This window comes from Calliphora vicina, chromosome 3 (genome assembly GCF_958450345.1).
Source record: "Calliphora vicina chromosome 3, idCalVici1.1, whole genome shotgun sequence".
NCBI lineage: Eukaryota > Metazoa > Arthropoda > Insecta > Diptera > Calliphoridae > Calliphora > Calliphora vicina.
Window position 1 is genome coordinate 39,309,295 of NC_088782.1, and position 55,246 is coordinate 39,364,540.

The 55,246-nt window shown below is 28.2% G+C and overlaps 1 protein-coding gene across 1 annotated transcript; it reads right to left on the reverse strand.

Annotated features, from left to right (window-relative positions):
* Nucleotides 1-22,352: 22,352 nt before the first annotated feature.
* LOC135953738 (putative uncharacterized protein DDB_G0279653) lies at nucleotides 22,353-43,772 on the reverse strand. Its single transcript, XM_065503720.1, has 5 exons — nucleotides 43,581-43,772; nucleotides 23,802-23,924; nucleotides 23,238-23,436; nucleotides 22,794-23,177; nucleotides 22,353-22,751 (listed from the first exon to the last, which is right to left on the reverse strand). The coding sequence occupies exons 1-5, from the start codon at nucleotides 43,749-43,751 to the stop codon at nucleotides 22,402-22,404; spliced, it is 1,227 nt and encodes a 408-aa protein (XP_065359792.1). The 5' UTR covers nucleotides 43,752-43,772; the 3' UTR covers nucleotides 22,353-22,401.
* Between the last annotated feature and the right edge of the window lie 11,474 nt (nucleotides 43,773-55,246).

The window sequence follows — 55,246 nt, forward strand, 5'->3', positions numbered from 1 at the left end:
ATTTGTCTCACTCCTTTCGAGGAGACTAATTCTGACAGAATTATGTCTGACTCGTTTAGAGGAGACTAATTCTGACAGAATTATGTCTCGCTCCCTCAGAGTAGACTAATTCTGGACAGAATTATGTCTCACTTCTTTAGAGTAGACTAATTCTGGACAGAATTATGTCTCACTCCTTTCGAGGAGACTAATTCTGACAGAATTTTGTTTCAATCCTTTCGAGCAGACTAATTCTGACAGAATTTTGTCTCACTCCTTTCGAGGAGACAAATTCTTACAGAATTATGTCTGACTCTTTTAGAGGAGATTAATTCTGGACATAATTATGTCTCACTCCTTTATAGTAGACTAATTCTGGATAGAATTATGTCTCACTTCTTTAGAGTAGACTAATACTGGACAGAATTATGTTTCACTCCTTTAGAGTAGACTAATTCTGGACAGAATTATGTTGCCCTCCTCCAAATAGTCTTAAGATAAATAAACAAATAACAAACATTTTGTGACCCACTTTTACTTTAAATTGGCCCACTGTATTATAATTGAATTGCTCCAATTTTTCGCATCACCATGCTTTTTCAACGTTTTTTTCTAAAGCCTATAATGATAAATGACTTTTAATAACCGATGTGTAACATTAACATGACCCAAAGGTAAATGAATCCCATGAAGAAACACAGCAGAGCTATTGTTAACCAAAATTAAAAGATAATAATCTCATTTATTTAATGTTCATTTTGTGTTTGGTGTTTCTTGATCGTTACATTTGGAAAAAGGTGATGAGTTGGTATTTTGATATGTCTATTATGACTGTAAAATGCCTTAAAGATAAAAATATATTTTGTTTCTTTAATATTTTTATCATTATTAAATTCAAAGACCATCTATTCCACATACTTCATTATGTTAACACATCTTCAGGGCAAAGTGGTGCGAAGTGGTTTTATTTGCTAAAAGAACTTGTTGTTCAACATAAATGCATACAATCACTTTGATGTATTATTTATTTACATTTTGCATTCGAATTTTAAAGCATTTTAAATCGAATCAAACCTAACTGTGCTCAACAAGAGCTGTGTCTAGATTCGAGCACTTCAAAGTTAGTTAAAGTAATTAAGAGTAAAAACATATTTTCATTATGACTGTGTGTTATTTGTGATTTTGCTTTTTTTGGTATGATATTTGTATTGTATTTGTTTGATCTATTAAAAAGTTGTAAGACTGGTTATAATGTTTTTGTTTAAAACATATTTCTTTTTTAAATTTTATATGTTGCTAACAAATCAAAGAGTTTTGAACAGAAAAACATGTTGTAGTCAGTCCTCCAACTAAGATGGAAATACAGGAGGTAAATATTGGTTTGTCACTATCTCAGTGACACCTGCTAATGCATTATATTATAATGAAAAGAACAATCTTAAAGTTACAATCTCTGAGAGACAATTCTGACAGAATTATGACTTACTTCTTTAAAGGAAGCTAATGCTGACAGCTTCTGTTGTGAAAATAATTCTGATAATATTATGTCTCACGCTTTTAGAGGAGAGTAATTCTGACAGAATCTATTAGACATAATTCTGTCCGGAATTAGTCTACTCTAAAGGAGTGAGACATAATTCTGGAATTAGTCTTCTCTAAAGGAGTCAGACATAATTCTGTCCAGAATTAGTCTACTCTAAAGGAGTGAGACATAATTCTCTCAGAATTAGTCTCTTCTAAATGAGTGAGACATATTCTGTCAAAAATCGTCTACTCTAAAGGAGTGAGACATAATTCTGTCCAGAATTAGTCTACTCTAAAGGGGTGAGACATAATTCTGTCCAGAATTAGTCTACTCTAAAGAGTGAGACATAATTCTGTAATGACTAGTCTATTCTAAAGGAGTGAGACATAATTCTGTCCGGAATTAGTCTACTCTAAAGGAGTGAGACATAATTCTGTCCAGAATTAATCTACTCTAAAGGAGTGAGATATAATTCTGTCAGAATTAGTCTCTTCTAAATGAGTGAGATATAATTCTGTCAGAATTAGTCGACTCCAAAGGATTGAGACATAATTCTGTCCAGATTTAGTCTACTCTAAAGGAGTGAGACATAATTCTGTACAAAGTTAGTCTGATCTAAAGGAGTGAAACATAATTCTGTCCAGAATTAGTCTACTCTAAAGAAGTGAGACATAATTCTCTCAGAATTAGTCTACTCTAAAGAAGTGAGACATAATTCTGTCAGAATTAGTCTACTCTAAAGGAGTGAGACATAATTCTGTCCAGAATTAGTCTGCTCTAAATGAACGAGACATAATTCTGTCCAGAATTAGTCTACTATAAAGGAGTGAGACATAATTCTATCCAGAATTAGCCTCTTCTAAAGGAGTGAGACATAATTCTGTCAGGATTAGTCTACTCTAAAGGAGTGAGTCATAATTCTGTCCGGAATTAATCTACTCTAAAGGAGTGAGTCATAATTCTGTCCGGAATTAATCTACTCTAAAGGAGTGAGACATAAGTCTGTCCAGAATTAGTCTACTCTAAAGCAGTGAGTACTACTGAAAAGTAGGGTGCTTTAGAATTCGTTCGATTCCTGTATTAAAACTAATACTAGTTTTTCAAAAACTGAAAATACGTTACAATCTTATTTTTTTGTTTTGTTTTTGATTTTCTGTTTTACACTACTATATATCACATGTAAACTACCGCCCGCCCTCCTTCTGCATAAGCCTTTGTCTCTCCGCTCGTCTATCTGTTCGTCCGTCCATTAGTCTGTATGTATAAAGTATTTGTAACACAATTTTAAACTTGTCTTTTAAGATTGGTTTTTTGCCGTTTTGTTTCTGGGTTTTATATTTTTGCGAAAAGAAAAAAAAATCGTAGTAGATTTAATTTATTAAAACTTTTTTGCCTCAATCCACCACACCACTCTCTTAAGACCTTGATGATTGTTGAACACATATAAACAAACCGATCAGCACAATACGTCAGTCCATGTCATGTATTATGCATGTTGTTTTTATACAACACGTACATATTTGCGAGAAAAACAAATTGAATAAAAAAATATTTTAAGAATAAAAACTTTACTTCTAGATTAAACAAACATAGATACTTACCCCCAGGTAAATACCTATGTATACATATATGTAGATATATATTATTATATGTATGGGTGTTGGTCTTAATAATTCCGCATGTTATTGTTGTGTATTAACTTGATCAATATACAATATCAAATTGTAGCTTTATTTGTCGCAAATTTAAATACATTTGTTTCTTTAAAAAACACATAATTCTTTTGCTTCTTAGAATCATGGAAGGAAACTTGAACGAAATTTAATAACGTCGGTTTAAAAGCGTGACAAATTTTTGGATTTTGTGTTTATTTTAATTTTCAAAGACGCCGTTATAAAATAATTAATTGTTTCCCCGAATGGTAATACTGATAAGATCAGTTGCAAATGAAATTTTGATTTGCCACGCAAAGTACATTTGAATGCAAATTTTGGTAATTAAACTGGTCAGATCTAATCAGTAGCTAAGAAGTTCTATATATGCGTATGTCTACTCCTCTAGAATAGACTAATTCTGACATAATTATGTCTCCCTCCTTTAGACTAGAAAAATTCTGGACAGATTTATGTCTCACTCTTTTAGAGTAGACTAATTCTGGACAGAATTTTGTCTCCCTCCTTTAGATTAGACTAATTCTGGACAGAATTATGTCTCACTCCTCTAGAGCAGACTAATTCTGACAGAATTATGTCTCCCTCCTTTAGAGTAGACTAATTCTGGACATAATTATGTCTCCCTCCTTTAGAGTAGACAGAATTATGTCTCACTCCTTTAGAGTAGACTAATTGTGGACAGAATTATGACTCACTCGTATAGAGTAGATTAATTCTGGGCAGAATTATGTCTCACTTATTTAGAGTAGACTAATTCTGGACAGAATTTTGTCTCCCTCCTTTAGATTAGACTAATTCTGGACAGAATTATGTCTCACTCCTTTAGAATATACCAATTCTGACAGAATTATGTCTCCCTCCTTTAGAGTAGCCTAATTCTGGACATAATTATGTCTCCCTCCTTTAGAGTAGACTAATTCTGGACATAATTATGTCTCCCTCCTTTAGAGTAGACTAATTCTGGACAGAATTATGTCTCCGTCCTTTAGAGTAGACTAATTCTGGACAGAATTATGTCTCCGTCCTTTAGAGTAGACTAATTCTGTACAGAATTATGTCTCCCTCCTTTAGAGTAGACTAATTCTGTACAGAATTATGTCTCCCTCCTTTAGAGTAGACTAATTCTGTACAGAATTATGTCTCCCTCCTTTAGAATAGACTAATTCTGCAGAGAATTTTGTCTCTCTCCTTTAGAGTAGACTAATTCTGCAGAGAATTTTGTCTCTCTCCTTTAGAGTAGACTAATTCTGAACAGAATTATGTCTCACTCCTTTATATTAGACTAATTCTGGACAGAATTATGTCTCACTCCTCTAGAAGAATTAGTCTACATTCTGACATAATTATGTTTCACTAGAGAAGACTAATTTTGACAGAATGGTGTCTGCGATCATGTGACGAAAAACACATGATTCTATTCTATATATAATTTAATATATGAAATTAAAATGTCTTTAAATAAAGAACAGGAAGATAATTAAAATGTTATAGACTTCTTAAAAAAACGTCAAACAAAATATAACCAAATATAAAAAAAATAAAACAAGTTAACTAATTCAATACTAGTATTTAAAAAAATATACATTTATTATAAATATTTCAGTGAACAAAATAAGAGAACAAACAAGTTTTCATTTTCATTTATTAATAAATAATTTATTAATGTAGAAAAAAATCGACCAGTAAACGATAAACTTTGACGACAGTACTGCTGTTGTTGTTCACTGAGGCTGATTTAGATGCCAGTGAAGCCTCAGCATCGCTTAAGTCAATACCAAAATGGACAACGTACCATTCAGTCACCAGATAGACGACCACAGTGATGAGACCAAGTTTAAGATAGATTTTTAAAATGTCAAAGATATTTTGAAATGTTATTTGCAAAAGTGACCACATTGTCATTCTCTATCTATCTTTCTTTCTTTGTTTAAGTCTTATTTGGATTTTAAATAAATATTTAAATTATGTTAATTTAGGCTTAACTTTTCATTAATGTTGATAAATTTGTTTTGGATTATTGTTTTAAACCATTTGATGCGAGTTAATAGAATTATGAATTTAGTAATAAAATATTTTTCCATAAATGTCCACACGTTGTTGGCTGGCGGCTATTTTTGTACATCAGATTTGACCTTGGCTTTGAAATTTATTAGTCTTTCTTTATAAGGGTTAAATAAAGACAGTTATTAATTGTGGGACGAGATGACATGAAGTTTAGCATACTAATGACTTGAAAAACAGCTGGAACATCTTTATTTGGCACTGAAAGTAATAAAATGAAAGAAACATTAGTTAGGTTTGCTTTTAATAGAAATAATAATTTTTTTAACGTAGACATTTTAAACAATTCAATATTTAAAACCTTTAACATTTAAACAATGAAAGATTTTTTTGTATAATAAGACAATGGCGAATTAAATGGATGTGATAATAAATACAGTACTTTAAGAACGTTAACCTTATTAAACATTATGGGCCTAATTTTGTAAATCACGTCACCAAAGTGATATTTATATGGAAAGCAAAAACAAAATTTCAAAAATTTTAAAAATTTGTTTTTGTTTTATATACAAAATTTTCAAATTATGAAAGGCAAATCAACGCTTGAATTTTGGTGCGTTTGTTCTGTTAACAATTTGTATATAAAACAAAAACAAATTTTTAAAATTTTTGAAATTTTGTTTTTGCTTTCCATATAAATATCACTTTGTGACGTGATTTACAAAATTAGGGCCTATATAATAAATGAGGGCCTACAAATCTAAAACGTTTGTCTATATAGATGTCAAACTGAAACATAAATCCTACAACTTCTGTCGTCAATTCTGCCAGAACTTTGTCACACTGCTTTAAAGGGGAATAATTAAGACAGAATTATGTCACAGCAGTTTAGACAGAATTACGTGTCACTCCTTGAGAGCAGACCAAATCAGACAGAATTATGTTTCACTCCTTTAGCGAATACTATCTCATTTCGACAGGACTAATTCGGACATAATTATGTTTCACTCATTTAGAGAAGACAAATTCTGACAGAACTATGTCTAATTCTGACAGAATTATGTCTAATTCAAAAATAGATTAGACTAATTCCGACAGAATTATGTCTCACTAGTTTAGAAGAGACTAATTCTGACAGAATTATGTCTCACTGGTTTAGAAGAGACTAATTCTGACAGAATTATGTCTCACTCGTTTAGAGGAGACTAATTCTGTGACAGAATTATGTCTCACTCGTTTATAGGAGACTAATTCTGTGACAGAATTATATATCACTCGTTTAGAAGACAGAATTATGTCACATTCGGTTAGAGGGGACTAATTCTGACAGAATTATGTCTCACTCGTTTAGAGTAGACTAATTCTGACAGAATTATGTCTCATTCGGTTACAGGAGACTAATTCTGACATAATTATGTATCACTCGTTTAGAGTAGACTAATTCTGACAGAATTATGTCTCACTCGTTTAGAGGAGACTAATTCTGACAGAATTATGTCTCACTCGTTTAGAGGAGACTAATTCTGACAGAATTATGTCTCACTCGTTTAGAGGAGACTAATTCTGACAGAATTATGTCTCACTCGTTTAGAGGAGACTAATTCTGACAGAATTATGTCTCACTCGTTTAGAGGAGACTAATTCTGACAGAATTATGTCTCACTCGTTTAGAGGAGACTAATTCTGACAGAATTATGTCTCACTCGTTTAGAGGAGACTAATTCTGACAGAATTATATCTCGCACGTTTAGAGGACAGAATTATGTCTCATTCGTTTTGAGGAATGTCTCACTCGTTTAGAGTAGATTAATTCTGACAGAATTATGTCTCACTCGTTTAGAGTAGATTAATTCAGACAGAATTATGTCTCACTCCTATAGAGAAGCTCTTATGACTTTATATTAAAGTTATTTATAGAGTATTTATAATCTTTGTGCCTGAAACTAGATTCAGATATTTTGATCTCATAAATATGTGATATTTTTGATGTTAGCGACTTCAAGGGAAGTTTTTTTTAATAAAATAAATATAAATTATAAATACAAACAATTTCCGCTCATATTAAATATTCATCTTTATTATATTTATTCATCTGGCTGTAAAGAAACACAATACTCGCCAAAGGTATTATTTGGTTTATGCACTAAATCTGGTTGACCTTGAAACATGTGGAATTTTGCCACACTTTCTTAAAGATTACTCAATTTTGTGTTAAATAAAATGTCATTAAAAATGCATCAGATTATATAAAAATCATTAATTTTCGATGAATTTTAACGATTATTCAAATACAGCCGTTAAATTGTAGTTGACAGCTTGTCATCATTATTATTATAGCAATATTGTCTAAAGCAATTAGAATATTTGAATTTGAATTTTTGTCCACGAAATAGCCACAAAATTGTTTTTGATACAAATTTGTTTGTTGCTGTTTGCATGAAACAAATTTATTATTAAATATAAAAAATTCAAAAAACCAGTCTGATTTAGTGCTGAAATAATATACGCAAACTTGATGATGATGATATTTTTTGCTGCTTCTTTATTGGAATCGAAGTCGCTTGCCTTCGATTTATGGCTACAAGTAGATGCCTGTCTGCTGGTCTGCCTGTTAAGCCCGTTTGACGCATTATTTCTTAAAACTTCGAAAAACATCGAAAATGAAATATTATTATGCAGATACAAGTTGTATGAAAATATTAATTTTTCTTTTTTTATAAATACATACGTTTTGTTTGTTTGAGTATTTCTGAAAATGTTAAATGATGACGACAAATACGAACAACATGATGATGATGAAGAAGAAGAAGTGTACGAGTATTTAAAAATGTTGAAGTTGAAACATTAAAATGCGTAAATTTCGAATATTAGTACATTTTAGCATTTCAACATTTAAAACAAGACTCTCCAGTCTAGTCCATAGATTTTTGTTTGAGCCCACATCTTTTGAAATAAAACAAATCATTTGAAATTAAATATATAAGTAAGAAGTAGTTATTGCGAAAATATAACTTTTTAATGAATATGTCTGTGTTTTAACTAAATAATTCTTATCATTACATTGTAAAAAGTATACATAATTATTTATATGTAAAAGAAACTATGTATGTGCTTTAAACTAAACACATAAAATTGTTGGCCGGTTAGACCAACAGAAAAATGAAAGTATACTAATTACTGTGATTTATGGTTTAATTAACATATGAACCTTATTAAGTTATATAAACACTACCGGCTTATATTATAGCAGCAGAAAATTATAATCAGCTCTACTGGGGGAAACATTCATAGCTATAGGTTTATAGAGAATCATATTTGTTGGTAATTTTCCGGTAGACTAATCCTGAACAGAATTGTGTCTCACTCCTTTAGAGTAGACTAATTGTGGACACAATTATATCTCACTCCTTTAGAAAAGTCCAATTCAAACAGAATTATGTCTCAGTCCTATAGAGTAGACTAATTCTGGACACAATTATGTCTCACTCCTTTAGAGCAAACTATTTCTGGGCAGAATTATGTCTCACTCCTTTAAGTAGACTAATTCTGGATAGATTTATGTCTCACTCCTTTAAGTAGACTAATTCTGGACACAATTATGTCTCACTCCTTTAGAGTAAACTATTTCTGGACAGAATTATGTCTCACTCCTTTAGAGTAGACTAATTCTGGACAGAATTATGTCTCACTCCTTTAAGTAGACTAATTCTGGACAGAATTATGTCTCACTCCTTTAGAGTAGGCTAATTCTGGACAGAATTATGTCTCACTCCTTTAGAGTAGACTAATTCTGGACAGAATTATGTCTCACTCCTTTAAGTAGACTAATTCTGGACAGAATTATGTCTCACTCCTTTAGAGTAGGCTAATTCTGGACATAATTATGTCTCACTCCTTTAGAGTAGACTAATTCTGGACAGAATTATGTCTCACTCCTTTAGAGTAGACTAATTCTAACATAATTATGTCTCACTCCTTTAGAATTGACTAATTGTGGACACAATTATGTCTCACACTTTAGACTAAACTAATTGTTGACAGAATTATGAGTCACTCCTTCAGAGTGGACTAGTTCTGGATAGAATTATGTCTTAATCCTTTAGAGTAGACTAATTGTGGACACAATTATGTCTCACTCCTTTAGAGTAGACTAATTTTGGACACAATTGTGTCTCACTGCTTAAGATCAGACTAATTCTAACAGAATTATGTCTCACACCTTTAGAGTAGACTAATTCTGGACAGAATTATGTCTCACACCTTTAGAGTAGTCTAATTCTGAACAGAATTATGCCTCACTTCTCTAGATTAGACTAATTCTAGACATAATTATGTCTCACTCCTTTAGAGTAGACAATTCTGGACAGAATTATGTCTCACTCCTTTAGAGTAGACTAATTCTGACAGAATTATGTCTCACTCATTTAGAGTAGGCTAATTGTGGACAGGAATATGTCTCACTCCTTTAGAGTATTCTAAGTCTAGACATAATTATGTCTCACTACTTTAGAGTAGACTAATTCTGGACATAATTATGTCTTACTCCTTTAGAGAAGTCCTATTCTGGACAGAATTATGTCTCATACCTCTAGAGTAGACTAATTCTGGACAGAATTATGTCTTACTGCTTTAGATCAGACTAATTCTAACATAATTATGTCTCACTCGTTTAGAGTAGACTAATTCTGGACAGAATTATGTCTCACTCCTTTAGAGTAAACTAATTCTGACAAAATTATGTCTCATTCCTTTAAAGTAGACTAATTCTGACAGAATTATGTCTCACTCATCTAGAGTAGACTAATTCTGGACAGAATTATGTCTCACTTCTCTAGAGTAGACTAATTCTGGACATAATTATGTCTTACTCCTTTAGTGAAGTCCAATTCTGGACAGAATTATGTCTCCCTCCTCTAGAGTAGACTAATTCTGACAGAATTATGTCTCACTCTTTTCGAATAGTTTAAGTTTCTTGCTATATATTTCTTCTCATCTGTAGGTTGTTATTTTTTATTAATGCATAATATTTTTTTTATAAATATTATTAAAAAAGTGTCAGTTTATGAGAGAGTCTGGTGTCAGTTTAGTTTAAATGTCCACTGATATGAAAAAAAAAAATTAAAAAAACTCGAAGAAAAGTAGACAAAATCATTCAAGTGCTTTTTAATTAACTGCAGGCAGTAAGTAGACAGTTTTTTGTAGCTGCTATTGTCGTTGATGTCTTCTAAAATTATATTTTTTTTTACTACAACTATAGTTTTTTTTATCACATGTAGTAGTTTTTAATATATTTTTTTATTTCATTTTGGTTAACCTAAAAAAAAGAAACATTACGTTACCATAAAAATTGCCGAAAACTTATATTACATAATTATTATTATTTGTTAAATCTATAGGTAGAGGAGTGTGTGTATTTAGTATATAAAAGTATCTGTATACTTATAGATACTCGTACCTATATTTCAGCTAAATTTGTATGTATTTCAGCTGGTTGGTTGTTTGGTTCATTGGATGTCTGCTGTGTTGAGTTCAGTTTTAGTTTAAGTTTTGCTTTGGGCTTTGGCCGTTTTTTTGGGGGGGTTTTTATGTATTTGTGCTTTTTTTCGCTCTTAGCCTCGTTTGTCATGGTGTGAATTAACAAAACGTGATTTTGTTTACCCAGGTCCAGTTACTTTATAAAACTAAATATAAATATGTAACAAATAATCCCCTTGACCAAATAGCAACAACAATTTTAATAAAAAAGTAATGTGGGTGCAATGCAAAACATGTTGTTAATTTTTTGTTTAAAAACCCAAACAATAAAAGAAACATTCGATAAATAATAACAAAAGGGTTCAAATATATCCACATATGCTGGTTATATCTACATATATTTTTAATGAATTTTGATTAATTTATTTATCTTTTGAAATTGGACTATTGGATGCATTAATGAGTTTGATTTGATTTTTAACTTTGTGATAATTGCTAACACCAGAGATTGCTTTTACACACAAACTTTTATAATGAATGAATTAATTTTAATGTTAAATATATTTACAAATCTTTAAATAGACTTAAAATTGGGAGTCTTTGTTTTGAAATATGTTACATATAAAATGTGTTTCATTAATATAGTTACAATAACGCAAAAGATCACTGTTATCAAATATCAAAAGTATGAGTATTTTGGGGGCCTCAAATCTGAATGTGTTTGAACTCAGTTGAAGGAGTGGAGACTTACTTGTCTCAAGCAAGTGTCTCCATTTAATTGTTAATTTATTAAATGTTTTTATAAACTTATTGACAAGTGTTTAAGACATTAATTTGAAAGAATTTAGCACGAAGAAATGTTCCATGTAAAAAAATCGGCAGGTAAAGTGTTAATTTTGGTAAAAATTAACCCTTTACCCCCTAGAATTCTCACTCACTTTGGACCATATATGCTTAATTTCATATTTCTATGTCCATTATTAAAGAAAATTCAAAAAGTACCATTACAATATATAAAAAGTACCGAAAGATTCCCACTCATGCGGATCCATATAAGTTTTATTTCATTATTCTAGGTTCATTGGTGAAAAAATTACAAAAACTACCATTCGTATAAAGAAAAAGTACCAAAAAGTCTCCCCCTTGAATTCTCACTGACTTAGGACCACGTATGCTTAATTTCATGTTTCTAAGTCAATTGTTATAGTAATTTCAAAAAGTACCATTAGAAGAATAAATAAGTACAGTTCTCACATTTTGGTACCTAAATATTATCCCCAATTTCTAACACTAACATCACTCAAATACATATCAGCTAACTTTAATGTCGATAAGTGAAATAATTTAAAATATTAAAAAATACCATTAGTAGAAAAGTACCAATTTCTCTTTTCCTCCTTGAACACCCCTCAAGTTTGAAATTTAATAATATTCCATTTTGCCAAAATTGTTTATGCTACAACATGTCTCAAACGATTAAAATCTGTGTTAAAGTGCCCAAGAAAAAATATGTTTTAAAAAAAGTACCAAACTGTTTACCCAGATTTGGCCCAATATACACCTTGGCACTGGAGTTCCAAATAACATCCTGTTAGTTAATTTTTGTATGATTCCAGGAACAAATGTTAAAAAAAATTATAAAAATTGGCTTAATAATTTCAAATAAAATGTATTTCCCCGATTTTATCCCCTTTTTTGGTAACTTTTTTATCCCCATTGATGTGGTAAAATCTTATTCGAATAAATTTCTGTATCGTGATGGGAGCTCACAATAAAATATTCGTATGTGTATGACAAATTATAGAAAAACATATATTTTGAAAAAGTACCAAAAATAAACACAATTTTTATCCCTTAAAATTTCCAAAAAGTACCAAACTTATATTTTTTATTTTTTGATAAGTAAAGCATACGATTTAAAATTTGTTTCTATGTTTATTGGTTTAAAAGATACATAGGGTTCCAAAAAAGTACCAAAATACAGTTTTTACCTGTTATCTCCCCTAAAAGGTTCGATTTTCGAAAAAGTACGAAACACCTGTCAGCTTATTTTTTAAATGGAGTAGCATGCAATTTTAAGTTTTTTTGTATCTTTATTAGTTTTGAAGATATAATGTTACCGAATTTACCCGTTTTTACCCCCTATCGGATCGTTTTGGGGAGGGAGGAACCCACAGTTAAAATTTCATGATTCTACCTTCAGTCGTTTGGACTGTGCGATGATGAATCAGTCAGTCAGTAACGTTACTCTTTTATTTATATAGATAAATATTTTATTACATATTATTCACTCCTATTGCGAATCAATATTTCACATGAAATATGTTCCCTTTTCCCATTTTTCGTTCATAAATTTTGTTCACGTGAAAAAATTCCCCATGTTGTGAAATATTTAGGTGGAATTTTGTAAACAATAAACAACAGCTGTTACGAACAAAATCAACTATTGTGAATGAAAAGTTTAGGGGAATGTTACGATAGCAATTTTCCCTTCGAGGGAAATGGATATTTCATGGGAACATAGGGGTGATTGCATATTTATTGAGTTTCTAAAATTTGTATCAAAATGTTAATAGGATTGCAAATATTAGGAACAATTTGATCCACATGTATTCCTCACTGATGTTTTTTTTGTTTCGATAAGTTAATTTTTGGTCTTACAAAAAAAAATTCCAAGTCAATATCTCAATTTGATTCAAAAATATGCCACTTTTTAACTTCGTCCTTCAAAAATATTGAACTTTTTCGTTGTTCAGCAGCTCATAATAGATAGGACCCTTTTCGTTCCACCAAATACAGAGAATTTCCTTAGCGTCATGGATATTTGGCTTTTGTGCCGGGCTTCACATACGATCTCTTTCGCTTCGGGTAATCGTAATGGATCCATTTTTCATCAAGTGAAAAAATATTTTCTTTTACAGCCTTCAAGCAGCAGTTCAGACATGCAAAATCTTTCATGGTCTCTTGGCTTTAGTTCATATTGTACCCAATTTCCCTGCTTTTGGATGAATCCTGCTCGCAAACGTTTTGAAATTGTTGCTAGAGTTGCTCCCAATGATTTTGCAAGATCTTGCAATGCCTCAAACTGCAATGGTCTTCAAACCTTTTGTGGCTGGCCTGAAAGATCTTTGTCTTCCGTGTAAAATTCCCCACCACACAAACCATCTGTCGCACGTTGAAACCGATGGAACACATTCACAATAAGCTTCAAATTAAAGAAGTAAAGCAAAACAAATGATTTTAGAATATTATTCTACCTTCTGTAAAAACTTTAAAAACGGACAGAAACCACCCACTGAGCTTTATATTCCAAACCACGTATTTATTACACTGATAATTATTTGGCACATTATCTTAAGTCAAATTAAATCCTCAGTTATGTGAAATAGAACTCGATACGAACTGCTTAATTTACATCAATATTTTCCATCTCTGTACTACATCCGTTGAAAACATTTGAATAAGTATTATTATAAATTTAAATTTTTAACACTAAGTCTAATTGTTTTCGCCTCACAATTATTTATGGCGAAATTATCTCAAAATTATACCGTTAAATATTAAGTAAAAACAATTTACTGATTAACCTCAATTTGTTTGTTTACATGTTGATCTACTCGTACTAAATTGTTTATTTGTTAATTGCAGTATCTTTTTTTTTTTGGTTTTTTGTTAAACGTCATTGAAACTCTTCTAAGAGCAACAAACCTTCACTTAAACAAAAAATCTAATAAATTTTGGTAATACACTCTTTGTTTAAGAGAATATTTTAGCCAAAACAAGGTGACGACATTTAATTTTAGTTTGTTTGTTTGAATGTTTTCAATGGAAGTTGCATTTATCTTCAATTATACTTATGTTGAATATTAAATAATAAAAACTTCTTTTTATTAAAACTTACCAGCTGCACATTGTAATATTAAATATAATTTTAAAATTTATATTCTTTTTTGTTAATTAATGATTTAAAATTATAAACATTAGTATATTTAGTTAACTTGTTAAGTAAAAAGTTGGTTTTCTTTACTTCTGTCATATTATTTTGACATTTGTTAACAGCTGATAATTTTGTAAATAAAGCTTTAGCTCACTGTTGTATTTTGTTGAAACTGAGTTAAGCTTAACTTGAATTTAAAAAGCCTAAAAGTAGACAACAAAGTATGTATTTATCTAAAATGCAATAAACAATAAATATTAGGTATAGAAAATATTAATTTCTTACTGTTGTCCAGCACAACTTGAGTAATGAACATTTATTTAATCAATTTACTTGTACACAAAGCATATTACTTTGTGTCACATTTGTCAATTATTGATCGAATATTTTTATACCCTTAACCTTCGTGAGAAGGTTATAAAGCCATGTCCATCTGTCTGTCTGTTGAAATCAATTTTCTGAAGACCCCAGATATCTCCGGGATCCAAATCTTCAATAATTCTGACAGACATGCTTTCGAGCAACAAATTCGGTTGCTATCACGAATCCGTTTTCTCTGTGTATAGACAATATGGATATCTAATGATAGATATTTCAAACACCTATGCAACGACGTATATAAGACCTTGTTGGACCTACAATGGGTCAAAATCGGAAAAAAAAAATTTTTTTCACCAAAAAAAAATTAAAAAACTAAATTTTTTTTTTAAAATTTAAAAAAAAAGTTAAATTTAAAAATAACTATTCGAAAATTTTTTTTTTCCAAAATATTGAAAAAAAAATTTTGTTTACCTAAAAATATTTAAAATTTGTATTTTGAAGTATAATTTTGTTTTATTTTAAATTGAAAAATTTTATTCTATTGGATAAAAAATATATTTTTCTTCGATTATACAAATTTTTATTTGAATAATAACCTACAGCTTTTGAAGCTTGTTATTTCTACAAATCTGGATTTGGCTAATGACACAGCACATATTATTTAAAACGATTCTTCGAAATAGTCATCCACTGCTGTAGTCCTATAAAAGTTTTACTGAGCAACATCATCTTATTAGAAACTGTTCTAGAAATAGTTATTTCATCAATGATTTTTGTTTGAAATTGTTACTCCTTCATATACGATCTTTTACGCTTCGGAATCGATTTGGATCAATTTTTCATCGCTATTCGTATGGTACCTAATTCCCCTGCATTTGGATGAGTTTTGCTTAGAAACGTTTTGAAATTGCTGATTGAGTACCTCAAAGTGATTTTGCAAGCTCTTGTTGAGTAATACCTCCAATTCTTGGTATTCAAACACAAGTAAGAGAACTATATTCGGCTGTGCCGAATCTTACATACCCTTCACCAAACTAAACTTAAATTTTTTTTTTCAAAATTGTTTTTGAAATTTTTTTCCAAATTGTTTTATTTTAATACTTTCCAACTTTTTTTCTAATTTTTTTTTAATTTTTGAAATTTTTTTTCCAATTTTATTTTTAATTTTTAAAATTTGTTTTTAAACTTATAGTGAAAAAAATGACAAAAAATTTTTTTTTTTGTAAAAAAAATATTTTTCCGATTTTGACCTATTCTAGGTCCAAATTTCCAAATTATATAGCCTTGCATATATACATCGTTGTAATGGACTTTGAAATATCTATCATTATATATCCATATTGTCTATATTAATGACTTAGTAATCCAGATATAGATAAAAAATAGGCCAAAAATCGAGGTTGTCCCGGTTTTTTTCGTTATATCAGCCATTTGTGGGCCGATTTTCTCGAACCGAACCAGAAGAATACCCGATTTGGGGGCTACGGAAAGTTGATTTCAACATACAGGCGGACATGGCTATATCGACTTCGCTATCTATCCAGAATATATATACTTTGTAGGGTCGCAAATGAAAAATGTAGAAATAACAAACGGAATGACAAACTTATATATACCCTTGCAACTCATGGTGAAGGATATAAAAATAGACGGAAATAAATCTGTAACTTCCACAGAAAAAACTATTTCTTAAACCGTTTCAATTCAAATATATATCACATATTGAACTGGTTTCAATTATTTTATAATTGAATCAAGTATTCATGTTCTCAAAAACAAAATTTTCTGATATTTTCTATTGAATTTTGAGTTTTGAATTTGATAATTTTGATAATTGAATTTCAAATACAAAACTTATTGAATAGATAATTTTCGTAATTGAAAACACATTTTTGTTATTTTTTGTGTTTTCAATTACGAAAATTATCTATTCAATAAGTTTTGTATTTGAAATTCAACCAATAACGAAAATTGTATAATCAATTGTCAAAATAATCAAATTCAAAACTCAAAATTCAATAGAAAATATCAAGAAATTTTGTTTTTGAGCAAATGTATACTTGATTTAATTATAAAATAATTGAAACCAGTTCAATATGGGATAAATGTTTGAATTGAAATATATTTTTTTCTGTGTCTAGATGCTTAGGACGATTTCATTGAAATTTGACGTGCGCTAAGTGGAAATGTTGTCGAGTTTTAGTTTTGAGTTTGGACCTCATGAACCCACCTGATGCGCGGCCAGGGGTTCCGAAAGTAGGAGACTTCGGGTATGTTTAATTTTTATAACGAAACAAGTTCTTCATTTGGGTTCCGATTTCAAAAAAATTACATATAAAGAAAAATTAAATTTTCAAAATTTTTACCCATCCTATTCCAGTTTTTTGACAATAGCGGGTCCAAATATTTCGATTGGACTAACAACAAATGTATACGTCAAACTAAATTTAAAAAAGGCGATTTGTCGCTAGTTTTTGGAAAAAAATTACTTGTTTCTTTTTAAGTTATCTAAAATATTTCTCAAAAGATGTATTAGGAATTTACACTTTTTGAAAAGTGTTCACTTTCCAGATATTTTGTTTTGTCACACAGTGTTATCCAAAATGTGGCCCCCCCACTTAGGGAAATTAAAAAATATATCCGATTAATCGAACAAAATCTAAGTAAAATTAAATTATTGTTTTTATCAAACATTTTTAAAATTTTAGCCGATTAATCGAATAAAAATATTTGAATAATACTTCTGTTATGCAAAAAAAATTTAAATTATTTCTCAAATAAAACAAAAAAAAAAACATCAAATTCGAACAATCTGTAATAACATGTCCGATTAACTGAATAAAGACTAAGTAAAATAAAATTATTCCCAAATTTATTCACCAATGAGTCCAATTATCAATACATCAATCGAAGATTTTTCAAATTTAAGCTGATTAATCGATTAGTTCGAATAAAAATATTCGAATAATACTATTTTATGTCCATAATGTAATGAAATTTTTTAATAATTTCTTAAATCAAATAAAACTAACTAAAATTTTAATAATTTTTTCCGAATATTCGAATAACGATAACTTTTAATCGATTAAGAAAAATTATTACATTATTAGAATTTGGAAAATTTTCGTTCAATATTTTTTTTCTTGAGAAATATATTAAAATTACTATTTAATCGAATGAACTACTGTTTAAATCGAATAACTGAAGTTTAACTTCAATATTTTATCAATAAAACAGCAGCTTAATAATAAAATTTTCTTCTGTAGACAAAAAATTAAACACATTTTATATCCTTCCATCTTTATTAATCACAAATGTATAAAAAATAATTACAAAGAAACTAAAAATAATACGCGTATAAAAAAAGTACAAAAAATATAAACTAAAATTAAGTAACAAAAAATTGTATTTACAAGCTAAACAAATGTATAATGCCAAAAAAGGAACACAAAAAACGAATTTAGTTAAAACAAAACAAACAAAAAAAGTTAAATAATAAATGATTTTAAAAGATAATATTTTTCACTTATTTCTACTAACCAACTAATGGTGGTGGCAACCATTAGAAAATGAGGTGCAAATTAATCATCCAAAGTAGGCAAAAATACATATCTCTACTACTGCCATGGTTAAATATCAACGTAAATTTTTTTGTATATCCATTTATTACTGGTCAATATAATAAAAAAAACACACAATTTCGATTCGCTGTCGCGATGTGAACTCATGCCAATTGTGCAGTCTGTTCATTCAATCATTGTGGCAGTAATTGAGTGCAGTATTGAGTTGAGTTCAAACGAATTGATTGTACGTACGATGATTTTCAATGATTTACAAGAGCTGTGAATAAATAGCTTTGTAGTTAAAGTTTAAAGTCTTAAGCGGCTAGTGTTGTCTTTTGTCTTTAATCGATTATTTGGTGAGACAAATATCCAAAATTATCTGGTTGACATATGTGTTGAGTTTAATCGGATAATATTTCGTTTAATGGGTAAGGATAATAAACCAACATTTTAAAAAGGTCAGATTACCACGCATTTTATCCGAATAATGTAAAAATATCTGTTATGTTCTTTTTAAATCGAATAAAAATTCGGTTGTTTAAATTATTTAGATGATATTGTCCAAAACTTTTTAAAATTTTTTTAAATTTATAACCAATTAATCGCATAATTTTAAAAATTATTCGATTAATCGACTACAAATATTCGAATAATACAATTTTATAATGTAAGTAATGTATTCAAATTTTAAGATTATTTCTTAAATCGAATAAAAATAGAGAAAATTTTAATAAACTGTAATAATATATCCGATTAATTGAATAAAGTGTAAGTAAAATTAAATTATTCGCAAAATTGTTCATCATTGAGTTCAATTATTGGTAGATTTTTAACACTTTAGCAAATTAATCGATTAATTCTGAATATTTTTCGATTTATCGAATAAAAATATTCGAATAATACTATTTTATTAATCGAATAATTATAAAATATTATTAAATTAATCGAAAATAAAATTATTATTATTGAAAATTAATGAAATAGCCACTTAATCAAATAATTCAAAAATATTATTCCATTAATCGATGAAAAAATTCAAGTAAGCTAAGTTTACCGCCATTTTTATTCGAAATATAAAAATATCTATTTTGTTATTTTTTAATCGAATTTTTTAAATTATCTAGAGAATATTCGTTTGAAAATACAAGTGAATTTACAAACATTATCATCCTTTTTATTCGAGTAATGTAAACAAAAATTTAATTACTCTTTATTGGAATAAAAATTCGATTGTATTAGTTTATTTGGAAGAATAATTGTTTTAATACTCGTAATATTATTCGAATACTCCAATAATGTGATACATTTTTTAATTATACCATCGAATAAAATGGTCGAAATTCGAATGATCTGATAATTTTGATTTTATTATCCGATTATTCGAATATTTATTATTTTTATTCGAATTTTAAGATCTTTTTTGAATAAATTTGTTTTATTAAATTTATTTAATTTCAAATAATATTTTTCTTTTTGCGAATAATAATTATTGAAATATTATTCGAATAATATTTATGTTTATTCGAATAATTTAATATAATTTTAAAATTTTTTCTTTAACCTAATAAAAGTAGTCAAAATTCGAATAAACAGTTAATAATTTAAATTTTTTGTTATCCGATTATTCAAATATCAAATATTCGATTAAAAAGTAGTTTGCATTATTTAAATTCTTTTTATTATTCCATTAATGTGATAAATTTTGTCATAGAATAAAATAGTCGAAATTCGAATAATCTGATAATTATTTTATTTATTTTATTATCCGATTATTCGAATATATGGTATTTTTAATCGAATTTCAAAAACTTTTTTTAATTTAATTTCAAATAATGTTTTTTTTTTTTGGCGAATAATTATTGAAATATTATTCCAATAATATTTTTGTTTATTCGACTGATTTAATAAAATAAAATAATAAAAGTATCGAATAATCAGTTAATAATTTCAAATATTTTTTTATTCGATTATTTATTTAAATTCCTTTTATTATTCCATTAATGTGATAATTTTTTTCACCGAATAAAAAGTCGAAATTCGAATAACCTAATAATTATTTTATTATCCGATTATTCGAATATTTCATATTTTTAATCGAATTTCAACAACTTTCTTTTAATTTAATTTCAAATATTGTTTTATTTTTTTTTGCGAATAATAATTATTGAAATATTATTCGAATAATAATTATTTTTATTCAAATAATTTAATATAATTTTTAAATTACTTCTTTAACCTAGTAAAAGTAGTCAAAATTCGAATAACCACATAATAATTTCAATTATTTTGTTATCCGATTATTCGGATATCAAATATTTTTATTCGATTAAAAAGTTTTTTGCATTATTTAAATTTAGAAAATACTTGTTCGATAAATTTAGTTTAAAATATTTTTTACGAATAAATGTACTCGAAATATTATTTGAATAATAATATATTCGATTAAATTAGTAATATTTTATTACATTATTTGAATTTTTAAAATTTTTGGTTTGACAAAATAAGTAATTTAAAATTTATTTAATTATTCGATTAATAAAAATATTATTCGAATAATATATTGAGTATTTTTATTCGTAAAAAACTATTTTAAATTAAATTTATCGAACAAGTATTTTCTAAATTTAAATAATGCAAAAAAATCTTTAATCGAATAAAAATATACGATATTCGAATAATCGGATAACAAAATAATTGAAATTTTTTTATTAGGTTTGAAATTTTTCTTCTATAACTTTAGAAATTTTAATCGAACAATATTTCGGAATATTCATATTCGCAATGAGAAATGAACTCAATAAATTTGCATTAAGTCCTCAATAAATAGAAATATGAATGTGCGATTAATCATAAATCATTTTCTTTCATTCCCGATTAACCAAAACTATGATCAATCTGGATGTTTGAGTATTTGCTTTAAATCCCAAATTAATCGAATAGTCTTTCATTAATTCGTATTAGTATTTTTATTCTCCAATAATCAAAAATTTTGAAATATATCTGATTAATCTAACAATATTTAGTTTAAAAAGAAAATAAACTCAATTAATTGGCTAAAAATCCCTTGTAAATAGAACTAGTGATGTGCGATTAATCGAATAAATCATACATTCTAATAATTAGTCTACATTTCCGATTAACTATGAAAAGTCTGAATGTATAATTACGTGATTAATCGAAAAACTCAAAATAGAAAAACGGTATGATTTTTAAAAGTCGAAGAGTGGTTCAAGTATTGGGCTATAAATTATTCTCTCACTCTTGTTTTCCTTACTAGGTCGGTGAAAAGAGATCAGATGGAAGGGTTTTAGAAAATGTTTTATTTAAAAACAATAAACCAAGCTATGAACTATTTCGAGCTTGAAATTCTTTTCTAATAAAACATATTCACACACATCTATATTTATTAACGATCATTAAAGTTAACCAAGGTTTAATAATGGAATTTAGCATATAATACTCTGTTGGTAAACCACTTTCTTTTTAAAACTTTTAATGGATTTTGTCAATAATTTGTTCATAATGATTGCCAAAATAGGGAATTAAGTTTATTTGTTTCGAAATTGTGGTGATTCGTTAAAACCTTAGTGCACTGAGACAAATTTAATTATTTTATCTCGTATTTAATTCTAAGTTCGTTTAAGTGTTTTACATTGAAGGTCGGTCCAAAATCAGTTAAATTTAAAAATCGTATACAAAACGAGGTCACCCAGGCACAATATGTTGACTTAAACTCTGGTTATAATCATTAAAAATCCTTGTTTAAATTCTATTAATACTTAAACCCCCCAAATCGATTTTTCTATAATATTTGCCATCTTTATCATACATATAAATTCAACAAAATTCTTCAATAAATTTTGCGAATCCCAAAAACAACCGAATAATTGAAGACTCTAATTCAATGTATCCGCGCATTCCTGTCTCTCATTCAACGGCCTCGATTATTTCATATTCTGCATCCAAAGAATGATCGTAATCGATGTTGTATTTATTTTTGATTTTGCTCTTGTAGTCTTTCAATTCGTCATTGTCGATGTTGTTGGCATTTGAGGATTTCTTCAAATTGTTGTTGTTGTTTTTGTTGCTATTGTTATGATTTTGTTTTTGTTGGTTTCTTTGCGGATTACCCGTGTTTTTGTTTTTATTATTTGTTGCTGCTGTAACACTGGGTTGTTGGTATTGATATTGCTGCTGTGTTCGTCGCTGCTGTTGATTTTGTTGTTGTTGCTGCTGCTGCTGTTGTTGTTGGTGTTTGGTTAGTTGTTGTTGTTTTTCATTGTTGTTGTAATTAAAATGATTTTTACTATTAGATTTACTATTTTTACTATTAAAACTATTGATATTATTGTTGTTGATGCTGTTAAGGCTGCTGCTTTGGGTTAAAAGTGGTTGGTGTTGTTGTAGCTGTTGTTGCTGTTGTTGTTGTGAGTATTTAGTGTGGCCTCTAAAACTATTTTTGGTATTATTACGAGTAATTATTGCTGTTGTAGTGGTTCTTGCTGTAGTTGTTAAAGAAGAAGATGAAATTGTTCTTTGTCTGGCTCTAGTCTCTGGTGGTAGTGGTGGTATTAATTCTAATTGTAATTGTTGTTGCTGATACTGCTGCTGCTGCTGCTGTTGTTGTTGTATTAATTTTGCTTTAACATTTCCTTGTCTTTGTCGTTTGGGTAGCTGTTGTAGTTGTTGTTGCTGCTGTTTTACTAAAATCGTATTTTCCTTATCATTCATTCTAGCACTTCCTCTTTGTTGGGCCTTATATCAAATACTGTTGTCTTCATTGCCAAACTGATTGGTCTCTGTGGTTCGATACAGTTCATCATTGTTTTCATATAATTGTTCAGCAGCCGGACAGTTCACATTGGACCACCAGTCACAGACACGTACTGCTTGATTGAATACAGTGCCATTGGGACACAGGAAGGAGTATTGGTGGCCAGAATGCAAACACCAATGCCACACCTAGAGACATTTAAATTTATGAGAAATAATGAAATGTTTAATTAAATTCATTTGGGTTTATTTGACTTAAGGCCTTAATTATTCATAATCAATTTTTAAATTTATTGCAGGTTTATAAAGCGAATTTTGTATGGAAATTCTGTTTTATATAGATTTTATAAAATTAAAAATTTATTATGAATAAGGGGGTTAGTTTATTTATTTCCATTTAGTTTCAAGTATTAAGTTAGGTTACGTTACTTCTTTAAAAATTAAATTTTTTTATAATTTTTTTTTTAAATTTTATTAAAATGTTACAAGTTTTATTAAAACCTGTGCATTTTCCAAACTTATTTCCTCAATAAGTTAATTTAGTTTAGTTTTACCTGACATCTGGTCTCTGTGTCGGCATAATAGCCCGGTAAACGACCTTGACAATTAAACGACAAACCCTTGGGTACTGCATCATAAATGGGATAATCCACTCCAGCTTCATAACCATCAATTTGCTAAATAAAATAAAGAGAATATTAAAAAATGTTGACAAGCAAATTATTATTACTAAAGTAAAGCATATTTTCTATAGAAAACTAAAGTAGTCGCAAATTTTTCTAAAGAAAACTTAAATAATCGACAAACATTCTATTGAAACTTTTTGTTTTCGAAAAATTTTCTATAAAAACTTTGTGTTATCGAGAAATTTTCTATAGAAACTTTATCGGGAAATTTTCTATAGAAAATTAATTTTATCGATAAATATTCTATAGGAAATTAATGTTATCGATAAATTTTATTAATGTTATCGATCAATTTTCTATGGAAAATTAATGTTATCGATCAATTTTCTATGGAAAATTAATGTTATCGATAAATTTTCTATTGAAAATTAATGTTATCGATAAATTTTCTATGGAAAATTAATGTTATCGTTAAATATTCTGTAGGAAATTAATGTTTTCGATATATTTTCTAAGGAAACTTTGTGTTATCGAGAAATTTTCTATAGAAAATTAATGTTATCGTTAAATATTCTATAGAAAATTAATGTTATCGATAAATTTTCTATAGAAAATTAATGTTATCGATAAATTTTCTATAGAAAATTAATGTTATCGATAAATTTTCTATAGAAAATTAATGTTATCGATAAATTTTCTATAGAAAATTAATGTTATCGATAAATTTTCTATAGAAAATTAATGTTATCGATAAATTTTCTATAGAAAATTAATGTTATCGATAAATTTTCTATAGAAAATTAATGTTATCGATAAATTTTCTATAGAAAATTAATGTTATCGATAAATTTTCTATAGAAAATTAATGTTATCGATAAATTTTCTATAGAAAATTAATGTTATCGATAAATTTTCTATAGAAAATTAATGTTATCGATAAATTTTCTATAGAAAATTAATGTTTTCTATAGAAAATTTTTCGATAACACAAAATTTCGATACAAAATTTTTCGATAACATAGATTTTCTATGTTATAGAAACTTTGTGTTATCGGAAAATTTTCTATAGAAAATTTTTTATCGAAAAATGTTTTATAGAAAATTTATGTTATCGACAAATTGATAAATTATCTATAGAAAATTTATGTTATCGACATATTTTTTACACAAAATTTATGTTATCGAAAAATTTTCTATAGAAAATTTATGTTATCGAAAATTTTTTTATAGAGAATTTATGTTATCGATAAATTTTCTATAAACAAATTTATGTTATCGACAAATTTTCTGTAGAAACTTTGTGTTATCGTAAAATTTTCTATAGAAAATTTGTTATCGAAAAATATTTAATAGAAAATTTATGTTATCGAAAAATTTTCTATAGAAGTTTTGTGTTATTGATCAATTTTCTATAGAAACTTTGTGTTATCGAGACATTTTCTGTGGAAAATTTAAGTTATCGAAATTTTTTATAGGAACTTTGTTTTATCGAAAATTTTTTACAAAATTTATATAGAAAAATTTGTCTATAACATAAATTTTTCAATGAATAAAATTGTCTTTAGAATATTGGTCGATAACACAAAATTTTTATAGAAACTTTATGTTATCGACAAATTTTCTATAGACAATTTTTGTTATTTAAAATTTATCGAAAAAATATTTTCTATAGAAACTTTTTGTTATCGTCAAATTATCCATAAAAACTTTGTGTTATCTAAAAAGAAAAACTTTGTGTTCCATAGAAAATTGTTATCGAAAAATTTGCTATAGAAACTTTGTGTTATCGAAAATTTGTCTATAGAAAATTTATGTTATCGAAAAATGTTGTATAAAAATCTCATATTATCGACAAATTATATATTACCAGCTTTCAAATTATTTACTACAACAAAAAGTTAAGCAATAGTTTTGAGAAAAAAATGTCAGTATGTTGTAATAGTTTCCTAAACAAATGTAATACATGCTATTTTGTATGAATTTATGAATGAGTGGCGGTGGTGACCTTCATATGACACAATCTAATGGAAAAACGCATAACAATTTTTAATGGATGATAGTAAAAAACAAGAATACAAAGAATCATTCTCAAAAAATATGTACGGAAAATAAATAATAAAAAAAAAATTGAAACAAAACAAAAAGTTACAAAACCATCAAATACTCTACAACAACAAAAAACACACACTGAATATTTAATTAAAAACTCTAGAAAGATGAAAAAAACTCATTTGAAATTCTAATTTACGTTTTGAAAATCACATAAAAATCATTAAAATAAAAACATAAAACAATAGAAGAATAAACACATATGCAATTTTATGTTGCGGTAGCCACTAAATGCGAGGGTGGAATGAAAAGAGCTTTCACAGCAATAGAAAACCTTTTCTAATTCAACAATTTCATCCAGTCTTTATAATACTAAGACCTTGATTTTGGAAAAATATGTTGTTTTACCTTTCCAGCAAGACGTGTTTTTGAACAGTGTTAATTAAGTTGCTGCCACAAAATCTGTTCTCTATAATGGTAACTCAGAAATAAGCTCTACTAATCACCACCTCTTGCAATTGAAAACAATTTTTCAGATTGCTGTCGTAAATAACTAATCTACCACTAGCTAACTACTTAATAAAATGAGCAAATGAATTGTTTGCTGCCACTTGTTGCGATTGTGGCTGCTGCTTTTGTTTCATTATTTTTTTTTTTACTTTATGGAGCAACTTGCAACACAGTGATCAACATTTATTTTGTTTTGTTTTAAATTTCGTTTGTGTTTTTGTGGTAAAATGTAAATAATAGAATCAACGAGAATCTATTGGTGGGTTGATGAATCGCACATAAATGTTGATCATGGTATGACAATTTAATTTACACTTTTGTTTTATTGAATGCGTATGCAACCGTAACGTTTGAAGTCATCTTTTTATTGTTTTAGCAAATACTTATAAAAAAAACTGATTAATAGTCATATTTATGAATATGTAAATATGTATGTAGAACTCTACATTTTTTAAGTAGATGTTATAAATTAGATATTTGATTGGAAATAAGAAAATGTGAACAGTATGACAAGAAAATAGATCTTCGAATACTCGTTCTTCTTGTCAAATATTGATTTTTTTATAAGAAAAAGTAAGCAAATCTGAAATTGTCAATAACTTCTATAGAAAATTGATGCTGTCAATGAATTTTCAATAGAAAATTTATGTTATCATGCAATTTTCTATTGAAAATTGAAGTGATCGATAATTTTCTATAGAATGTTTTTGTTATCGATAAGTTTTCTAAAAAATTAATGTTATCGATAAATTTTCTATAGAAAAATAAAGTTACCAATAAATTTGTTCAAAGAAAATTTATGTTATCGATAATTTACAATTGGAAATTAAAGTTATTGATACGTTTTCTATTTTTCTAAAAGTAATGTTATTGATACACTTTCTATTGGAAATTTAAGTTTTACTTAAATTTTCTATAGAAAATTAAAGTTATCGATAAATTGCCTGTAGAAAATTAATGTTGTAAATAAATTTTCTATAAAAAATAATGTATAACATTAATCTTAATAAATTTATTGAGTAAAGAAGTGGCCACTTAAAATCCGTACGCACTATAGTAATCATAACAACGTCCCCTGTTTTCATAATTGAATAAGATTTATAAGGGTTTTAACAACACATCTACCATTATTCTACAATGAATTGCAAGTCATTATGTTTAAAAAGTGTAGACACAATGGAAAATGAAGCTAGAAAAAAAATTGTGCACAAATATCTAGAAAATCCGATTTTGTCGGGTTAAAATATAGCCAAAATCAGATTTTCGGCAGATATCAGGTCAAAATTTTTATGTCTCGGTAGCTCGAGGTTATGAATACGTAAAATTGAACAAATATATTGTTACGAAATTGTACTTGAATTCAAATATAACGATTTTAAGGGCTGATTTAAAAGTAGCATAATGCTTTCAAATAACAGTGCTGTAATAGCAAACTGTAACATATCTGTGGGCATTATTAAATAAAAGCTCTCAGTTGATTTGATCGTAAGTTGGCAACGCTGTATTCGATTACGAATATTCAGAATATTTCGAACATTGTAGAAAGTACACCACAGATGGCGTATGTGTTAGTAAGATCTAGAATAATCGAATTTTGACAGTTAAAGAACAATCTAGAGTGCAGATGACAGTGTTATAAATAGTGGCAGAGGTTGCAGTCGTGAGTGAGTTTATCAGAGACGCTTTTCGAATAAACATCAACTGAGTGCCTTAAAGTGTGTTGTGTTTTTCAAGTAAATTCATGTACATTATAAAGTGTGTCTGTATTTCTGCGAATTTATAAACGTGTATAAAAAAAACATTGAGTGACTATTTAATTCTGTTGTTGTACATTTTTAAATAAAGAGTTGTTACAATTTTTAAACTACTAAACGGCTTTTATTTGCAATCAAAAGTATCCGGTTTATTTAAAGGAAATAAACTAACGTTTTGAAAAGGTTAAAACGTAACAATATTAACTTGGCAAGCAATCCGCAGCTGCGGTATCAAGCTTATCTGATATGTTTTTAAAGAATTTTCAGAATTATATATAAAAAGAGAATTTGGAAAAGCGATTGCTGTCATTTATAAGACATCACACATCTGATACAAACTTTCAGCCATGTTATTATTACTCAATGACAAGTTGTCATTACTCAAATACAACTATGAAGTGGTATAATGAGAATAATATTGATGTTATACCAAAAAACATCAATTAAACAAATTGCCCAAATCTTCGTCCAATCGAGATATATTTGGCCAATTGTTAAACGTAAATTGAAAAAGAGTGCAGGTACAGTAAATAACCAGATTTTTATGAGAAGAAAGTGGAATAAATATGCTGGAATAACGGTAGAAGTGGGAAGAAAAGTTGTGCAGCTATTAATGGGAGGCATAAGAAGAAAAGCCAGACAATTTATTCGCAATAAAGACACATAAACCTACAGTTAGATTTTTTTAAAGGCTTAATAAATTACCCTTAATTTCATGTATAAAATGTTAACATACATTGTTTCATTTCAAAGTTATGCTCGATTTAATCCGTACGGATTTTAAGTGGCCAATTCTTTATTTGTCTTAAAGATGCGGTATATTTTCAAATTTTTAGCTTTTATTTTGAAACATTTGTACAATAGAAATTTGTTCAAGGTATTGGCCATTCTTAGCTATGACCTCTTTCCATCTTTCTGGCAACATATGGATTCCGATCCAAAAGAACTGGTCATCTTTTGAGGCCAAGAACGAATCAAGCCAATTTCGTATACTCTGTTCCAAAGTGAAGCGTATCCCAGCGAGAGCGTACTGCATCGATCGAAACAAATAGTAGTCTGACGAGGCACGTCTTCCCAACCACTTCATTCTAAAAACTTTTTAAGAGGTATTGCAACATGTGGCTGAGCGTTGTGATGATGGATAATTACGATTTTATGTCTAGCCGTATATTATGGGCGTTTTTCGTCCAATTCTAGCTTCAAAATCAATATGTTGCGTTCCGTACGGTTTCCCTGTGTTGGTCTGGTCAGATTACACAGGGCAACAAAATCGAAAAAATTTTAGAGGCTTTTTAAACCACTACACAATTTTGATGTAATGTGTTTCAAGCAGTACAAATATGGTCCAAATTTTAAATTCTATTGAGAAGTTTTTTTTAATTTTTTTTTTTTTCTAAAATTGCGAATTTTTGTAACATAATTTATGATAACTCAAAAAGGGTTAATCCGATATTACTGGAATAAACTTGAAAAAGTTAAAATTTACATAGCCTTTAATCAGCTTATATATTGCATTTTAATCGGATCAGTAGTTTCGGAGTTATAATAACAAATTGAAGTAAAAAATATATTTTTAACGTGAAAATAGCAAATTTGATTGTTTTAAAAAAATCATGAAAAATCGAAAACGGCAGAACTTGGTCAGGTTTATTATTTTATTACAAACCCACATATAATAGCAACAAAATGAGATATCGACCATAAAAATCGATTTATTTTTTTTGGAATTTATTCACAATTAAGTGAATTCGGTCATTTTCACAAAATTTTACTGTTTTGTTTCATATACATGAAATTGAGTAGTTAATAATCTTCTTTCGATTGATTGAATTTTGAAAATATTTTGCCCTTGCTATGTACAAATTTTCACAAATATATTGCGTTTTAATCGGCTGAGTAGTTTCGGAGTTATAATAACAAATTGAAGCAACAAATATAATTTTTACGTGAAAATAGCAAATTTGTTTGTTTTAAAAAAATCATGAAAAATCGAAAACGGCTGAACTTGTTTAGGTTTGTTCTGTGTAATTTGAGAAAATGTGATAAATTTATAAAACTTTAATTTTTTGTTTCTTTGACAAATTTTATAAGGTCAAAATAAGGATCAAAATATTAGCAGTGGCTCTGGTATGTCATCAAGTAATCGTTTAAGTTACAATCAAGAAATTTCCAACTGAAGAAACTGGGGTACTAAAAGCTCGACATCAATTCAATATTTAACCAAAATAAACACATAAATAAATTAACTATTCATATAAATAAATGACACAATTCTTTTGCCAAATTATAATGAATTTACTTGTATATTTTTGCATTACATTACAGCTAAAGTATTCAATATGTGTAACACAAGTGCTAGTTGTTGTTTTAGTTAATTTTTTTTTTTTAGTTTTTTTAAATTTCATTGTTGATTAATATTTTTGCTGACTCTTCATGCGTTTAGTTGTTGTAGTCTGTTTATGAGTCAATTAGTATTTTTGCTGATGTTGCTGCTGCTGTTCCCTTTGTTTTATTAGCTTTTGTTTGTATTAATTTATAAATAAAATGGTTGCAGTTGTAGGTGTCTGTAAAGCTATTTCATGATGTTGATGCAACATGTTGTTAGTTGTTTGTCTTATCTTGATACTTTGGCTATTGAAGCATTTCGTTTTTGTGTTAAATGTTTTTTTTTTCTTTTTGCTATTTTTTTGTTATTTCTTTAACATCATTCTTCATTTTATTGTGTGTTCGAGTGTTTGTAGATCTTCATATAAATAAAAATGCAAATTTATTTCCCTTATTAAATAATTTAAAGCATAAACGAACTTTACTACAATTTGTTAAATATTAGTCAAGATGATGTGGTAGCTTTTAGTAGAGCAAGGCATGAGTAGAGCAAGGAATTTGTTGATGTAAAATAGAGTAATTTTTCAATTATATTTTTTATATGAAAAGGTTTGAAGTGCCTCTAAACGTATGATCGATATTAATAAATATCAATTATAATAATCAATCATACGTCTAGATGGTTAATTCATAAAGGATTTGAGAGATTCTACTATGTATATTAGAGTGACAGCCGATTTTTTGTTAGATTTCAAATAGTGCCGGCCTAAATGTTAAGTGCTGAAAATTTGAGCCAAATCGGACAACGATTTCTGGACGAGCATCGAGGTCAAAGGTCAGATATATGCAAAATTTTACCACTTATATGAAATAAATAGGTGAAACTCATTAACTTTCTGCATTGTTTCTAGAAATATGTAGATTAATTTATACTATTGAATATTACATTAAATTTTCTATATAAACTTTGTATTATCGAAAAAGTTTCCTTAGAAAATTTATGTTATCGACAAATTTTCTATCGAAATTTTGTGTTATCGAAAAATTTTCTGAAGAAACTTTGAGTTATCGAAAAATTTTCTTCAGAAACTTATCGTTATCGAAAAATATTTTATAGAAAATTTATGTTATCCACAAATTTTCTATAGAAAATTTGTGTAATTGATAAATTATCTATAGGAAATTTATATTATCGACAAATTTTCTACACAAAATTTACTCGATAACTTATCGTTATCGAAAAATATTTTATAGAAAATTTATGTTATCCACAAATTTTCTATAGAAAATTTGTGTAATTGATAAATTATCTATAGGAAATATATATTATCGACAAATTTTCTACACAAAATTTATGTTATCGAAAAATTTTCTATAGAAAATTTATGTTATCGAACATTTTTTTATAGAAAATTTATGTTATCGAAATTTTAAAAATTTTTGGAAATTAACCCTGTATCTCCATTTTGAAAAATATTGAAAAATTAGACCTTTGACCTTCACGATTTAAAGGTTAACGTTTTTCGATTTTGGTAAAACTTTCAGACCATATTTAAATTTTTGTTTGCTGTTATTTTAAATTCAAGACTTTATGTTATATTTTCCTCAAGTTTCATTAAAATCGACCCAAAATATATAACATTTCGCTATCTTTTCATTAGAAATTCCAAATATTGAAAAATTTTACCTTCACGATTTAAAGGTTAACGTTTTTCGATTTTGGTAAAACTTTCAGACCATATTTAGAATTACCAGGACTATAATATTATAAACAGGTTTTACTTAAAATTCATAACAGTAAGGAAATTGGACTCATTCGGCAAAATATGACCAAAATCAGACTTGGGCACTACCAATTACATTTTGTAATTAATTACAGGACCAATTACCAATTACGTGTAATTGGTAATTGGCAATAACCAATTACCAATTATAAGTAATTTGTAATTGACAAATGCCAATTACCAATTAAATGTAATTTGTATTTGGTGAATGCCAATTACCAATTACTTATAATTGGTAGTTGGTTATTGCCAATTACTAATTACATGTAATTGGTATTTGGATATTGTCAATTACAAATTACATGCAATGGGTAAAAATTAATTGAAATAGAAAGTAATTGATAAAAAATGTGTAATGATTACTTTTAAAGTATTTATTACCAACAATGTAATTATTAAATAACTCGTACATTACACAATATACCAAAAATAAAAAAAAAAATAATGGAATCCAAACATATTATTACTAGGGGGCGGATTAGTATGTAAATGCATGTTTTTTCTCGAACGTCCAAATAAAATGTAGACAATTATCTATTAGAATCGCACATTTTGCTGTAAAATGGCATTGATTTATTAGTGCATATTTTTGCATAATTTATTAATAATGAATATTTAGTTATATTTAATTTCAAAATGCATATTTATGTGCATATTATCCAAGTTTTTAATAAAAGTAGAAGTTTTTGTCGTTAATGGGCAACATATTTGTCGAATTTGTTATAGAAATAACTCCAAATGTTGTCGACTAACTTCTTCATTTTTATGAACAACTAGCTGAACCCGGTCCGCGTTGCTGGCCTTTAGAAAACATCTGTTTTATATTGCATATCGATCTCGATTTTAATATACAGTGTCGGTGAATCAACCTTCAATGTTAATACATGTAGTCGCATTTCGGCTGGTTCTAATGAATTAAAAAATTCAGTATGGAAATATCTTATTCATGACCCTATAAGCAAACCAAATTGTTTATTACAGACAGAAAATTAAAATCTGACTTTACACTGTTACCTAATAGGCTTTTCTGAAGACACCGTGAAAATATCATCAAAATAGGTCCAGCCATTTTTGAGTCTATACGGAACATATATACACACATCCATTTTTATGAAATATAGGGCATTAGCGGTATAATGTAAAAATTAGATTTTTACACACCCCTCCGCCCACAGACCGAATATCAAAAATCTGACTATACAGTGTTACCCGCTGGGATATTCTGAAGATTCCCTGAAAATTTCATCAAAATCGGTGGAGCCGTTTTTTATATATATAGATGGCATTAGCGGTATAATGTAAAAATTTGATAATGCCACGCCCCTCCGCCCACAGACCGAAAATCAAAAATCTGACCTTACAGTGTTACCCGCTAGACTATTCTGAAGATTCCCTGAAAATTTCATCAAAATCGGTCCAGCCGTTTTTGAGTTCATTCGGAACATACATACATACATACACACATACAAACATCCATTTTTATATATATAGATTGAAAATTATCATTTCAAAACATTTCGCTTCAAAAAAGTTTAGAGTTATGTTGTTTCATTACAATTTGCAATTTCAATTTTTAAGAGATTTCGTTATCGAACGATTTTGTAACTTCACATAGATACAAAGTTTTACCGCAGTCATTTCCCAGCAGTTGTATGAGACTAGTAATTTTACCTATCATTTAGGGTGACAACTAGTTACATAACTAGCTACGTGACTAGTTATTTTAACACGTGAATGTCCCAAGCAGAGGGTCAATTGATCCTTTGTATTACATAGAGACGAATGCAATACTTAGATGCACTTAAGTGACAATTGTCTTTACGCTAGATTATATGGGATGCATAAAGTAACTAATTGATATCTCTCTGCAATACAAATAGCACATACGTTTCAAATGACCCAAAATATATCAATTGGAGTCAATCAAGTCATCAAACATTTGTCTATAAGGGATAGATTTACTACTTTCTTAACTGTTGGGTTATTACTTTCAGCTCGATCAAAATAAGTGTATTCTATTAATTGAGGCTTTACGATAAGGAAATAAATCTGAACAATTTCTGCCGTTTTCGATTTTTTTAAAACAAACTAATTTGCTCAATTTGTTATTATAACTAAGAAACTACTGAGCCGATTAAATCGCAATAAATAGCGGATTAAAGGTTATGTAACTTTAAACGTTTCTAAGTTTATTTTTATAATATCGGACTAACCCTGAGTTATCATAAATTATGTTGAGAAACGTCTAAAAAAATTCACGATTTTACAAAAAAAAACTTTTCCATAGAATTTAAAGTTTGGACCATAACTACTGGAACCACAATACATCAAAATTGTGTAGCGGTTCTAAAAGCCTCTAATTTTTTTTCGATTTTGTTGCCTGTGTTATTGTTAAATTTGAAAAATTACGAAAAAAAAATATACAATTTATGAAAGCTTAATTCTTTGCCTTTAGGTACTAAAGTACTAGGATCTAACCTAAACAGTTTTTTTCAAAATAACTCAAAATTTTGAGGGTGTTTCCAAATCTTTTAAAACGGTTTTAGTATGTTCTAACCTAGGCCTACAACCCCCATTAGGCCGATTTTCAAGTTCTGATAAAAAGTGTTATTCTGTAGCAGAGTGTTATTATTTAATGTTGTTTAGAAATTTAGAAAAAAATTTAAATGTAATTACCTTTTATGTAATTAGAATTACTTTTTTATCAATTACTTGCAATTACTTTACCAATTACCAATTATATGTAATTGGTAATTGCCATTTAGCAATTACTAATTACAGTAATTGGTAATTGATAAAAGCCAATTACCAATTACTTGTAATTGTAATTGGTATTTGTTGGTTGCCAATTACAAAATGTAATTGGATTTGTAATTGGCAAATTTCAATTACTAATTGCTAGTAATTGGTAATTGGTATTTTTCAATTACCAATTACATGTAATGTAATTGGTAATTGAAAAGTAATTGGCAACGCCCAAGTCTGACCAAAATAATGTTTTTTCCCGAAAATTACAAAATTTAAATCGTAGTTACGGAAAAACTGTAGGAGATATTGACATATTTTTTTATATTTTAATTCTCTATTGTGATCTCAATAAATCCCAATGTGATTATCAAAAAATTCTGAAATTTGTTTAACAAAATTTTTAAAAATTTTAAATTGGAGTTTTGAAACTTCCGTTAAAAAAATTTAAATTTGTTGGTCATACTTGCGGTTAACAGTATCCTTCGAAGGCAAGAACTCATACACAAGTAAATACGGATATATGTTAAATAAAAATTAGCTTTTATTTTAATTTTTATCGAAATATGTTAATTTTTTTCCTAAATATCTTGTTCAAGTGGGCTGAGACACGTTAATGGTCTGGCGAATTTGTAATAACTTTAACATTTTTAACCAATTTTTGTCTTTTATATCTTATTGAAACGACAATTACGTACACATTTCGATTCTTTTGCATGCAATTGCAAAAGTATTCGCTAAAATTTTTTTTCGGAATTTTGGCGATAATACAAATTTTGGGTCATTTTGACCCAAAGGATATACAGGGTGTGGACCTTATGAGCAAAATCCAATTTCCAAATTTTTAGGAATTTCGGGATTCCCTTTGACCTTTAGACAAGTTTTTTCACACTTTGTTATTTAGAATGACAAATTTAAAAAACGTTGAAAATTTTATTGAGTTTTATTAAATAAAGATTTTATTACATATTACATATTTATTGAGTTTCTAATACTAAAAATTGTATGAAAATTTTAATAGGATTGCAAATATTAGGAACAATTTGATCCACTTTTATTCCGAAAAAAAACTCAAATCAATATCTCAATAAGATTCAAAAATATGCCACTTTAAATCTTTTTTTGCTTCGAAAATGTTGAATTTTGTACCAACAAAGCGTCATATGCGGGAAGTTTTACTTTACTTTTTTAATTTAAAAAAAGAGCCCCTAAAGCACAGCGATTGCTACCAAAGCTTATGGTGAATGTGTTCCATCGGTTTCAACGTACGAGGGATGGTCTGCGCGGTTCAGAAGTGGTGACTTTGATACCGAAAACAAAGATCGCTAAGTCCAGGAAAAAAAGTTTGAAGATCAAGAATTGGCGTCATTACTCCATGAAGACTGAGCAACAAGAGCTTGGAAAATTATTGGGAGCTACAGGATTCATGCAAAAGCAGAAAAATTGGATACCAATTTGATGAAGTGGTTTGGGAGTTTTGCATCACCCGCCTTATAGTCCAGACCTTATCCCGTCCGACTACTATTTGTTTCGTCCCATACAGAACGCTCTCTCTGAGATACGCTTCACTATATGGATACATATGTTGCCAGAAAGATGGGAAAATGTCATAGCCAACAATGGTCAATACTTTGAATAAATTTATATTGTACAAATGTTTCAAAATAAAAGCTAAACATTTTTAAAAATCCCTCATTTTTAAGACATACACCCTATTATCGATAAATTTATATATCAATAAGTTTTGTATAGAATGTTGATGTTATTGACAAATTAATGAAAATTCATTAAAAAAATAGACCATTTTTTTTTTGTTGAAAATTTATGTTATCGATAAATTTTCTATAGAAAATTAAAGTTGTCACTAAATTTTCTATTGAAAATTAATGTTATCGATAAATTTTCTTTAAAAAATTTATGTTATCGATAAATTTTCTATAGAAAATTAAAGTTATGGACAATTTTCTATAGACCAAAAAAATAATCGGTAAATTTTCAATAGAAACATTATATTATCGATAAATTTTCTATAGAAAATTTATTTTATCGATAATTTTTGAAAAGAAAATTAAGGTTATCGATACATTTCTTATAGAAATTTAAAGTTAAAATTTCCTATAGAAAATAATGTTATCGATAAATTTTCGAAGAAAATAAAAATTATTGATAAATTTTCTATAGGAAATTGAAGTTATCCATACATTTGCAATAGAAACTAAATTTTACAGATATTATCGATAAATTTTCTATAGAAAATGAAAGTCATCGATATATTTTCTATAAAAATTTAAATTTGAAAATTTTATATTGAAAATTGATGTTATCGATAATTTTTCTATAGAAATTTGCTGTTATCGAACATTTTCTATAGACCAAACAAATAATCGATAAATTTTCAATATTAAAAGTTATCGCTAAATTTTCTATTGAAAATTGATTTTATCGCTAAATTTTCTATAGACAATTTATGTTATCGATAATTTTTCTATTGAAAATTAATGTTATCGATAAATTTTCTATTGAAAATTAATGTTATCGATAAATTTTCTATTGAAAATTAATGTTATCGATAAATTATCTATTGAAAATTAATGTTATCGATAAATTTTCTATTGAAAATTAATGATATCGATAAATTTTCTATAGAAAAAAATGTTATCGATAAATTTTTCCAGAAGTTAAAATTATCGATAAATTTTCTTTAGGATATTAAAGTTGTCGATAGATTTTCTATAGAGACTAAATTTTACAGATAAATTTTCTATAGAAAATTCATGTAATCGATCAAATGTAAATTATAATTGATGTTTTGATAATTTTTTTATAGAAATTATTGTTATGCCGATAACAATAATTGTTTATGTTAATGTTATCTTTTCAATTTTTCTACATAAAATGTAAGTTATCGATAAATTTTGATTTTAAAATATTACCCATAATCTAATCTCTAATCTGACATCCATCAAATCTTCCATTAAAACCTAATACAAAATCATTTGCCAATATTAATCTCCACATTTCTGGGCAATAAAATACAATTTCAATAAAATGTTCATGTATTTAAGACATGCCCATTAATCTATTACAACATTATCATTGTAGATTTAAATATTACAAAGTAAAGTTGAATGAAATCTTTACATTGTTAATATTTAATGTCGCTGATTTTCTAAGTGCTTGGCACAATTTGCAACATTCACCACAAAATCGCACGATGACTGACGATAAACGATTTGTTAAGCCAGCCAGCCAATGAAAGGTGCAAGTACTTACTTTTTAACTTGTTCAAACTGTTTTCCCTTGTAAAAGTCTATTCATGTTGCAATTGTGTTGCAGTATTTTTGGCAGACATTCATTAACTGAATGCAGCATCTTCTTCTTCTGCTGCTGCTTCATTTCCATTATGTGGCATTTCCAAATTGTAATGCATGCACCACATAACGTAAGAGATCGTTGCTGTTGTTATTGTGTCTTATTTCTACACCTTTTTTATGTGGGTAATTGTTATAGTTTTTGTGTTTAGTTTTTGGTATCTATAGCGGTTGCAACTTTTGTGTTTTTTTTGGCGTGGGAGTATTTTTTTTCCTTCTTCTAAAGTTGTTTTATTTATTTTATGGAAGTACGAGTAGTATTATACTTTTTGTTTGTTTTTAAATACTCTTGGTAAGGAACACACCATGGCAAAACGAGTGTAGATCGCTATCGGAGACAACGAAGAGACAAATGTGTGCAATCACTTTATTGAATTATCACTCTTGTCAATTTGGTTGACAGTATTTTTTTTCGGTTGTTTGCTTTTGTTTTGTTTTTAACTTCTGTTTATTTGATTACTTTATATTTTCGTTTCAATTAATGCGATTTTTGCGTTTTTGAAGTTCTCATGGGCATTGGGGAATATGGTTTGTTACAAAGTTAGAATTTCGTAAAAGTTAGTGAGTAGATAAATTACTTGTTGTAGACGACATATCATAACACAACTTATCACATTGATGATGATTTATGATGTATTAATGACAGAAAATTAACTTGTTTGTTTGAGACAACGAGCGATTTTTAATTGTTTTACGTTGTATAAGTGAATATTTTGTGATGTTGCTATTTCAAATTTTCGATGTTTAGTGATGGTTAAGGTACTGTCATTTAATATTTAAATTTTATTTTATTTCGTTTGGGTCCTATAGTGTATGCAACAGAAAGACAGACAGATAGATGGAAATAGCTCGATCGTCTTAGAATTTCATAAGGAATATATATAATTTTATGGGTATGCGATGAATATTTTGATGTGTTACAAACGGAATGACAAATAATAGTTTTTGTTATCAATATATGTATCAACATGTTTTTTTTTTTAATTTTTTGGAAAAAAAATTTTCGAATTGTTTTTTAAATTTTAATTTTTATTTTTTGTTTTTTCAATTTTTTTTTAATATTTAGCAAAAAAAAAACTTTTGGTGAAAAAAAATTCGGGTTAAAAATTATTTTTCCGATTTTGACCCATTGTAAGTCCAACTTACTATGGTTTTATATACATACGTCGTTGCAAAGGTCTTTGAAATATCTATCATTAGATATTCACATTGTCTATATTAATGACTTAACAATTCAGATATAGGTCAAAAGTAGGTAAAAAATCGAGGTTGTCCTGGTTTGTTCCTTATATCTCAGCCATTTTGCAACCGAGCCGGAAGAATTCCGGAGATATTGATGTATGAATCGTATATGAAAGTTATTTGGGGGCTTCGGAAAGTTGATTTCAACGGACAGACGGACATGGCTTAATCGACTCCGCTATCTATAATGATCCAGAATATATATTACAAACGGAATGACAAAACCCTTCTCACGAAGGTGAAGGGTAAAATTAGAGAAAATTATGACTTAAAAAATCGATTTTGTGGATGAAGTTTTTATTCCAAAATGACCAGAAAAGAAGTTATCGTAAATAACACAACATTTGTCATCGCGTGGTGCTAGGCCCAAATAAATTTTATCTCTTAACCATTCAGTTAACCCTCCGTTAGTCGCAACTGATCTGGTTGATACAGGCAAACAATTTTTTATTGTAAATTTTTTTAAACACCCTAAGTTTTAAGCTATTTTTTGATAACAATATATTTTTACTGCAATTTTTTTTTATTATTCTTTTAAATACTTTGAATTTAATATTGTTTTTATGTTTTCGATATCTTTTATTGATATCAATTTGATACATTGCTACTAGTCTCGATTGAAAATGATTACGACTAACGGAGGGTTCATGAATTCATTGTGAATAGGTTTAATCCCTATGTACATCAAATGTATTGAATTTATTCCTTTGAGAATTCATTATTTATTGAACTAATTCCTTATTGAATCATTTTAAATTTCTTGAATTTAAATCCCTTGAAAAGTAGCTTATAAAATGTATTTACCCCCATATTTATTTACATTTTTCTTCAATTCAAATCTATTATAAAAATTATTTTTTCAATTCATATTGCAAATAAACTGAATGAATAAAAAAACATTTTAATTCAATTTGTATTGGATTTGAATTAACAAATATTGAATCATTCCAAGGTTGAATGAATTTTGTTATTAATTACTTTCATTAAGAATTAATTCAAAGATAAATGAATTTAATTTAATTGAAATCTTTGGAATGAAGCTAACGAATAAGATGTTGAGAATTACGAATTAAGTTTTTAATGAATTAAGCTCAAATTGAATTAATTAATTACAATCACTAATATTTAAAGATTATAACACTAAAAGAAAACGACTTTTTAAAAACCCGGTTTGTCGGTTAACCGAAAATTGTCCTTTTTTAGAAAACCGGTTTTTCATTTAACCGACTTCGAATTTTTGATTTTTACTAGTCAGGAATGGTTAATACTAAATAACTATAAATATGCAAAAGTGATAAGTCCATTTTAATTTGTAAAAATTTCAAAATTATTATCTCAGTCAAATGGAATTGAGTATAAATATGATACTAAATATATAATACTTCTTTTAATTATTGGTTTATTCATTAAATTTCAACCAAAATATGTTGAAGTTTTTTTAAGAAGTTTTTTAAATACATATTTAATAATTTTAAAGATTTATTATTACCTCGACTTTCTGATATGAAAGAGAAAATGTTCCAAGTCCCAAAAAAGGATATATAAGATGCAAACGCACTTCTTCTTAACTGTGATTATTTGTCATTATAAATCATACCAAATAATTAATAAAACTCCATTATCAGATTTCAAAAATATTTCAAATCATAGATTTTTGACCGTTTATTTCTGAAAAGGAATGTTGTAAACTAAGCTAATGAAATGATTAATAAAATAAAATTGTAAGAACAAAACACCCTAATGAAGTAAAATTTATTGAAAGAAGGCATACATCAAATTCAATTCAAATTTAACGTTTGGTAAAATCATAAAATCCCTTAGTTTAGAATGTATCATTAGTAAGATTTAGCTTAACTTCTAGAATTATGCGGAATATAATCTTAATTTTTAATAGTTTCATTATGTGTAATTTGTTCTGAAAAAGTTTTTAAGTAAACTCATCACCATCTACTATTTAGAATCATTGTAGTTTTTAAAAAGTTTTATCTAAAGAGGTTTATATTGTAAATCAGCAGTTTAGGTTTCAAATCAGACCTAATGTTTAATATAAGTAAGTAAGAGAGCTATATTCGGCTGTGCCGAATCTTATATACCCTTCACCAAATTATACTTCAAAATAAAAATTTTAAATATTTTTAAGGTAAACAAAATTTATTTTTTTCCAAAGTTGTTTTTTAATTTTTTGCAAAAAAATTTTTTTCGAATTGTTTTTTATTTTTTTTTTAAATTTAAATTTTTTGTTTGTTTTTTTTTAAATTTTTTTTTAATATTTAGAGAAAAAAAACTTTTGGTGAAAAAAAAAATCGGGTTAAAAAATATTTTTTCCGATTTTGACTTACAAATATTTGGATCCCGACATGGATTAATCGACTCCGCTATCTATAAGGATCCAGAATATATATACTTTATAGGGTCGGAAATGAAAAATGTAGAAATTACAAACGGAATGATAAACTTATATACAGTGGTGGCCACCAATTTAAGACAAATACTTGCATTTTTTTCATCAACTGAATTTTAAGTGCGATAGAGCCAAAATAAAAGGACCTCTAAGGGTATGAAATTTATTATTAATGTTTCTAGTTTCTGAAAAATGTTTGGAAAAATCGGTAAAACATATATGGACAAATTTATGTGGAAATACGTTGACACACCTCAGCGAACATCCGCTGTTAATAACATGATATGAGCGAAACTAATAGAACTAAAAATACGAAATTTGGTCCGAATATTTTATAATAATAAAAATATAATGATATAAATGTGAGAAAATATGTTTATTTAAAAAAATTTTTTTTGGTCAAGTTGTAGAAAAATTGTATGTGTTCATGGTGAATATGTATGAATTGACACAGTCGAATAAAACACACTTGTGTGTTAAAACAGTCCTCATGCATACATATCTGACAATCACGTGTAATTTAGCAAACAATTTTTGTCTTAAATTCCTGGCCACCACTGTATACCCTTCTCACGAAGATGAAGGGTATAAAAATGCACCAAAATATGAGATTTATTAATTTTAGTCCCAAATTTTAAAAACCGGTTAACCGAGTGATATAAACCGAATAAACCGGTTAACTGTAAATCAACAATTTCAAAATCTTTTTATTTTCATATGTATCGGGTATGTATTTATAAAAACAAATAAAACAAATAAAAATGTCTAGAAAATATAAAATAAAAATAAAATTTTCAGAAAAATATCAATCAACAAAGAAATAAAATATTTGTAATATTATCGTATAAACAAGAAAAGTTTTTTCTAAACGATTTTTTGAAATACCGACTGATTTCAATAATATTTTAAATTTGAAAAGTGTTAATACTCAGTATTGCCGTCTATAAATACCTAAAAACTATCAAAAAAATCGTTATTAAATAAGTAAAAAAAATCCTTTCACAATTTTACTATGATTGAATTTTGAAAATTCTATTAAATCCAACAAAATTATGTAGGGTTTAACACTAAATTAGTACCTTTTCAGAAAATTGCTATTTAAATAAAAAGTTCTCATGTTCATCACAAACAAATACAACATCCATTAAATTAAAAGAAATAAAAATCTTTGTATTGCCAATAAAATTGCTATAACATTTAGATGCCTTCACTTTTCGTTTGGCTTTTTTTTTTTTTGATTTTTTTCAAAAGGAAAAAATCTGAAAAACCTTAATAAAATGTAATTTCATGTAATGGCTAAAGTACACGAATAACAGCGAGTAAAAAAAACAACTAGTAATAATATACATTCAGCTAAACATACTCCAAAGTACATATTCGTACATGATCTTTTTGGTTAAATTTGGAAGGAAAACAAAAAAACAAAAAAAAAAATTGAGGCTGACAGACAGTCAGAGGCGGATGGAGGGACGTTTAGATAGATAGACAGTCAGACAAACAATATAAAAGATAAACTTTGTACTTACCCCACTGACACAAATGCAAGTGAATAGTAAAACAAAAATGACAGTAGCTGCAACAATTTGAGGCAGTTGTAAAAGACGAAGATGTTTTAGTTGCATGATTTTATTTTGTTTCAAAGAAGATGTTGTTGAATGCTTCGTATTGTTGCTGTTGCTACTATTATTATGGACCATAATTTGTCTTTAGATTGTAAGTGAAGTCAGCAATAGTGGGGCTATTGTTGATGATGATGATGCTGCTGTTACTGCCGTTTTATGAATTTTACTGATTGCAGTGATTGTATTGTTTATGCTGCTGCAACACAAGAGAAAAATAAAATTGTTTAAAGATTGATAGATGGTTTGTTTACACGATAATACGAGAGGGATTACAATATCAAATAAAAAACAACCAAACCAAACAAAACACACAAACCAAGTACGTTCTAAAGTCAAAGTTTTCGAAAGGATTTATTTAGTTGAAAATGTTTAGATTTGTTGTAACCACTTTGGCGGTTTTTTCTTTAATACATTCCCACGTTGTAAGTAGTAAGTAAATGTGTCTGCTGTATGTTTCATTCAACCACAAAATGTACAAATAATTCTTTTTTATCTTAAGATCTTATAAACACCACAAAATCTTTTAAAACTGATTGCTTAATGTTTGCGGTTTGTTTTTTTTTATATCTGTATATCTTTTTTGAAACTTTTATAAGTTGTATCAAGTTTTTTATAACAGTTCAATATTTTTTTTGTCTTTTGATTTTCTTTTATATATTAAATATTATTATTTACGCACTTTCAACTATTAACACCTCTTGCTATAATTATTATTTTTAAGTTGAGGGTTGTGTGTTTTCACAAAACAATTTATTTGAACTCTATGCTCTGATCTGTGCACGTGTTACTTCGCGTCTGGTTTAAATGCAAAAGCTTAAAAAATCTGCAAACATTTTTATTTTATACCAACTTAAAAACATACAGCTTCTAAGCCAAACAATGCCAAAATACAATACTTCCAAAGACTCATTCATACTCAAATGAATAGAAAAAAAAAAATAAAAAAAGATTCAACCAAAACAACAAAGTCATCATTGTCATCATTATGATCTTCAGAGTGGCAACATCATTATGATCATTTAACAGTAGCAAAACAAAAAAACCGATACAAACCATAGACACACAAACTTATTATTGTAAAGTTTAAGTGTACAAGTCTAAAACAACAACAACACATCGGGGGACCAAAACAACTCATCTTGTTTTGATTGTGCGCCTGCCACCACTACTTTATTCAAAGACTTGCCACCTGAAATGTCTGTTAATTGATTCCTATTTAGGAGATTGTCAAGTTAAATTGTCACACATGTTTGGTAATGTTTTTCGCCCCCTAGAAGAAAAGGAACTGACACAGAACTGGTCCCGTGATTGGTAGTGACCGGTTCCAATTCTCAAACTTTATATGAACGGAACCTGTCACTTTAACATAGCATTGATCGAGGACGGGGTAAATGGGTACCTTTTTAGTCGGCATTCATAGCCTCCCTAAGAGGCCGAACATGATCGAAATAATAAATAGCTGGTCAGCTTACAACCTATCTTTAAATTTACTATCTTTAAATTTAAATAAAACAAGTAAGAAAGTATGTCGGTCAAGCCCGACCATATAATACCCTACACTAAGTAAATGTGCAAAAACATTTATCTTTATCTTTTAGAATTTCAATAATCTATATTCGTGAGTGATTTTCGGAAGTGGGCCTTATATGGGAGCTATGATCAATTATGTACCGATCACCATGAAATTAGGTCGTGTGATTTATGTCTATATGGAAGTTATTTATGTTGAATTTTGTGCAACAACACAAACATTTTTAAGAGATTTATGTATGTTAAAGTGATTTTCGGAAGCGGGTCTATATGGGAGCTATGACTAATTATGGACCGATCGTAACAAAATTTGGTGACATGAATTTCGTATATATAAAACTTATTTGGATCTAAATTTGTGTAGATACATGTATTAATTAAACATTTATGACCTATAAAGTCCAATTTCGGGAGGACATTTGTATGGGGGCTATGTGAAATAATGAACCGATTTCAGCCAATTTCAATAGGCTTTGTCCTTGTTCCAAATTTTATTGAAATATCTTTAAAATTGCGACCTGTACTTTGCGCACAAGGTTTACATGAACAGCCAACCAGCCAGACGGACGGACGGACGGACATCGTTTAATAGACTCAGAAAGTGATTACAAGTCGATCGGTACTTTAAGGTGGGTGTTAGACTAATATTTTTGGGCGTTACAAACATCTTTCTTATTTGTTTGAATGGCCTATCGATGCCATTATATAAGAAATTTAACCTTGTCGCGGCATCGCTGGGTTGGCCTGCATCCAATTTTCCTGAATCTGACGCATAAATCAGGCTAAATTTTACCGAAGGCATGGGTTACGTTGGCTTTAAGGGCTACTATGGTTTGTGGCTTATTCGCAATGACCTGCGACTTAAGAAAACCCCACAATAAATAGTCTAACCGGGTTAAATCGCACGATATCGGTGGCTAGTTCACATCACTTCCACGTGAAATGACCAATATGGCATAAGCTGTGTGACTCCGTCCTATTGTCACAAATTCCCAAGAAATGACCCTAATCGCTGATTTTTTGATGAAAATTAGGGTTAGTTTCCAATTACTCAGGGCCCATTCAGCGAAAACGAGATAATTTTCTAGTTGGCTACATGCGATGAGTGGGTTTTCGTGTGAGCTAATAATGACGGTAGATAATGTAGAACTTGTAGCAAATGTATAAATTGTTAATCTATCGCACGTAGACAAGTCAGAGGTGTAAATTAAATATAACATAAGTCCCAGTACACTTCCCAGTGAAACGCCAGCTCTAAACTTGTACTCTCGAGACACATAATCATTGTACTTAACTCTTAAAATCCGATCCCATAGATAAGACTCCTCGATCCGATATGATGCGATCCTCTTCTAAATGAAGGAATCTGATCAGCCTCTGCTTTGCAACAGGTGATATATTATGTTGCGATTCTCTTTGAGTCTTCTCTTTTCGAGGAGAAGTTTTTCACATTGTAAATTAGGATTTGTGCGGATATGACTGCTGATATATTTCCTATATTTTAACTAGTTTGTCATAAAATACAAAGAGTTCTTAGGAAACCTTTGGATGTTGAGTATCTCGCAATAAGTAACAATTGCAGGAAAATGGTCAGAAGATAGAGCATAAGATACATCTGTGGATATTGCATTTGGACTAATATTTCTACATATGGCGAAGTCTATTAGATCAGGAATATTTTTAGGATCAGTTGGCCAATAAGTTAGGTGTTCAGGAGACACGAAATCTAAGCAATTTTTGCGATCAACTAGAGCTGTCTACCTCTGGGATTCACCAATCACGAACCCCAATATATATGATTGACGTTGTAGTCCTCAAAGAGTTCTTCAAATTTCTCCTTGGCCATCGAAAAACGGAAAAAATATATACATAGCTCAGAGTTAATTCTCCAGCTGGGTATTCAAGGCGAATAGATGTTGCTTGCATATAATCCTTTGAAAACTCATCTAGGGCATAGTGTCTCATTCGGTTTCCAATTATGATACCAATACCGCCATATGCCTTACCATACGGATGGATACTGCAATAAAATGAATATATAAAAGTTTTATCTGTTTGTAAGATAAAAAAATTAAAAAAATTTTATTCGGGACCCCATATATAAGATTCGGAACAGCCAGAGGATTCGACGAGATAAACGATTCGGCTCTCGGTCGGCTAACGTTTTATTATTATAAATTAAATGCAAATCCCATGAGCTGAATTCGTTGGCTCTATAAGTTAGGACTAGCTACTGAGTATAATCCGACGAGATAAATCCATCGGCTCTCGGTCGGTTAACGATTAATTATAGGTAATGGATGCAATCCGAGGAGATAAATTCTTCAGCTCTCGTCCGCTAACTACAACTTATTGGCTATGACTAGCTAATGTGTACAATCCGACTAGATAAATACTTCGGCTCTCGGTCGGCTAACGACTAATTACACTGTGCAACAACCAAAATCGAAATGGGATGAAACACATTTTTGTAATCAGGAAAGTTGTGGTATCTTACTATTTTTGGGGTCGGGGAATCCATTTTTGATATTTATTTTTAACTTAAACTCACGCTAGAGGAAATAAATCTGTAACTTCTAAACGGTTGGTCGGATTTTAATGAAATTGAAGGCGCAGACAGGTATTACCAAATTAGAACACCTCGGGTATCATATATAGAGTCTCCTCATCGAGCACTACAAAAACATCGCCTTAGCTATCAACCAAGTCTTATAGCTTAGGAGATATTCGAATTTGAAAAATAAATTTTGAAAATTTTTGCTCACCCTACTCCAGTTTTTTGATAACAGCTGGTCCAAATATTTTCCGATTTTCTTTTATTGAACTAACAACAAATGTATATGTCAAATAAAAAAAATAAATAATCCTTTAACTTGTTAAATTTCCATTATTTAAACAATCCCACCATGTGGCAACCATTCTGACATGTCAGTATTGTTAACAATTGATTGTATGTTTTTATTTAAAAAATTTACTCTGCAACATCATCATCTTTATAACAAAACTCATCACTTTATTCTCTCTCTATATCTAAAATGTTTTCTCATATTTTGTTTTTCACTCATTCATTCTCTTTTGCTATGCAATTGTAATTGATCTTAATTTGTTGTGAAGGTCATTTGTTAATAGTTTTTGATGGGGGAGTATTTTTTTGGAGCTGCTGCTGCTGTTGTTGTTGGAGATCAACACTTTATGGTCATTATTTAAAGAGGATTAAAAGCGTTTGTAACACGTATTGTGTGAAGTGGTTGTAAAATTTGATGTTGTACTTGTACTTCCAAAGTAGCAGCAGATGATGGGAGTAATTAATAGTGTGGAAATTAATGTAGAATTTGTGGGTGATAAAAAAAAAACAAAAGACTTAAGAATGATGACTAAATTTTACATTTAAATTTTTTTCAATTTAATGCCTAGAGTTTTCAATGAAACCTAATTATAAAACTTTATATTTGAGGAAATCATTAATCTATTTTGGGAAAATAATATTTAAAGGCAAGATTTTAATTATCTTAATACTTTTTAAAGAACAATAATTAAAAACCAAATTTTATGATTTTGTTAAGATATTAGAGGTAAGATGTTTAGATAGTATGTCCAAGATCAGTGTGTTATAAAATAGAACCTGATGAGTTTCATAAATATTTATAACAATAATGAGCTAAAGTTACTTCATTATTAAACAAATCTAAATACTTAAGTAACAAACCTCAGTAAAAGAATTTATTTTGTAAGCAGGGCACGTAACATAAATTTCAATAAATAACGATGCTGTTAAATAATTGATTTAATGATACAGCTTCTATATTTTATTGCAACAATTTTCGATAGCTTTAAACGTTTTTCTTTATTACAATTTGTTTTATATTTTTTTGCTATTCTAACATCCACTAAACAGAATGTTCAAACTCTTAGTCACTTAAACTAGAAACTAGACTTATTATTTAAATCTTAAACAAACTAAAGAATTCATTGATGTATGTAGTATAACACTTGCCACTTGTTTTACACTTGCTTCAGCAGCAGCTAAACTAACCATCCACTTGCTGTTAGATGTTGTCCAAAACCAAGAAATACTATAAAAAACTAATAAAAAAACAAACTTCATTATCATTGAAAGTGGATCAAATTCTTAAACTGTTGCTTGTTGTGTCAAGCAACAGTCATTGACATTTAAAATACAAACGGTCACTGTAAAATGTATGGTAAAATAATTGTTAAATAATAATAAAGAAAAAAGACGAAAAATGAATAGATAATTTATGTCTGCATGTGATTCTAGGTCCTCTCACACAGTATGACCAGTTTGGTTTGGTCAAAAGTTTATCGCCGTCTGTTTTAATTGGTAGATTTAGTTTGAGTTCAGATTTAATAAGATTGGAAATAAAGTAATGATTTTAAAGCCAAAGAAAAATATGTAATAAACCCTACTACATCATGTTAGTTTTTCAACCAATGTCTAAAAACAGATATTTGTGTTTAAAAATTGTAGATCGTCACCTTAAATGCAAAAGGGCGTAACATCCAAAAAAATCAAAATTGAGTTTTTAATGGATATTCGTACAGCGCACCAAGGCAGACGTCTTCATATTTTAGCTTTATATTTTTAAAAATAACGACTTTATTACAGAAAGAAAATCATATTTGTAACACAACACTTTCTCACTTTATTAAGTTTCTTGTCTTTTAAAAAGTGATGATAGGTCCTTTTACATTTCAAGGTGACGATATACGGAAAAACATTTTAAAATATTTACTTTAACTGTCAGTTTGCATATTTTATTTTCCACCAAATCAAAATTTCTTAGGTTAGCTTAACAATTGGCAGAATTAAAATGCAGTAGTTTATAGTTGAAGAAAATACAAATTTTAACGGTTATTTATAAGTTATTTTAAGATTTAAAAAAAATTACAAAAGCCGCCTAAATATATTGTTACGTTTTAACCTTTTCAAAACGTTGGTTTATTTCCTTAAAATAAACCGGATATTTTTGATTGCAAATAAAAGCCGTTTAGTAGTTTGAAAATGGTAACAACTCTTTATTTAAAAATATACAACAACAACAGAATTAAATAGTCACTCAATGTTTTTTTATACACGTTTATAAATTCTCAGAAATACAGACACTTTATAATGTACACAAATTCACTTGAAAAATACAGCACACTTTAAGGCACTCAGTTGATGTTTATTCGAATAGCGTCTCTGATAAAACTCACTAACGACTGCAACCTCTGCCACTATTTATAACACTGCATTACCATCTAGAAAGCTCTATTTCTACAATGTTCTTTAACTGAATATTCGAATTCGAATATACGGTCGCAGCAAACAGCGTTACCATACTTACGATCAATGGTCAACTGAAAGCTTTTATTCAATGTTAATAATGCCCACAGATATGTTAAAGTTTGGACACTGCCATTTGAAAGCATTATGCAACTTTAAATCAGCCGTTAAAATCGTTATATTTGAATTCAAGTACAATTTCGTAACAATATTTTAAAAATTGCTTTTACATTATACCAATTTGTATAGAGTTACATTAATAATTATTATTATTATTAATATTTATTTAATGCAAATTTAATTTACAAAAAATATAGAGAAAAAATTACTGGCTGCCAGGGCCTTCGCTTTTTTACACATTAATAAAATATAAAAAAATGACCAAGTTTTAAAAAATCAATAATTACACTGTCCATTATACTTACTGAAAAAAGTGTTGTTAGATAATATCTGAGAGAATTCTAATTGTCAGAGTTATATTGTGAAATTTTATGGGATCATTTTTGTGGAAGATCTTAACCCTCTATCTCCTCTCTTTACGGGTCAATTTGATAATTCGAGAAAATTAAAAAAAATCCTTTCAAAAAGGACATTTAAGGGTTAAAATATTCTACGAGGTCATCACAATAGGTAATTGTTTGGAGATGATTTCATTGTTGGAGTAAAATCTCTTATCGACAGGTTTTCAGGTTTGCAAACAAGAAATAGTCACTCGGGCCAAAATCCAGAGAATAGGGCGGAAGAGGGAGCATTTCGTATCTTAACTCGTGAATTTTTGTGAGCACCCTTTTGTTTGCTCGATTCTTGCGGAAACCTTTCTCATACCGAAGTCATCATTCAAAATTGAAAGCACTGAGCCATGGCTCACACTTTCAATCTCCGATCGGCTTTAGAAACTTTTTTATACCCTTCACCTTTGTGAGAAGGGTATATATAAGTTTGTCATTCGGTTTGTAATTTCCACAATATAATTTTCCGACCCTATAAAGTAAATATATTCTGGATCCTTCTAGATAGCGGAGTCGATTAAGCCATCTGTCTGTCTGTTGAAATCAATTTTCTGAAGATCCCAGATATCTTCGGGATCTAAATCTTCAATGCTTTCGAGAAGTTTCCTATTTAAAATCAGCAAAATCGGTCCACAAATGGCTGAGATACATATGAGGAAAAAACCAGGACAACCTCGATTACCTATTATCTGGATTACTAAGTCATTAATATAGACAATATGTATATCTAATGATAGATATTTCAAAGACCTTTGCAACGACGTATATAAGACCATAGTAAGTTGGACCTACAATGGGTCAAAATCGGCAAAAATATTTTTTAACCCGAATTTTTTTTTCACCAAAAAAAAATTTTTTTTAATTAAAAAAAAAATTTAAAATAAAAATTCGAAAAAAAATTTTTTTCAAAAAATTAAAAAAAAAACTGGAAAAAAAATAAATTTTGTTTACCTAAAAATATTTAAAATTTGTATTTTGAAGTTTGATTCGGCACAGCCGAATATAGCTCTCTTACTTGTTTTTTTAACTAATTCGGTATCTCAGCAACTATTGGAGATATTGTTACGAAATATGTGCTGAGGTGTTTTCGAGTTGATTTACAGCTGTTCATATTCCTAGGCGTAATGGGGGCAAGTGTGAGGCTCCTCAAAGTTGGTTACCTCAAGTCTCACATATTTTAAAAAAATTGTCAAAAATCCATTTATGATTCAAAAATTTGTTATAACACATTTTGCATGCAATATATAAAATAATGTGGAAATTGTTGAAAGTGGGCAAGATTTGTGTAGCTTCTGAAAAGTAAATATATAAAAGCACTTTATATAATTATTTGATATTGGTGAAAACTTTAGAACTTGAAGATAAATTTCGTAACAAGATCTCCAATAGTTCCCGAGGTTGCCAATTATTTTGAAACCACATATCGGGAATTTTTCAAATTGTTTCGGTTGTAGAGACATCAATTGGACATCCAGAATTTTCGGCATCTTTCGTGTTTGTACGGCCTCAACTAAATTCAATAAACCATTATTTTACCATTGAAATAGTTGCTGAAGCGTTCCCTTAGTATTTATCAAGCTTATCCTTGGTATGACTGATGTTTTTTTCCGCAAAAAGTAATGCTTAATGAGCAGAAGAAATTATTTTTTTTTTTTCATTTTATCGAGTTTTAAATTTTGTAAGGAGCTGTGTTACATTTTCAGTTAACAGGCGGGGATTTCAGAAAGTCACGGACTTATTGAAACACTCTCGTAAATGAAAGATTCGGTAAACATCGCATATCCTAAAATATCAATCTGTAAAAGTATCTATAAAAGTACCTTTTCACAGAATAAATCAAAATGGCAACTAACAACAGTTACAAATGGTTTTGACAAACTCAGTTATTTTCAAACGGAAATACAACTACAACGTAGTCAACTGATAACTGGCGTAAGAACAAATCTTCATTATCTTATTTATAATGGAACTAACTTAACATGTTGTATTCATTAAATATTTGTTCAAACATCCTATGTAGGCAAATGATGGGCATAACATCCGTTCAAATGTATCTACACTTATAAATTTATACAGTGACCATGAGAATGGGTGGTTTAAAGAGTTAATTTGTTAAATGAATTCTCCCAACTTCTTTGTTAGCTAGACAGACCACTTTTCCACAAAAGAAGTAAACAGCAAAAGGTGGGTGTTGGTATGACTTTTATTTCTTAACTTCTTTTCATGAATTATTACAACAAAATATACAAACAAAAAACTTACGCAAAAGAAACCAAAATAATTTCACACTTGACGATTTCAGTCAAATCATTGCATTAATTTAATGCAGTTTTATTTTGTTTGTTTAGATATAAATACATTTTGTATGTATTTAAAAATAAACTGGCACAGTTTTTTATTTGTTTGTAGCAGATTCACACATATTGACATGATTTACAAAATTAAAAATGTAAATGAAAGAGTAGTACTCAATGTCTAAGTACTTTTTATGCGAAAATTAAGTACATATTGCTTAATCTTTGTACCAAAAAAACTTAAAAGAATTGAATTTTGGCAAATCATGTTTAATAAGTGTTAAATAGTTCAATCCTCTTTATTATTATTTAATAGTAAAAATTGTCTTTAATTAAGTCTTTTTAAATGTAATGGCTATTTTTTATATTTAAGTATATGTGGATTATATCTACTTTTTAGTTTTTAATTTATGTCATCTTTTTATTATTAAGTTTTTTATTTTCTTTTAAAATAAGTCTTTTTTTAATACCTCTCTAAATAATGCTAAGGTTAAGGTCGTAATTGATGTCTTTTATTTTTTTGTTAGCAGTTTTATAAATTGTAATTAATGAGCAAAAACCGTTTTAGTTTTGTATAATTTTTATAATTTTTGTTTTCATAAAAGTTTTTCCTATTAGTAACTTAATTACAAGGTGAATTTTTTGTTTATATTTTTGGTCTCCACCAAGTTTATTTTATGCGCCTTATTGTCTATGAAAACTTGAGGTGTTTGTTTTAAATATTATTTGTTTTTAAGTTTTGGATACACCAATTTATCAAATTACTTGTAAGACAAACGCTTTGCTTAAATTATCACTTGAGAATACGAAAAAACCATGGATACTGTTGGTCGTTTTTATGATACATCATTAAAAAAAGTAAACATATGCCTTTAATATTACTGTATTAAGTTTTTAATTCTATATAATTACATTATTATAATGTTTTATTATTTTTTTGGCAAAATATACATACAAACAACTAAACATTTTAATTTTAATTTGTTACTTTTTTATAGCAATCGTGACGTGAAACATTTCCTAAAGAAAACATATCAAAAAGTTTTAGTATGATTTCTGTAGGCAACTGGTGGAAATGTTTTCCATAGAAACTAGTCGAAAAGGTTTCGAAAAATTTCTATAGAAAACTTTTCGAAATTTCTTAATACAAAACTGGTCAAAACTTTTCTATAGAAAATTGTTCGATCTGTTTTCTATATAAAACTTTTTGACCAGTTTTCCATAAAAACAAACTTTACGACCACTTTTATATAGAAAACTTATCTACCAGCTTTCGATAAATTTTCTACTGGAAACAGGAAAATTTTATTTTATAGATAAATGATCGAAAAGTTTTCTGTTGGAAATTGTCATAATAACTCATCTAATCAAAACTGTTTTTCTACCAGTTTTCAAAAGGTTGTATACAGGAAAGAATAAGAATAAATTTTCTATACAAACCTTGTAAAGTTTTCTAAAGAAAATTAGTATGAAAACTCATTTAATCAAAACTAATTCTCTACCAGTTTTCAATTTTATAGAAAATTTAAATCTGGTTGAAGAATTTTCTATAGATATTTGTTACCCCCTGTCTATACTTGACAAATATTCATCATAACAATAAATGACATTTGTTGTCAAGACAAAGTTGTCTAAGCAAAAGCACTAACAATTTTATCATAATGAAGCAATAATACTAATGGAGACTATACCTGATAATTTTTTATCTAGACAATCATTTTAAAGTTTATCATGATAAAAATTTATCAGTTATAACCGGGGGTTATGAAAAACTAGTCGGATCGAAAATATTTTTTTCAATTCTATAAATTTCGAACTCAATAAATCGCATCACTTAAGTAATGGAGAATAATCGATATGTCTTTTATCACAAGCCATGACTTCTCAATGATATTAATGTACCAGATCAGGGCTATATTTTTTCAAATATTTCCACAAATATGTATGCAT

Excerpts from the sequence above, each read along its gene's own strand:
- LOC135953738 (XM_065503720.1), bottom strand. The coding sequence starts at position 43,751 with ATGGTCCATAATAATAGTAGCAACAGCAACAATACGAAGCATTCAACA. Across the intron at positions 23,925-43,580 it reads CTTGCATTTGTGTCAGTGGG|CAAATTGATGGTTATGAAGC; the intron begins GTAAGTACAAAG and ends TATTTTATTTAG. Across the intron at positions 22,752-22,793 it reads TAGTTTTAATAGTAAAAATA|AAAAACAACAACAACTAACC; the intron begins GTAAATCTAATA and ends ACAACAACAATG.